This window comes from Oryctolagus cuniculus, chromosome 13, assembly GCF_051225735.1.
Source record: "Oryctolagus cuniculus isolate XC-2025 breed Fujian yellow rabbit chromosome 13, ASM5122573v1, whole genome shotgun sequence".
Classification (NCBI taxonomy): Eukaryota; Metazoa; Chordata; class Mammalia; order Lagomorpha; family Leporidae; genus Oryctolagus; species Oryctolagus cuniculus.
Genome location: NC_142879.1, coordinates 17,342,142 through 17,408,552, shown reverse-complemented (window position 1 = coordinate 17,408,552; position 66,411 = coordinate 17,342,142). Strand labels below are relative to the sequence as shown.

The following is a 66,411-nucleotide window of genomic DNA, read 5'->3' as shown; positions in this document are numbered from 1 at the left end:
GGGGGGGATGCACTTGATCCCCAACACCTCCCTTTGCTCACACTGGCCGGTGTCTGCCTGCCCCTTCCCACCCATCCTTCCCGGACAGCTCTGGAAGCCTGCCCCTTGGGGAAGCCACTTGCCCTCTGGTCTCTGCCCCCGCCCACCCCGACTCCTCCCCCTTTCTTGCGCATCAGTGGCCTGAACTGACTGAGGCCACCATACTGGAACCCCTGGCCTCTGAGAGCCCAGCCCTGGGGGTCCCCGGTGAACCAGACCCTGCCCACAACAGCCTGTTCCTGTCCTCCCAGGGGCTCTGGGCCAGGAGGAGCATGGCTTGTTGGAGCAGGAACTGGAGCACAGGGCAGGAAGAAGATTCTGAGACAAACCGCTTTGCCTGTGTGTGTGTGCATGTGTGTGCACGTGTGTGAGCATGTATGTTGCACGCGTGCTCATGTGTGTGCATGCATGCATGTGTGTGCATTTGTGTGTGCATGTGCATGAGACTAAGAGGCAAAGAAAAGAGGACACTCCCCTCATTTTAAAGTTTTATTTACTTAGAATGAAAGATAGACACACACACATATACACACACACAGATCTTCCATCTGCTGGTTCACTCCCCGAATGCCTGCAACAGCCAGGGCTGAGCCAGGTTGAAGCCAGGAGCCAGGAACTCCAACCTGGTTCTCTCACATGGATGGTAGGGACTCAAGGACAATATCCGTTGTCTCCCGGGGGTGTTGGCAGGAGGCTGAACTGGAAGCAGCGGTGGGCTTGACCCCACATACTCTGATAGGGGATGTGGTGCCACAGCGCCGGCCCTCTGTACTTCTCCTTTGAGAACCTTTGAGGACCATGGCTCAGATGCACAGCGCTTTATAGCTGTTTGGATTTCTGCACTGACTGCTTCGCTTGCGTCCCTGAGCCAGGGGCGCCCCAAGATAGGCAGGGGCGGAGCATGCGAGAGGCGGAGCATGTGAGAGGCGGAGCATGTGAGAGGCGGAGCATGCGTCACCGCTCTCCAGCCCCACATTCCCTGCAGCTCAGCACAAATCCTCAGCTGCTTCTTCCCCAGGGGCTAAGGCCTCCCCTCGCTCCCCTCGCTCAGCTGAAGACAACCGGCCACTGCTGCTCTTCTCTTTCCTTTCCATTTTTTTCTTTTTGAAAAGATTTCTTTATTAGAGAGAGAGAGAGATCTTCCATCCGTTGTTCACTCCCCAAATGGTCACAACAGCCAGGAGCTTGGAACTGCAGTAAGTCTCTCCCAAGGATGCAGGGGCCCAAGCACTTGTGCTATCAGTCATTGCCTTCCCAGGTGCATTAGCAGGGAGCTGGATCAGAAGTGGAGCAGCCAGGAGGTAACCAGACCTCTAAAATGGAATTCTGGTATCACAAGTGGTGGCCCAACCACTGTGCCACAATGTCAGCCTCTTCAACTTTTTACGTGTGTGGCCAAGTGCGTGGAACAAAGTTTACCCTGTGCACATTCAGAGCTGTTCAAGCTGTCCTGGAGCCCTCACACCGTCCAGCCGCAGGGCCTTCCCCTCGGCCAACCTCTGCCCCGTTAAACAACACCCTTCCATTCCTCTCCCCCGGGGGCCCTGGCAACTTCTCTCCACTTCCCGCCTTATGAACTTCCCTCTTCTAGGAAGTTCCTGGTTTTTATGTTTTTGTTTTCTTGGAGAAAAATATCTACTAAGTCTGCTGGTCCTTTTGAATCTGGTTGGACTTTGTTTTACCCTTGAGTTACAGGAGTTCTCTCTCTACCCTGGATATTAATTCCCCATCAGATAAATGCTTTGCCAATATTCTGTCCCATTCGCTAGGGTGTCCTCCCACTCTCTTGGTGGTCTCTTTAGCAGACACGTTTTTAACTTTTACCAAGTCCCATTTGTCTACTTTTGCTTTTGATGCCTGTGCCTCTGGTGACACATCCAAGAAACCCTTGCCAAATTCCAGCGCTGTGAGTTTTGGCCCTGTGATTTCTTTTAAGAGTGTCATTTGGCTTCACGCTTGGGTCTTTGATCCAGGCGGAGTTGGTTTTTGCACGTGGTGTTAGCTGTGCTCATCCAAGCTCGCGAGGGAGTCCACCACCATTCCGTTCTCTGCTGTTCTGGTCTCCTTCCTGTTTTCTCCTTGTCTGCAGTCACCCTCCCTCCCAGCCAGCCCCCTGCTCCAGTCTGCGCTGCCCACCGGGGGCCTCACCTGCCTCTCTTGCTGATCAGGGAGTCCCTGGGCCCTGTGCCTTCCTCTTTTGTGGCAGCTTCTTCCATCTGGGGAAACGCAACCTCTGGTCGCTTCCTGAGAAAAGCAAGAGAATCTTCAAACTGCATATTTGGAAATATTTTTTTAAGATTTATTTATTTGAAAGTCAGAATTACACAGAGAGAGGGAGAGAGGGAGAGGCCTTCCACCCGATGGTTCACTCCCCAACTGGCTGCAACAGCCGGAGCTGGGCCGATCTGAAGCCAGGAGCCAGGAGCTTCTTCTGGGTCTTCCACATGGGTGCAGGGGCCCAGGGACTTGGGCCATCTTCCACTGCTATCCCAGGCCACAGCAGAGAGCTGGAGCAGAAGAGGAGCAGCCGGGACTAGAACCGGTGCCCATGTAGGATGCCAGCACTTCAGGCGAGGGCGGAACCCACTGCACCACAGCGCCGGCCCCAGAAATGCTATTGACTGACGGCTTGCTCGGGTGTGCACAGCACTGCTGTGGAAATTCTCCTCCCTTAGACTGTTGGTAGCTCCTGCATTCTGGCTTTCAGGGCTGCCGCCGAGAAGCCCAAAGCTGTGCACTGTTTCAGTCCTGTGCGTTTTCCTCTTTGGAAGCTTTCAATACCTTCTTTTTGCCTCCTGGGCCTGTGGTCCTGTTGCAGCGCTGACTTAGTGGGCCTCAGTCCCTGGGGACACAAGTTCAATTTCTCTGGTAAACATCTGCTCTTTCTCCCTGCAATATCGGCCCACCTAGCTGATCCTTTAATGTTATCACCCTTCCTGATCCATTTTTTCATTCTTCTCGGAACTCCTGGACATGCTTCTTCGACTTGCCCGTCCAGCCCTTCTGTGGAATGTCCCGCCGCGGCTGTCCTGTGCTGATTCCTGGGAGCTCACGTGATTTCTGGACGTTCTGTGCTTCTCCACGGCCCCTCCCGTGGCATGGAGGCAGCCGCTTCCTTCTCTGGGTTGTTTTGTTCCATTCCTCCCACCGTGTGTTTTCTGCAGAGTTCTTTCTCATCCGTCTGCACGCGCTTTGATGTTAGAGGACTCCCCCCAAATATCTGGTGGTTCTCAAATGCCCATTCTTGGGCAAGAACCCGAGGCCCTAGAAAGTGGATTGGAAGCAAGTGGGTCTCACGGGCTGGACACCAGGGGGTCAGGCTGGTGTCCCCGGGCTCCTCTGCAGGACGTTCGAGTGCCAAGTCCTTCTCGTGGGCTGGTCACTCCCTGACCAGAACCCTCTCTTGCAGGCAGCGTGGGCCTGGCTGCCAGGGCTGCGGTGCAGGGAGGCAGCAGGTGCAGCCTCACCCTCCAGTGAGCTCTCCTGACCCTCTGTGCTTGGAGCGAAGCCCCTGCCGTCGGCTGTGGCTGCCGCCCCGGGATCCCCAACCTCTCCGGTCCAGTACCAAGGGCTGAGCTTGGGGGCTGCTAACATTTATGTCTGCATTGAGACCGTGCCTGCCCAGAACCCCAAAGACTTCCCCACTGCCCAACACGCGGCAAGGCGCGACATCGCCAATGCCCTCTGCCCCGGGACTGCGCTCCCTTGGCGGCCCCAGTCCCCAGCGATTTCGTCCTAGCCCATCGCTTTCCCTCTCCTCCTCTGCCTCCGTTTGTGTCCTTGCCCCTTCTCCCCTGCCCCCACTTCCACCTCCACTTCCTGCCCATCTTACCCACGCCTGGGGTTCTGACGGCTCCCATCTGCACCCCCAAGCCACTGCCTCCTCCCGAGCTCTCGACCAGGGCGTGCTATGGCCTGGCCACCACCGCTTGTCTGTCCCCTGAATACTTGGAATCGGCACGTCGCAAACCACGCTTGTTAGCTTCATCTCAAGCAGCTCCTTGTGAAGTCAGTCTAGAATCTTCTCCCTGTCCCTCCCCACTGCCACTGCCCCTCACCCTCAGCACACAGCTGCCGAAGACTGAAGCCCCTCCTCCTGACCCCCAGCCCCTGCTGCTGCCATCACCCAGGTGCCCCTCTCCACTTACTTCTGTCTTATTCTTGTGATTCCATTATATTATTATAATATTTTATTGTATATTTTATTTCACACCCATCACGGTTTTTATTACATCTGATGATAGTGGTGACTTGGAGGATGCCCCTGTCCCACCGCTGGTGTCAGGGTACTGGCAGGGTCAGAGGTGACCAGGCCACGAGAGCGCCACCTCCTGGTGGGTGTGATCTTTTACAATGGCTTTCAGGAGTGGCTCCATTCTCCCCTCCCGCCTTCTCCTGGCACCATGCGGTGAGGCCGCCAGAGGGCCTGGGCAGATGCCAGTGCCTGGATCTCGGACTTGGCAGCCTCAGGACACGACCTGACGCACTGCTGCTCGGTGTGAGTCACCAGGTCCAGGCCGGCACTGACCATGCCGGGGGCCGTGGCCGCCCACCCCCCAGCTCCATCCTAGCTCTTGTTCTGGATTAGCTGGGCTGGTGCTGTGCCATAATGGGTTAAACCTCTACCTAAGGCACCAGCATACCATACTTGGTGCTGGTTTGGGTCCTGGCTGCTCCACTTCTGATCCAGCTCCCACCTGATGGCCTGGGAAGGCAGTGGAGAATAGTCCAAGTGCTTGGGCCCCTGCACCCATGTGGGAGACCCAGAAGAAGCTCCTGGCTCCTGACTTGGGATCGGCACAGCTCCAGCTGTTGCAGCCATTTGGGGAGTGAACCAGCAGATGGAAGACCTCTCTCTGCCTCTAATAAATCTTAAAAGAAGAAGAAGAAGAAGAAGAAGAAGAAGAAGAAGAAGAAGAAGAAGAAGAAGAAGAAGAAGAAGAAGAAAGAGAGTCATGTCTGCCTGTGCCACCCTGGTGCGAGCCTTGAAGGGATCCAAATCAAATGCGTGGGGTCCAGGCGCCCTGGCACCAGGTTTGGAGACTTGTCAGCCCCTTCCAGGTCTCCCACGTGGGTGCAGGGGCCCAAAGACTTGGGCCATCTTCTGCTGCTTTCCCAGGCCATAGCAGAGAGCTGGATTGGACGTGGAGCAGCCAGGACTCGAACCAGCACCCATATGGGATTCAGGCGCTTCAGGCCAGGCTTTAACCCGCTGGGCCGCAGCATCAGCCCCTAGTCAGCCCGGCCTCCCCCGGGGAGCACCTAGTCTCCAGACTGCAGGCTCCAGCGCCTCCTCTGCCCCTTGCCTGGCCCTGGGCCCGACATCCCCGGCGGGAAAGGACCCGCCAATCTGCGCATCCAGCCGTCGGCCTGGGTGTCCGGGCAGGATCCCAGAGGGTCCCGAGGGCTTCCGGCTTGCACGACGGAGGGTGTGGAGGTTATGGATTGTCCAACGCCTCTCGCGCACTCAGGAACCTGGGGTCTCGGGGCAGGAAGTCCCAGGCTGCGGGAGGCCTCACTGCGGGAAGGTGAACACTGTCAGAGCGGCTCCACGGGGACCCAGCGACGCTCCCATCAGATAAGCCGTGGTGAGCTGTCTTCCAGGCTTCTGGGACAGGTGCCCCGTCGTGAACGAGGCTCGCGTGCATGGCGGGTTCCGTGGGCGTTGGAAGAGGGGCGGGCCCGCGGCTCACCCGCTTGCCCCGCACCTGGCCTGGGAGGAACGGAGGACCAGGCGCGCCCTCTGGTGGCAAGAGGCAGGACTGCATCCCCTCCCGAAGCCAGGAGCCAGGAGCTTCCTCTGGGTCTCTCAAGTGGGTGTAGGGGCCCAACTTCTACTGCTTTCCCAGGCCATAGCAGTGAGCTGGATTGGAAGTGCAGCAGCCAGGACTTTCACTGGTGCCCATATGGGATGCCAGCACTGCAGGCAGCAGCTTTACCCACTATGCACAGCACCAGCCCCAATATAAATCCTTTTAATATCTGGCTTTGTAGAAGACTGCTGGGTTGTCACAGTTGCTTTTGCAGTCAACCTGTTGTCATGTATTTTGGTTTCTTTCCTTCCTTCCTTCCTTCCTTCCTTCCTTCCTTCCTTCCTTCCTTCCTTTCTTTCTTGACAGGCAGAGTGGACAGTGAGGGAGAGAGACAGAGAGAAAGGTCTTCCTTTGCCATTGGTTCACCCTCCAATGGCCGCCGCTGCCGACACGCTGCGGCCAGCGCACCATGCTGATCCAAAGCCAGGAGCCAGGTGCTTATCCTGGTCTCCCATGGGGTGCAGGGCCCAAGCACTTGGGCCATCCTCCACTGCACTCCCTGGCCACAGCAGAGAGCTGGCCTGGAAGAGGGGCAACTGGGACAGAATCCAGCACCCCGACCGGGACTAGAACCCGGTGTGCCAGCACCGCAGGCGGAGGATTAGCCTAGTGAGCCGCAGCGCCAGCACTATTTTGGTTTCAACACATAAAAAAAAAAAAATTTCTAGCCGTATGCAATATATGGTGAGAAAGGTAAGGAGTCTTGAACTGTGAACGTTTTTCTTGGGCAATATTCCAAAACTCCACAAATAAGACTTCCTTTCTTTAAATTTTTTTTTAATTTATTTGAAAGGCAATTACAGAGAGAGGAGGAGTGGAGGGGAGGGAGGGAAAGAGAGAGAGAGAGATCCTCCATCTGCTGGTTCACTCCCCAAATGGCCGCAATAGCAGCGGTTGGGCCAGACTGAAGCCAGGAGCCTGGAGCTTCCTCTGGGTCTCCCACGCGGGCGCAGGGCCCCACGCACCTGGGCCATCCTCCACTGCTTTCCCGGGCCATAGCAGAGAGCTGGATGGGAAGCGGAGCCAGCGTGGCAGGCGGAGGCTTCACTGGCTCCACCAGGGCTCCGGCCCCACTAGGAATTTCTTACAGGTTGGCTACAGTGTGCCATCGAAATGCGGTGGATAAAGTCCGCTTCCCTAGACGCCCCCTGCCCCGGGTGTATCTCGCAGGTTGACCCGAGCGCCCACCTGCAGGTGGCTGTGTAGCCTCGTGCCCTGGCCATCAGGGAGATACTCGTGTCCTGTGTTGGGTGCGTCTTCCAGCTGCAGACAGATTTCCCACGTTACACAACTGAGACAGTCGCACTCTCCCCCAACACCCAGGTCTTACTGGGAGTGTCTGTGTGTCTTTGGAAGCCTGTCAAGCTTCCCATGGCAGATAGAAATTTTTCCAAGGTTTGAATTTTTACTTGAAAAAATTTTTGAAAGATTTATTTGAGGCCGGCACCACAGCTCACTAGGCTAATCCTCCGCCTGCGGCACCGGCACACCGGGTTCTAGTCCCGGTCGGGGTGCCGGATTCTGTCCCAGTTGCCCCTCTTCCAGGCCAGCTCTCTGCTGTGGCCCGGGAGTGCAGTGGAGGATGGCCCAAGTGCTTGGGCCCTGCACCCACATGGGAGACCAGGAGAAGCACCTGGCTCCTGGCTTCGGATCAGTGCGGTGCACTGGTCACAGAGGCCATTGGGGGTGAACCAATGGAAAAGGAAGACCTTTCTCTCTGTCTCTCTCTCTCACTGTCCACTCTGCCTGTCAGAAAAAAAAAAAAAAAAAGGATTTATTTGAAAGAGTTACAGAGAGAGAGAGAGGGAGAGACACACAGAGAGAAAGAGAGATCTTCCATGTGCTGGTTCACTCCCCAAATGACCACACAGCCAAGACTGGCACAGACTGAAGCCAGGATCCAGGAGCTTCCTCCGGGTCACCAACATGGGTGTAGTGCCCCAAGCAGTCAGGCCACCTTCTGCTGTTTTCGCAGGCACATTAGCAGGGAACTGGATCGGCAGTGGAGCATCCAGGACTCGAACCAGTACCCATATGGGATCCAGCATTGCAGGCGGTGGCTTTCCCGCTACACCACAGCGCTGGGCCCTTGACTTTTGTAGTTGGCAACAAATCCTCAGAGCTGTTGGCCTTGCAGGGACAGGGCCCCTGCTCATTTGCCAGAAAATCTCTGCCCACCCGCAAGTCTGCCCAGCTCCCGCGGTCCCCGTGGCGGTCCTGACAAGCGAAGGCACTGTCCTAGGAAGCCCGCGGTTGCCAGGGCTGCGCCAGGCCAGGCTGGGTCTGCACGGACATGGGGACGTGCCATGGCCACCCCGTCCCCCCGCTGCGAGTGTGCGGTGGGGAAGAGCTCAGGGACCCCGCACAGGGTGCTGCTGCCCCAGCCGGGATCCGTGCAGAGGTCAGGCTCCCCCGCCGGGCAGCAGTGGAAGTCACACTGGGTGCAGCTCTGTCGCAGAATGAGCACACGAAAGGCTATGGTGGGCAGGAGACGCATCTGTCTCAGGAGGCCTGGCGCTTTGCTGGGAGCGCTCCTTTCACTGGCGGCTGGGCCCCAGCAGTGCTGGCTCCGGTGTAGTGTGTCCATCTGGCTGTGCTCCCCGTCCTCTGTCCAGGAGCTGAGCTCGGGCTTAGGGTCGTCAGCTCTCTCGCAGCTGAGTCCTCCCCTGGGGTGGGAGAAGTCGGGTAGAGGTCTGCACTGGGAGCCTCCCATAGGCAGGGCCACAGCGGGGGGGGAGGGGGGGAGTGTGCTGGCTTCCTGTCTCCTGCCCCAGGGGTGAAAAGGGTGGGACCCCTTGGAGGAAGGGGGTTCGGAAGTCTGGCCTGGGGAAGCTGTCTCCTCCCGGCTGGAGCCCCACTGACAGAGGGGCACCTCACTCGGCATTTCCTGGGGTGCAGGAGGTGGGGTGGCTCGGGGCTGGGTCTGCAGAGGTGCGGGGTTTGGAGAGGACAGAGCGGGAGGGGAAGCAGGCAGGGGCCCTTTGTGCTGGCGCCTGCACCTCCAGCCTGGGCACGGCTGCTGGAGGGGGCGGTCACAGCCCAGGGTGACCCCGGGGCTAAGTTTAACACCCATAAAGGCCCAGCTGCCCAGCTGTTGTTTCTTTGCAGGTCTGAGCACATTGTTGGAGGGGAGAGCGGGTCATCACCTGTGTCAAGGTCAGTGAGTGGCCGCGGCTGCTCCAGCTCGGGGGAGGGGCGGCTCATGCCCAGAACTTGCACGTGGGGGCTTCCCAGCCAGCCTGCCCCCGCCCCCTCTGCTGTGGGCACCCGCCCCTATTTCAGAGCCCCAAGGAAGCAGCAGCTTCCTTCCGAGCCACCAGAGGCGATGTCGTGTGCTGTCTGTGGCTGGAAGGCGGCTGGCTGTGCTGTCCACTTGTTTGTCGACTCAGTGAGCACTTACTGAGCACCTGCTGTATGCCAGGCCCTGTGCTGGGCGCCAAGGATGCAGAAGTGACATTAAGTAGGTGATCTAATGCAGTCAGGGTGGTTAGGGAGGGCTTCCTGGAGGGGTCATTGCTCCACCAGGCCCTGGAGGAGGTGAGGAAGCAGAACAGGCTGATGGTGGGGTGGCCCAGGCAAGCAATGCAGGTTTGGCACCAGGATGGAGGCGGGCTGGGTCTCGGTCCCCACTGATTGGCCGTCCCCTCGTAGACCCAGGAGTGCATTCATGTCTGCGATGAGAAGGAAATCGTCTCTGTCCCTCGCCATCTGCTGCATGGCAGGAAGGAGCAATGTGAGAGCTGGGGTGGGGGGGGGTCCGGGGTCTCCAGGGGCTGGGTCCTGGTGCCCGCGGCCGTCCGGAGGCCTGGGCAGTGGTGCAAGCAGGGCCTGGGGCACACTGCTTGTCCCTGGCACCTGGACAGGCAGCTGCCCCTGGGGGCTTTCCTAGGGAGGTGCTGTTGAGTTTTTTTTTTTTTTTTTTTTTTTTTTAGATTTTGTATTTGAAAGGCAGAGAGAGAGAGAGAGATCTTTCATTTGCTGGTGGGCCAAAGCCAGGAGCCGGGAGCTCTACCCAGTTCTCCCACATGGGTGGCAGGGGACCAAGCACTGCTGCTTTCCCAGGTGCATTAGCAGGGAGCCGGACTGGAAACGGAGCAGCCGGGACTCGAACTGGTGCTCACAGAACTACAAACAGGAAAGGCTCGGTGACACATGCCTAGGGTGACTGTCGAGTCCTGCCAAGGGTGCTGGGCAGAGCTGGGGAGGGGGGAAGCCTCCCAAAGCAGGCCTGGAAGCTGAGACCACTGTGCCTGGGCTGGGAGGCTGTGGATTCGAGTTGTATGGCCAGGGTGGGCGCAGGGCAGGCTGCCAGGGGCCTGAGCAATGACCCTGGGGCTGGTGAATAGGGTGAGGCAGATGAGAGGCCGCTCGGGGACCTGGTGGCCTGGTTCCCAGGCTGGCGGATGGCTCACGTGCCGTATGGAAGGAATTCGCCTGCAGGGTGGGGTCCACACCTGGTTTGCCAGCTCACTGTCCGCCTCCGCTCCCCATTCCACCTCCCACCCCTGGGATCCACAGCCTCAGCCCCGGGCCCCACCCGGGCTCAGGGTGTGAGGGCCCAGCCAGCAGTGCAGGGTGAACCTGAGTGGGAGCTGGGATGGCTTGGCCCCTGGCTGGTGGGAGGAGCTGAGCAGGTGGGCCCGGGCATGCTGGGGGGCAGGGGCGTGGCCGTGAGGAGCTGGGGAGAAGAGAGCCCCGGGTTGGGCTGAGGGTGGTGGCCTGGAGCTGCGTGAAATGTACTAGTGGGAGCTGCAGGCCGGCGCCCCACCCAGCGCTGGAGCCTGCTGGGCCCCGCCCCTCACCCTGTGGGGCTTCTTCCCTTCCTTCTGCCCGTGGTAGGGAGCTCCACACCACCGGCCTGGGCCTCCTGGGGGAGTTTGGGGGGCCCGGGCTGGCCCACCCCAGGTTCCCCATGGGGCCACCGTGCTGGCTGGAGATAGGAATGCTGATGATAACCATGGCCCCTGTTTGCTGAACACCTGCTATGTGCCAGGCTGGTTACAGAGCATGGGCAGAGCGCGTCTGGTTCTCAGCCCTCCGCTCCCTTACTTGGGCCAGCACAGGGAGCCTCTGTTTCCACGTCAGTGAAATGGGTTCATAGGAGCTCCTCGCACCTCCAAGCAGCAAGGAGAATGTTCTAGGAACCGGTGTCCCTTCCAGTTTGCCTTGTGCCAGACATTAGCAAGACTTTCTACCCAGTAGCTCATCTCAGTCACATGGTTCCCTCTGAGGGAGGCGCTGGCTTTCTTCCCATTTCACAGCCAGGGAAAGAGAGGCTGAGAAGGGGTGAGTGGCCTGGGCTGGGCGGGGTGTGCCCCGGTTGCCCTGCCTCCCGTGTCCTGGCCCCTCCACGAGGCTGACCCGTGGCAGGAACCCAGCGTGTCAGCGTCTTGGTTTCACAGCTCCTTCTGCCCTGGCCTCCTGGGCCCTGGAACCGGGCGGGGAGGGGCCTGGATGCTGTCACGGAGGCCTTGTCCCTGAGCAGGGCCTATGGTGGGAGGGGCAGCTGGCAGGGCGGCTGGGCCGAGCCTGTCACTTGCTAATTTGGGCCGTGTGAGGTGCGGGCCCAGACCCTGCAGCCCGAAGCCTTAGAAGGCTTAGCTCCTCTGGCCACCTACTTCCTTCCCTCGGCCGTGGCCTCCCAGGCCCTGGGGGGAGGGGAGGGGACAGACAAGGGTGGGCAGGAAGCAGGCAGGACTATGGCTGGGAACCCTCGCAGGTCCTCTCCCCCACTGGCTCCTACTTGGGTGGTTCCTGGGGCCTGAAAAGCCCCGGATCGCCTTCCTGCTCCTCCTGGCCACTCTCCCCTCCACTTCCCACTGGGCTGGGGGCCCAGGGGATCTGAGAGGCCTGGGCACAGGCTGTTGTCTGGAGACCCAGCTTCCGACCAAGGCCACCTCGTGCTTTCTCTGGACTTTAATCCAAAAAATGTAGGGGGGATCCCATCCTCTGCTTTACTCCTCAGAGGCCCGTGGTGGCCAGGGCTGGGCTGGGTCCAAAGCTGGGAGCCAGGAACACAGTCCAGGTCTCCCATGTGGACGTCTGAGCCATCACCGCTGCCTCCAAGGGCCTGTATGGGAGTCAGGAGCCAGGGGCTAGCCTCGAACCCAGCACTCTGACGTGGGAAGTGGGTGTCTAACTCCTCGACTAAATGCCCACTCCTCACTGGGCTTGAAAAACTAGCCAAGGAAAGGCCATCAGCCTTGTCCCAAGGATGGGTCTCCAGAGGGTGGGGGGCTCGCCCTGGGCCACGGCATACCCTTACCCTGCTTACAAGCGAGGAGGCTGGGGTGGGGAGGACTCTGCAGGGAATTCGGCCAGGGCCCTGCATCAAGGACAGAGTCAGGAGACCTGCAGGAGGGGCGCTAAGGCGAGGCCCGAGAACCTGGAGCAGATCAGGGCTTGGAGAGGAGATGGCTGAGGTCTCAGAACAAGGGCGGCATCAGCTGCTTACTGCTGTGTGGATTCAAAGAGAGCGCGGGGCTCCCCCGCAGCCGATGTGAGGGTCTGGGAGGTTGGGGCAGGGGCCGTGGTGCAGAGCACCCATAGGAGTGCTGGGGCAGCCAGGAGAGGGATCGCTATGCACCCTTGGTCCAACTGGGAGAGCTGTTACCTGTGCGGCTGCATCCGCCTGGAGGGGGCGCTGTTGTCTAATTCCCACAAAGGGCACCTGTGGGTGCCAGAGGCCCGGCCGGGGTTACGGGCAGACACAGGGCTAAGGTTGGGGTTCGGGGGGGGGTCAGTGCTGGAATTAGGAACGGCGCCAGTAGGGTCAGGGAAGTGGCTTCTCTCAGGCAGTGTGACCTGAGCGCCGGGCCGAGTAGCAAAGTGACCACGCGGCTCCTCCTCTCCAGCCTCGATGCACCCAGGGGACTTGCGGCTCCTACTTGTGGCTGAGACAGTGGGGCCAGAGCTGGCCAGGAAGGCTGAGGCTGTGCCGCAGGCTGGCTTTGCCCTGGGCAGAGACCCCATCCAGGCCGGTTCTCCTGCCTTGCCCTGGGCAGACTCCCCCGGGGCCGGTTCTCTCCACTGAGCCTCCCCAGCCGCCGTTTCCCCGGCCGCTTGCAAGCACAGCTGGAACCACGGAGGCCAGGGCGCAGCCAGGCACGCGGAGTCCCGAGTCTCGCTGCTGCAGTAGCAAGTCGCTCGCACGTGGTGATTCCAGACCACTCGTCCTGTGTCACATCGGCTTCGCCCAACCCTGGTCCACCTGCCGCAGTCTGACCTCGTGCTGACACTGGGCCTGCCCAGGTGACCCAGGTCCACTCCCCTCTCGAGCCCCTTATTTATTTATTTATTTTATTTTATTTTTTGACAGGCAGAGTGGACAGTGAGAGAGAGAGAGAGACAGAGAGAGAGAAAGGTCTTCCTTTTTCCGTTGGTTCACCCCCCAATGGCCGCTGCAGCTGGCGCGCTGCGACTGGTGCACCACGTTGATCCGAAGCCTGGAGCCAGGTGCTTCTCCTGGTCTCCCACGGGGTGCAGGGTCCAAGCACTTGGGCCATCCTCCACTGCACTCCCGGGCCACAGCAGAGAGCTGGCCTGGAAGTGGAGCAACCGGGACAGAATCCGGCGCCCCGACCAGGACTAGAACCTGGTGTGCCGGCGCCACAGGTGGAGGATTAGCCTAGTGAGCCGCGGCGCCGGCCTCAGGCCCCTTATTTAGTCACAGCCTCCAGCAACCTGTGTCATAGAGGTGTCGTATGCCCGGTTTCATGGGCGTCTTTGGGGGACCGCTATCTAGCTGGCCACAGAGTTCTGCCTGGGGCTCTGGCGGGGCCGTGGACCCCGTTTCTGGTCCCACGTCTGGGGAGGGTCCCCTCTGACCAGACAGCCTCACAGTTCCAGGACGGACGCCAGAATGGGCAGGGGGTGACCCGGGCGGGCCCTTGGCAGATGCGCAGCCTTTCCTGCAGAGAGGAGGCTGGGAGAAGGGTGGCAGAGGACCCCTCAGCAGGGGCCGTGAGGGGGTCGCGGGCTTGCACTTCTGCTGATGAGCCCTTGGCCGGGCGTGGGCGGCCACAGAGGCCTGTGCGTGGGCACCAGAGGCCTTGGCACCTGTTTCACGCACAAAGAAAGATTGGAGCAGGGATGAAGATAAGAGGCATCACAGCTCCATTTTGAAGGTCACCTTTCTGTGGGCAGCAGGGGGTACCCTGGAGAAGCTGGCATGCCAAGGGCAAAGCCATTGCTTTCCTCCATTCCTGAACTGGGGCAGCAGATTGGGGGCCAGCTGGATGCCACATGCCCTGTGGTTGGGGGTGGCAGGGATGGAGGTGGGACAGTGGCCCCTGCGCCCCACAGTGTCTGAGGATGCGTGCTGCTCCCAGACCGTCTGAGTGCATGAGCCTGGTCCTTGCACAGCAGGGGCCCAAGGTGGGCATTCGCTGGACACGCCTTGCTGTGAGCAGGGGCACCTGCAGCTTAGGCTGGTTTGACCCTCGTTTGTTCTTCTATTGGTCAATCTGTTTTATTTTTCCTTTCCTTTTTTAGAAAGTTAGAATGAAAATTTTAAGATTTGTTTTATTTGAGAGAGAGAGAGAGGCAGAGAGAACATCTTTATCCACTGGTTCACTCCCAAATGGCCGCAACAGCAAGCACTGAGCCAGGCAGAAGCCAGGAGCCTGGGACTCGCTGGGATCCCCACGTGGGAGGCAGGAATCTGAGTACTTGACATCACCTGCTGCCTCCCAGGTTGCACATTAGCAGGAAGCTGGATTGGAAGCCGAGGAGCTGGGACTTGAACCAGGCTCTCCTATATGTGATTGGGGGCATCCCAAGTGGTCCCCAGAATCCACCCCTTTATTTTTCCTTTGCAATAGACAGCATTTTCCATGCAGACAACTCCATTTCTGTATATATTAAGGTCCTGTAAGAAAGTTCTTGTTTAAATCATAAGCTCAATGACCAAGGCAATACCCTCCAGTGGACTTGCCCCCGAATCCTTCCCCTTGTCCCAGCTGCCCTTTCTGGCCTGGGCCTCCTTCCCTTTCTATCCCAGCCCCTGCCCTTTCTCCCCTCAACCTTCCAGCGTGGTGGGCTCCCAAGCTGCCCTGACCAGCAGTGACAGAGCCACCTCTTGCAGGCAGCAGAATGTCCAGGCGGTCGCTGGCGGCTGTGTCTCTTCAGCATTCCCTAAGGCGAGTGTGGAGAGAGCTCCCCGACCCCTGCTGCTCGTGGGGCCTCTCCCTGGCCTCCAAGAGAGGTCAGTGTCCTTCCTGCCCTGCCCAGCCTGGGATGCTGGCCCGGGAGAGGCCCGACTATAATAGCCACAGGATTAACATAGCAGGCATTGTCTTTCTCTGACTATAGGATGGGTATTATGTGTTCGTCAACAGCCTAAAAATACCCAGTGAACAGGTGCAGCCCCCAAGGCACCAGACCAGGCAGGCAGAAGTGAGTGAGTCTCGCTGAGGTCCAGGCATGGTGCTTGGGTGCCGTTTGGATCCTGGGAACCCGAGCTGGAGGTGGGGGTACAGCGTCTGCAGACCCTCAGACCTCCGGAGCACGAAGGTGGGCCCTGATGCCCCTCCCACAACAGCTCGGCCCCATTGGCCCCATGGACACTCCAGGCTTCCTCCGTCCCACAGGTCCCAGAGCTGTGGAAGATTCCCAAAGGTGGAGCTCAGCTCTCTTAGGCTCCAGGCCAATTTCCACATTTCTTGGGAGGAGATGTAGGGGCCTCCACCTCCACCCTCTCTTCTCCCAGGGTGGGTGCTGGTTTGACTCAGCTGTGGCCTGGGTGTGCTCTTGAGCCTGCTGCACACGTGTCTGTAAGCTGTGTGTCTGTTGTGTGCACTGCAGTGTGGATCTGGGGCTGAGGGGTCCGGGGAGGGGTGGGGGAGGGGCAGAGGGAGGGGGCAGCGGACCGTTCTATTTTTACTGGCCAGTTGCTGTTGGCCACAGTTTTCAAAGCCTCCCCTCACTCTGCCTTCCCAGTCTGCAGTCGGCGGTGAAGCACAGGTCAGTGGCAGGAGAGTGGACAAGGTGAGTGTCTGCAGCCGAGGCCCGGGGACCAGGGCGAGCGCAGGCAGAAGCAGAAAGTGAGGGCGTGGAGATGGGACCAGAGCTTCCCTACCTGTGCAGCCGCAGGTGCTTGAGACCACCCCAAAAACCTGTCTCCCGCCTCGGCCTTTTGTTCCATGCTGAAGGGTGGGAGTGGGGCTGGGAGTGAACGCTTTCCCTGGCCAGCAGGGGCCAGGAGTCAGGGGCAGAATCTTCCACCAGCTTCCCCAGGAGCCCGAGGCAGAGCCTCATGGGTGAGGTTTTCCCATGGGGCTGTCCAGAGGGAAGGGGCTAGTGTTGGGGCCTGCAGAGCTGGGGCACAGGGGCCGCCCCTGGGAGTTTAGGGAAGAGCCCAGCGAGCAAGGAGACTGGGCAGTGGCTACAATGGAGAAGGGGGACTCTCAGGGAGCCCGGAGCTGGCACTGGAGGAAACCATCCTGCTCTTTGTTCCTGTCTTGGAGGGGCCGGCTCAGCGCCCTCTGCCTGTCCACCTGGGCAACAGGACACGGGCCCGGGAGCCACAGGCAGGCAATCTGTAGTGCGATCCACAGCCGGGGGTGTTGGGGTCTCCGTGTGGGGTGGGGCCACAGGCAGCCCCTGTCCCATGCTTGGGAGTCCTAGTCCCACTGTGGTTCTGGGGATCGGGTCTCTTGTCCGGGGCTTGAGGTGGGCGGCGATGGCGGTAGAGTCCATAATCCCAGGCTGCAAGTACAGCCTTGATAGCTGTCCGTCACGGAGGATAGGGATGCCCTTGGGCTAGTGTCCAAGGTCGAGGGTGGGGAGCAGGGGACGGGCATGAGGCTAACCAGATATTTGCATCCCTGGTTATTAGGTGTGCAAAGAGATCAGCTTGCTCTCTCCCTTTCTCTCTCATGTTTGTATCTCACACACACAATTGGATTCACATGCATACTCATATAGTCACAGGCCAGCTCACAGCTTTCCCAAACCCCACAGGGCCTCAGGGAAGGGACAGCCCCCTTCTGAGTCACCCTCCGGAGGTTCTGGGCTCTGTCCCCTGACTGTGGATTTTCTCATTATCGCCTGCTACTTGTGGGGGGTGGGCTGGAGCCCTGGCACTCTGGGCCATGCTCTTATCAGGACCCTGCTTATCTTCCCCAGGGCCTGTCAAGGGTCCCATGTGGTGGCTCTCACAGCCCAGGCTGGAGCCTCTTGCCTGACGTGGGACCCTTGGCCTGGCATTTGTCAGTGGGGCAGGCTGGGGGCAGGCCCCAGGGCTTGGCAGGAGGTCTGGCCTCAGCAAGTAGGGCCGCACAGTGCCCAGATGCCCGCCAATGTTGAGTCACAGCCCAGGAGACAGACACGGAGCCGCTGGGCTGAGACCTGGTGCCCCTGGGGACTGGCAGGACAGGCGGACAGATGGACCTGGGGATGGCTCCAGCAGCTACTGTTTCCTTTGGACTCAGTGTCTTGGGAGGAGCAGAGCCCTTGGGAGAAGCAGCTGCCTGTAAACGCTAATTTCAGCCAAGCACGCCAGGAATCTATGGATTCTCTCCACACCTCTCCCTCTGTGCCCCATGGCGACAGCTGGGACTCTGGGGCCACACTTCCCCTCCCCTGGGGGTGGGGGCACAGGTGGAGGCCCAGAGGCTTTCTGGCTGGGTGGGAGATTCCGGACAGGCGTCCAAAGCCCTGCTCACGGAGCTGTGATTCGTGGCGTGGCAGAGAGCAGAGGCAGGGCAGAGCAAGAGCTGCCCCTGGGGCTGGCAGGCCTTCCGCTGCTCCGGGCCAGGTCCTCAAGCCAAACCCTGGGCCCCAACCCTGCCCCTCTCCTGCCCCACCTTGCACACCTGTTCCCCACCCCAGCTGGTACTGGCCTTCCCCTGGGCTCTCGTCCGTTCCTCCCCCCATTGGAATGCCCTCTGTCCAGGCCCAGCCACAGGCAGTCGGTCTGGCTTTGGAACCTCCTCTGTATCTTCAAGGGCCCCCGTGTTGGCCAGGGTCCCCGGGACCACCTGCTCAGGGGGTGTCGGACTGTGTTCCACGGCCTCCCAGAGATGGGGCTCCCACGGCAGATGCCTCCGCCCCAAGCCAGTGCCACAGGCCCCTGTGGAATTTGCTTTGCTTCCCAGGAAGATTTGGTTTGAAGAAAGGGCCCAGGGCCGGCTTCGTGGCAGAGCCACCCCGCTTCTGATCCGGCTCCCTGCTATTGAGCCTGGGAAAGTAGTGCAGGGTGGCCCCTGCGCCCATGTGGGTGGCCCAGAAGAAGCTCCCAATTCCTGGCTTCAGCCTGGCCCATCCCGGCTGTTTCGGCCATTTGCGGAGTGAACCAGTGGATGGAAGATCTCTCTCCCTCTGTCTCTTCCTCTCTCTGTGTAATTCTTCCAAATAAAGAAATAAATCTTTAAAAGAAAGAAAGGGCCCAAGGGCAGTGTATGAAGCGGGAAACCACTCACCCAACTCATTTGGCCGGGAGGAAAACCTGCCCAGGCTGGGCAGGGACCGGGGTCTGCCCTGCCTCCCAGCATCGCTGCCTGCCCACTGCCCTTCCCAGGGCTGCCAGGCTCAAAGCCCTTGGTGTGAGTGGTGCCCCCTGGAGTTGTGCCAGGTGGTGGCTCCCTGAATGCGTGTCTCCATTCTGCTCCATTCTCCTTCCGGGGCTCCCCGCGGTGGGATCGGCCAACTTTTCCTTTTCCGGCAAGTGTCAGGTAGCTAACTATCCCAGGCTTTAAGTTCACCTAAATGTTCCGTGTTCTTACAATCCTTTAGGCAAAACCAGGCAGGGGGCTGGAGTCGGCCTGGGACCCTGACCCACGCTCTGTCCCGTCCCGGTCTGCCGGGGCCTTTCTGTCTGTGTTTTCCTCGCACCTCTGACTCCGACTCCCAAGCCCAGCGGGGTGGGGGCGGGGCAGGAGCTGTGACTTTCCTGAGGTGCCATTCCTCTGTTCTGTCCAGGTGCTGCCCCGTCGCCGCCATGCCGGAAGTGTAAGTAGCCCCGCCCTGCCCAGGCCTCCACGAGGCCCAGTGTCCCCTTGCTGCAGAGTCAGCCCTTGAAGGCTACTCCCCAGGAGAAGAGATCCTAGACAGGGACAGGTCCAGGGGGGCTGGGTCGGCACTCGGGGTTCCTCCACACTGCCACCTGTCCTCCCAGCCTCCGAGCCGAGCTCGGCCCCCCCTCCCCGACGCTGTGGCCCAAGCTCCTGAGGGTGCCTGCCACCTGATGGCTCTCTGGCATCCTGCTGTCCCTGCCCCTGGTCCCCGTGTAGGCCCTGCTGTGTGATAATAACGTGTACTCTTCCTGCTCTCTCCCTGCCTTCCTGTGATGGGTGCCTGAAGTGAGGTAAGAGCTGCTTGGGGTGTGTCAAGTCCTCAGACCGGGGAAGGTAGGGTGGGCTTTGGGAGGGGGGTGCAGAGCGTGGGTCAAGGCCCCGGGGAGGGGTCTGGGGTGGCAGTGCCCAGTGGCGAAGCTGGGGGACAGAGACCACGAGTGCAGATTCTGGCTGCGGGGCTTCCCGGGCCCAGGGAGCTGCTGTCCCCATGCACAACGTCTCTGCGGGGTAGTCTCTGGGCTGGGACAGCAGCAGGGAGTCGGCAATGGCTTCTTGCAGTCTTGCCTGGCGGCCGAATGTTGAGGGAGGAGCAAAGACACGTCCTTAGGCTCCCACGAGGCGTCAGATGGCCCCAACCCTGGCCAGTCTCTACGATCCCGCCTGACACGGGTGCTGGACGCACAGCCTCTGTGCTGCCCAGGGTCGGGGCTGCGGCAAAGGTGGGGCCTGGCCATGCTATTGGAGGGGTTGCTCGCACCACGACCCTCAGTGAGGATGGAAACACTGTTGTTCAGTAGTTACCAGTTCCTCCATTTGGCTCATCTTACGGCGAGCCCCAGCGCCAAGGCCCTTTCTCTCGCTCTTTTTTAAATATTTATTTTATTTACTTGAAAGGAAGAGTTACAGAGAGAGGTAGAGATAGAGAATGTTTCCAACCACTGGTTCACTCCCCAAATGACCAAAATGGCCAGAGCTGAGCTGACCTGAAGCCAGGAGCCTGGAGCTTCTTCCAGGTCTCCCAAGCAGGTGCAGGGGCCCAAGGACTTGTGCCATCTTCTACTGCTTTCCCAGGCCATAGCAGAGAGCTGGATCGGAAGTGGAGCAGCCAAGACTCAAACTGGCACTCATAATGGATGCTGGCGCTGCAGGCAGGGGCTTTAACCCACCGCGCCACAGCACCGGCCCCAGAGCCCTTTCTCTTTAAAGCAGCAGAACCCCAGGCTGAAGAAGAGGAGCAGAGGACACGAGAAGAGACAGCTGTGGCCCCAAAGAGACACAGTGCTCAGAAAGCAAGTCAGGGGCCGAGCAGCCGTCTCACCGCGCCGGAAGTGTCCAGTGGGCACCGACGCGGCTAGTGTTGTTGATAGGAGCAGCAGAGTATGTTTTCAGGGCTTAGATTTCGATGGGCAGTGCGCTAAGGTGGCAAAAAGTTTTGATGTGCGTGAAGATAGGCTAAGTAGGGTGGGTGGGTCTTAGTCCCCTGTGACAGGTGCAAAGGATGGGAGGGGGCCACCTAGCGGCCATGTGACCCAGCCAGGCTCTTACAGGGTCCACCAGCAGCAGAGCCAGAGTGGGGCGTCAGCCCCGATGTCCTGGTAGCTGACCAGAGTGTTTTCTGAGTTGGAGGGGTTAGATCATCACGCTGAGCTTTTAAAGGCTCCTGAGATGAGCATTCTGGGTAATGATGGTGGAACCCACTGCACCTCAGCCTGGTCTGGCCGTGAGTCCCAGGTCTCCAGCCTCCGCCTCACCACCTGTCTCTCCCATTTCTCACCCTCAGAGAAAATCCAAGATCACTGCCTCGCGCAAGCTCCTGCTGAAGGTGAGGCTGGGGGCTGGCTCCGTGGGGGGGGGGGTGGATGGTCACGGGGGAGCAGAGGAGGGGGGCCACAGCAAGGCTAAGGAGGAGGCGCGGGGGGCCTGGCTGTTGCTGGAGCCAGGGCTGGGCTCAGGTGGTCTGTGGAGGAGGGGCGTGTGCATCCTGGCAGCCGCCTGGGGTCCTGGGAGGGGTGGGCTGTGCGCTCCCCGGGGGTGGGGGCAGAGGGTCCTGCTTGATTATGTGGGTTTCTCTCTTTGGAGCTTTAGGGCCCCAAACAGGCAAAAAGCAGGTAGAAGGAAGACAGGGATGGGCACGTGAGCCGCGGGGCCCAGGGTGCCTTGCATGGCCACTTGGTGCCTCTCCACCCCAGCTGTCCTGTGGCCCCCGCCCACATGCCCACAGTGAGCAGTGGCCTCTCAGCCTGCCCAGCCCCAAGGGCCACCTTCTCCTCACTCCCCCCTGCTGGGTGGGACGTGGCAGGGGCCAGGCCTGGCTCAGCAGGTCTGTCCTGTGCAGAGCTTGATGCTGGCCAAGGCCAAGGAGTGCTGGGAGCAGGAGCACGAGGCCCGCGAGGCTGAGAAGGTGCGCTACCTGGCCGAGCGCATCCCGGCGCTGCAGACCCGCGGCCTGTCCCTTAGCGCCCTGCAGGTGAGTGCAGCTGGCTGGGCTGGGCTGGGCGGGGCGGGGCTGGGCTGGGCTGGGCACCTTGTGGGGGGGGGGGCAGGGACCAGGTGGCAGGGGCCTGCACTAACATGGGCTTGGAGTCCTGTGACACACAGGTGCTCTCACTGAATCCCCACAACCACCTGTGAGGTGGAGATGGCAGATCCCATTTTACAGGTGTGGGAGGTGAGGCGGGGCCAAACCAGGCACCTGGCTTCAGGTCAGCAGCCAGTGCCATGCAGGCGAGACTCAGAAAGCCCCGTTTCTCAAAGGCTTGCCTGCCTAACCCTAGAGGTAGGCCTTTAATGGCTTTTATTTTTATTTATTTAGTTATATTAAAGATTTATTTGAAAAGCACAGTGACAGAGAGAAAGAGGTCTTCCATCCTCTGATTCACTCCCCAAATGTCCACAATGGCTGGGGCTGGACCAGGCTGAAGTCAGGAGCCTGGAACTCCATCCTGGTCTCCCATCTGGGTGGCAGGGTTCCAAGTACCTGGGCCATCCTCTGCTGCCTCCCAGGTGCAGTAGCAGAGAGCTGGATCAGAAGTGGAGCAGCGGGGCCTTGAATTGGCACTCATACGGGATGCTGGCATTATAGCTGGTGGCTTAACCTGCTGCACCACAACATAGGCCTCAACGTTTAAGGTGTTTAAAATATTGGTTACCTTTTCAGTCCAGCGGTTGCTGAGGGAAGAAGCTGCAAGGGAAAATATCAGCACGCCGGTGGTGGCATCGCTGGCTCTTTTTATCATTTTGTTTAAAGCATGAATTCCCAAATCTCTGCTCTTCATTTCCATTGCGAGAAAGCAATAAGGAGGGACTGGCACCGTGGTGTAGCTGGTAAAGCCACCGCCGGCAGCGTCGGCATCCCATATGGGCGCTGGTTCGAATCCTGGCTGTTCCACTTCTGAACCAGCTCTCTGCTATGGCCTGGGAAAGCAGCAGAAGATGGTCCAAGTCCTTGGGCCTCTGCACTTGGGTGGGAGACCCGGAAGAGGCTCCAGGCTCCTGGCTTCAGATGGGTGCAGCTCCAGCCATTGCAGTCACCTGGGGAGTGAACCAGCAGATGAACGACCTCTCTCTCTTTCTCTCTGTAACTCTGCCTTTCAAATAAAATAAATACATCTTTTTTAAAAAAGAAAGTGCTGGGGAGCAGGCATTCCCTTGAGCCCAGCCCAGCCTCAAAGCCACCAAGTCTGGCAGTTCCCCTCCAGAGCGGTATCCGGAAAAGGGCCAGGGGGAGGGCCCAGGGTGCTGGACGTGGAGGGAGAAGGGAGGCTGGAGGCTGGTGTCTCACTCCCGCCTGGTCCCTCACTCGCCCCAGGACCTGTGCCGGGAGCTGCACGCCAAGGTGGAGGTGGTGGATGAGGAGCGCTACGACATCGAGGCCAAATGCCTGCACAACACCAGGGAGGTGAGTCTGGGCGAGGGGCCGGGCAGGTGGTGTGGGGAGGGGGGGTTTGAGCTGAGCTGGGTGGTGACAGGAGGGCCTCGGAGGTGACCCCTTGGCAGGAGGCTGGAGATAGGCCCAGAGGACAATCAATACTCAATAATCGGCCGGCGCCGTGGCTCAATAGGCTAATCCTCCGCCTAGCGGCACTGGCACACCGGGTTCTAGTCCCGGTCGGGGCGCCGGATTCTGTCCCGGTTGCCCCTCTTCCAGGCCAGCTCTCTGCTGTGGCCCGGGAGTGCAGTGGAGGATGGCCCAAGTCCTTGGTCCCTGCACCCGCATGGGAGACCAGGATAAGCACCTGGCTCCTGCCATTGGATCAGTGCGGTGCACCGGCCGCAGCGCACCTGCTTCGGCGGCCATTGGAGGGTGAACCAACGGCAAAGGAAGACCTTTCTCTCTGTCTTTCTCTCTCTCACTGTCCACTCTGCCTGTCAAAACAAAAAATATTCAATAATCACAGGAGCAGCACTGCTGCCTTGCGGGCCCTCGGTCCGACAGCAGCTGCCCTTCCCCCACACTAACAGATGCCTGTCAATGACCGCTTACCTTGGCCCAGCGCACTCCCACCTGTGCTCCACCTGCCGCCCCTCTGGTTGGAGGCGGGGCCATTACCTACACCAGCTGATGAGGACACGGAAGCTCAGAGAGGCTAAGAGCTTGGCCCAGGTCACACAGTGGTGGTCCTGGGACACCTCCCAGCCTCAGGCTCCCAGTCTAGTGCTCGGTACCCCACTACCCTGGGGCATGGGGCATGGGAGCACTGAGTTGGTCCAGACCCTGCTCCAGTGGGGCTGGCAGCTTCTGGGAGTTTGTCCCAGCAGAGAGGAGGGTTGGAGGTCCCTAAGCCACTTCTGCATCCCAGGAGTGATGACCTGTGGGGTCACAGGCACCCCAGAGACCATGCCCTGGAGAGTCCTTTGGCGGTCCCAGGCCTGGGGCCAGGCATCCTGCTGGACCAAGGCTGTGGGAGGCTTTGACACCTCACCAGGGAGGGACAGTTGGGAGCAGCAGCGAGGAAACAGCCCAGGGCCACACAGGGCTCCAGACCGAGCAGAACTGGGATGGGCAGGGCCCCTTGTTCGGGGCTACAGTGATGGGGCATCCACTGGGCCTCAGCCACCCCAAGTCATTCATATGCATCTGTGTGGGGTTCTTTGCAAAGCGATGGGTGGGTCTGAGGGGACGGGCTGGCCTCGGGCTGGGGCGCTGGCCGCCCTTGGTTCTAGCTCCCTCTCCCCTGAGCTTGGGCCCCTCTTGCCCGCAGATCAAGGACCTGAAGCTCAAGGTGCTGGACCTCCGTGGGAAGTTCAAGCGCCCGCCGCTGCGCCGGGTCCGCGTCTCGGCCGACGCCATGCTCCGGGCCCTGCTGGGCTCCAAGCACAAGGTGTCCATGGATCTGCGGGCCAACCTCAAGTCCGTGAAGAAGGAGGACACGGAGAAGGTGAGGGCCGCTTCCCCAGAACCTCCCAGCCCCTGCCCTGCCGGCCTCCCCTGCTGCCCCTCACACAGTCTGGGGCAGGCCCACGAGCTCCTGCTGCAGGCTGGTTAGCCTGTGAGAACATTCTAGAACCCTCGGGAGACCACTGTCAGAAGGAGGGACTTTCCCTTCCCACTCCCTCCAAGCTGCTCCTGGTCTGTGGAGGAGACAGGGCCAGAAAGAGAGCCAGAGGGAGGAGGCCAGTGAGACGCTGCCTGCGCCCAGCGGGAGCGAACACGGAGCTTTAGGGGACGGGCTGTGGAGACAGCACCTCCTGTGGCTGGGTGGACAGCGACACGGGCGGCAGGGGACCCAGGGCAGTCGCTCACTCAGGGTTGGCCCAACTCTGTCCCAGGGCACTTCCACAAATTTTAGAGAAATGGGATTCAAAGATGCATTCATTTTGGTGCAGAATTCTTTTGAAATCCACGTAGTGTTTTTGTGAACCTTTTGAAAACCCCGTGTGTGTGCTAAGACTTGACCCTGGGAGGAGCAGGAATCTTAGACATGGTTGCTGGCCCAGGAAGCTTCAGAGAGAGGAGCAATGGGCCCAGCCACATGCGGACAAGATAGCAAACGCCAAATTAGTCGGGGGAGATGGCCTTGAGCCACAGAGCCTCAGACTGGGGAGTGGGGTGGGCCTGGGACCCGCCGGGAGCTGCAGCCTCCTCTTTCCTCCGGAGCCTGGGCTGGGTCCCCGGCGGGCTGTCTGGCCCATCCTCAGCCCCCCTGGCTGGGTAGAGGTGTCCCTTCCCCGCTGTTGGGAGGAGGCTGGCCAGCCTGAGCGGGAGTAGGGGGTGGGGTGGGGAGAGGGCATGGGTCTGATGTGTGTGTGGCCCACCCACAGGAGCGGCCCGTGGAGGTGGGCGATTGGAGGAAGAACGTGGAGGCCATGTCCGGGATGGAGGGCCGCAAGAAGATGTTTGACGCTGCCAAGTCCCCGACCTCACAGTAAAGGTGCCGGCACCCCTGCCCTTCTCCCACAGGGACCGCAGGGCTGGGCTGGGGGTGGTACCAGAGAGAGGCAGCCCCTGGGGGCTCAGGCCCGGCTCCTGTCATCTCCCCTCGTCTACAAGCCCGAGGGCTGTGGCAGATCCATGGGTGTCCAGCTGCATGGGTGTGCAGCACCCCAGACCCGCTGTCGTGGAGACATGGGTGGGGTGATGATGCTGATGTTTGCCCAGGTTGAGAACCACCCACCACGCAGGTGATCCCCGGGGCCCCTCCCCTCCAGCTCTGACTTTCTGAACACCTGAGCTTTTTTTTTTTTTTAAAAGATTTATTTATTTCTTTGAAAGGCAGAGTTTGGGAGAGGGTGAAGGAGACAAAGAGAGAGAGGAGAGAGATCTTCCACCTGCTGGTTCATCCCCCACATGGCTGGAAATGGCCAGGGGTGAGCCAGGCCGAAGCCAGGAGCTGTATCTGGGTCTCCACATGGATGGCAGGGGCCGTCTGCTGCTTTCCCAGGCCATTAGCAGGGAGATGGATGGAAAGTAAAATGGGCCGGACACAAACTGGCTCCCTATAGGATGCTGTTGTCACAGGCGGTGGCTTAATCTGCTGTGACAGGACATCGGCCCCTAAACTTGAACTTTTACATCCTTTCTGGCAATGTCCTCTCTTTTGCACCCTGTGGGTGCCCAGCCCTCACAGTCCCTGCTCCCAGGGAGGTACCACTCAGAGCCGGTCAGAGCCCCCACCCTGGGAAGATTAGCTAGAGAGACTGGACAGGGCCGTGCAGAGGCCATGTTGGGCCCTGTGTGGAGGGTGTGCTGTGGGGCAGAGTCTGCAGGTAGCAGTGGACAGAGAGGGCTTCCTGGAGAAGAAGGGCGGTGAGCGGGTGGATGGAGAGGAAGGGCTGGTCATGGGGGAGAAGGGAAGGCAGGCAGAAGCAGCCAGAGGAGCAGTGGAAGGAACGTGGACCCTGGGCTGGGAAGCCGGGGCTTTGCAGGAGCCCTGTGGACTGCACATGCTGTTGGCGGGTCAGGGCTGCGTCTACGGCTCCCAGGTCCCTGGGCGCTGACCGCTTCCTCTTCTCTGTCCCACCAGGCCGCCGGTGCTCTGGGCTCCCGCTTCCTGTGCCTTCGCCCAACCCTGCGACCCCTTCTTTGCCCCTGCTCTTTCTTGCAGCGTGCACGCTCTCCTCTGCAGCTGGGATTCAACAGACAGCACAGGACAGCGGAAGGGCAGGTGCATGCCTGAAGACCCCAAGCCAGCACCAGGGCCTCCCTGACCCCCCGTGGTGCAGCTGGAGCAGAGTCCGCATGGCCCCTTCCTGCCAGCCCCGGGCTGTCTCCCTGCACTGCTGCTGTGACAGCCACAGGGGCCCCAGACATTGCAGCCTCTCCATTAAAAACCTAGTTTCCCGCTTGTTTCTCCGGCTCTGTGAACACTCGGAAGAATGGAAAGGCAGAGAGCCTGTGACAGGGGGGCTGGGCTGGGCTCCGGTCCCCAGCCAGCAGCTCGCGGTCAGAGTGGTTGGCTAAGGAGCTGGCAGCTGCTGCTGCAGCCCCGGTGATACCACGCAGTCCCTGCACCAGCCAGGATGGCCCCCTCACCACAGCCCTGACCTCTGGTGGCACGGTCAGTGAGCGCCCCCAACACCAGCTGTCCAGAGGGGCCTCACTACTCAGTCCAGCCTGATTTCATGCTCCCCGTGCCCCGTTGACTGGATCACCTCTCCCTGGTGCCCACCACATGTACCTGACTGTTCTGGCCTAAGAGGTCGGGGCACTTGCTTGGCCTCCTCTGGTCCTGCAGATACAGCCCAGGAGCTCAGCCTCCGGCCGTGCCAGGAGGACACCTTGCAATCCCACATCTGGCCTCCAGGTGGCTCCTTCCCTGGTTTCTGTCCCTGGGGCATGCCCTGTCCTTGGGGCCCCTGCCCCGTCCACCTTCATCCACCTCCATCCTGTCTGTGAAGTGAGGCGGCCAGTGGTCAGCCCTGTGGGTCAGACCCGTTCTTCATCCCACTAACCCGAGGATCCCAAGGCTGGGGAGGGACCTGAGCCTGCTGGGGCCATTCACCGAGCAGGTGGCTCTAGGGGAGCAGAGACCAAGTTCTGGGCCAGGGGCGTCTGGCTTCAAAGGGGAGTGTGGCAGCGACTCCTGAGCTGAGCCTACAGGGACGCACGTGGTACAGAGCTGGGGTCGTTTGGATTCTTGGTGCCCAGCACTGGACCCAGAGGGGCTGAGCAGCCCCTTTCCACCATCCCCCGCTGAGTCCTGTCCTACCCCCCAGCCCCGTGTATCATCTGCCATAAATACCGGAAGCTGGTGCAAAGTGCAGTGCCAGCCCTCCCAGGAATCCCAGCAGTGGGGACCAGCCACGCTGGCCCAGGGCTGGAAGGAAGCCAGATGTGTGCAAACAGAGCGCACAGCGCCCCTCATACCCAGACACACCCAGTCACCCCCGGGAGCGGACGAACCTGATGGGGCTGGTCCGTGCCACCAAGGATGGGGCTAGGCTTCGTGCCCGGACAGCCACCACCACCGATCCCACCCTTCCCCGCCTCCCAGGGCTCCTCCCAGCTGGCCCGGCTCCAAGGCGGGGCTCCTGTCTGTTGCCTCTTCCTAGCTCTTTGATACAGCCCGGCCCCAAGTTCCAGAGGCAAATCTCAGTCGGCCATTAACCTGGGGCCCCAGCAGACCAGGGTCTCCACCCTGCCCTACACAGGCTGGCGAGCAGCCCCAGGCCTGACTCAAAGCAAACACCTGGCCCCGTGGGAGGAGGGGGCGGGGCCCTGGGGGAGGGCAGAGGCTTGCTCAGGCTCCTGGAGGTCATTGCTCCCTCCTGCTCCCTGGGGGGCCGGGACCTAACTCACCCCGGGGCTGGCGTGAACCCAGATGGGGAGAGACAGGATGCTGGAGTGCTGTGTCTCACCACAGCTCCTTTGTGTGTGGGGGTGGGGTTGGGAGAAGCTCCTCCTGGCGAGGCTGGAGGTTGTTCCCCCACCCCCTACAGTTTGCCATGCGCCACGTTCTGTTCTAAACCCCTTCAACCGCCACCAGCCACCCTGGGAGAAGGATGCTATTGCTGTTCCTGTGTTCTGGAGGGGGAAACTGAGGCAGAGAGAGGCCGATTAACCCCCCCCACCACCACCCTCACCCCAGTCACAGCAAGGAAGTGGTGGAGCTGGGCTTTAGCCCAGGAAGTCTGTTCCACTCTTAGCCTCTGCTTCAGTGAGAATCTTTATTGTAACAATCATGCCTACGCTAAGTGCTTTCACAGAATTCTCACAAAGGCCTGGGCGACAGATGCCGCTGACCAGAGGCTGGGTGTGCAGGCAGCTGCCCCGGGTTCATGGCCGGCCGGCTGCACACAGACCGCTGGGACCCCTCTTCTGGGATCAGACTTGTCCGACCCAAGGGGACAGCATTGAGAGGGCCGGGGCCAGGGGTCGCGGTGGGCGTCTGTTGCTCCCGCATCCTTTTTCTGTAGCTGGTCCCACCTTGGTGGGAGTGTCCAGGGTAGGAAACTGCCAGCTACCACCCTGCCAGTCCCACAGCCCTGGGGAGGCTTCAGTCTCCCTGGGGCAAGGAGGCGGGGCCCAGCCGTGTGTCCAGAGCGCACGGAGCAGCCGGGGCGGCCCAGGCCAGGCCCGGCACTCAGGACTGCTGAAGGAGGGGCTGGGTTAAACGTTAGCCACAATGGCCCCCCACGAAGCGAGTCACACTCCCCACGGGGCCCTGGGCTGGGCGAACAGGGGGGCAGTTTTGTTCCGGGTGGGTGACCAAGCTGCCAGAGCCCGGGACAGGCCGCTGGGACCAGGGCAGATGGTGGCTTCCTCCCCTGACCTCCTCCGAGTCTCTCTCTCTCAACAGTCCCTGTCTGTCGCCAGTCTGCAGGTCCCTCCCTGGAGGCGAGGGGCACGGGCTTTTCCTCCCAGCACACACTCTCCCACACTGGCCCAGGGGTCCCCTGAGCCGAGGCTGAGCAGAGGGAGCTGGGAAAACGCTGTGGCACCGGCAGAGAGCCGCGCTCCGTACCGCAGGTCTCGAAAGTGCCTGGCTCAAGGTCACAGGGCTGACCAGGGCTAGGACAGAGGTCCCTGGACTCCCGGTCCGTGGAGAAAAGTGGACGTGAGCAAGCCCAGGCAGGGAGACCTGAGCAGGCTGCCCGTGCCTGGCCCCAACTCAGCACCCTGCCTGCGACCGCACCGGCAACTGGCTTCGCTCACTGGGCAGGAGACCCTGGCTGGGGAGCCTGGCCCCTCGCCCTGGCTTCAAGAGAGAGTCACAGCCTCCTGTGTGTGGTGCAGCTGAGGCTCTGATCTGGGAGCCCTGGGTGGGGGTGTGGGGAGTGTGGCCGCCGCCGGCTGCAGGGGTGAGCCGGTGTGTGCCTGGCACGCAGTCCCCAGGGAGGCGGGCCTGCTGACCCCAAGTGGCATAAACACCCGGGTGTCCCCTGTACTGGTCCCATGCAACGCTTTCCTCTGTTGGCTCTTTGCTACCCGCATTTTTGCTGCTCGGAGACCAGGGCCCCAAAGGGTGGGAGGTGTTCCTAGAGCTGAGTGTGTACTGAAAGTAGGCCTTAATTCTATTTTTATAATATTAAAATATGGGATGGGAGGAGAGTAGCTTGTGGCTAGTGCTTTTCTAGTCTTTTAAAATTTTATTTGCTTAAATTTTATTTGCAAGGCAGAGAGACAGTCTTCCCTCTGCTGCTTTACTCCCCAAATGCCTGCAACAGCCAGGCCTGGGTCAGACCAAAGCCAGGAGCCTGGAACTCCATCTGGGTCTCCCCTGTGGGGACGCGACCATTTGAGCCATGGCCTGCTGCCTCCCAGGGTGCAAATTACTAGGAAACCAGAATCAGAAAGGGAGCCGGGACTTGAACCCAGGCCCTGTGACATGGAACAGAGGCTTCCCAAACTATACCTTAACCACTGTGCAACACGCCTGCCCACTGTTTTCTAAGGGTCTTAGTTTACAACGTGCAGCGGTGGCAACACCGTTCCGGAGTTCATAGATCCACATATCGCCCTGTAACAGCACGAGTCAGGGGGCTGCTACCTGGACGCATCCTTCATTTTCCTCTTGCCCTAAGAGCCAGGGTGGCGCCTCAGTGGGGAGACAGAACAGGAACGAAGCTGAAATGTCAGCCGTGCTTCCCCGCCGGCTGGCTGGGTTGGGGATGCCCCATCTCTCTGCTCTGGCCTCTGGGAAAGGAGAACCCAGCTCTGAACCCTGCGTCTGGGAATCCCAGAAACCTTGGAAAACCCTGCCCTTGACCGGGGGTTCCTGGTTGTGGTGACTCGGCCCTGCTGGACTTCCCCGGGAGGAAGTGACCAGCTCATGTTAAGTTTCTTACCTATGTGTATTTTTTTTTTTTTTAGAAATTTATTTATTTGAAAGACAGAAAGACAAAGAGAGTCTACATCCACTTGTTCATGCCTCCAGTGCCCAAGAACACGTAGGGCAACAACTCCCCCAGGGTCTCCCATGTGGGTGCAGGGGCTCAAGGACTTGGGCCATCTCCTGCTGTTTTCCCAGGCCATAGCAGAGAGCTGGATGGGAAGTTTTGAACCAATGCTCTGATATGGGATGTTGGTGGCTTAACCCACTGGGCCACACCGCCAGCCCAATGTAGAGTTACAAAGTGAACAACCACTTACCCACGGTACCTTCTGGGAACTGGGGTAGTGCAGGTCTTTTTGAAGCCCCTGCATGCCCCCTCCCCCTCCACAACCCCTCCTCACCCTTGTGTCCACAGGAGTCCCCATCCGCTGTTTTAAAGCTTTGTTTCCTGCAGTCAACCGTGACCCAAAAACATGGATCGGAAAATTCCAGAAATAAACCATTCATAAATTTTACATTTGCACTGTTCCCAGTAGATGAAATCCCACGCCCCGTTGCCGTGAGCAGGAGCCAGCACTCTCGCCCAGGGCACCCATACAGTGGTCGGCCCCTGCCTGTGAGTGACCCCACTGAGGGTCGTGCTGTCACCAGCATGTCTGGTCTGTTCAGGCGACCTTTATTTTACTTAATAATGACTCCAAAGTGCAAGAGTGGTGATCTGGGGGTTTCATGCCAGTGTACTGTTCCAGCTATTTTACAATTAGCCATTAATTTCTTACTGTGCCCAACTTTATTCCAGGGAAAAGCAGTGCCCACAGGGTTAGGGTTAGCTGCGTTGGGAGTCTTGGATCGGATCCCCTGCGTGTAGGGGAGACCACCGTGTGATCCCCTTGGCACTCTTTATAACATGATGGATGTGTATAAATCCCTAAACAACACATGGCTCAGGTCAGCACCTTTCTGTAAACACACGTCAGTGCACACACCTGGCTTTCTCCCCGCCCACGTGGAGGCTGTACGTCTACCTCCGTGTAGCGGTCGTTACTATCTGCCCCAGCCTCTCCCCGCAGCCGAGGAAGGCTCTGCATGCTCTGGCCCAGGAGTTTTCACTCAGCTCCAAGTACCCCTTCCCCCTTTTTGTCTTTGCGCTGTGCCCTGTAGCTGGCTGCATCCCACCTCCCTGACAACTGAATTGCACTTGACTTCAGGCCCAGCCTAGATGGCCTCCTTCAGGGCTAATCCCTCCTGTCACACAACTCCACGGTTTCCATCCCAGTCTGACTTGAATGAGGCTCGGGTGCATGCGTGCCTGCGAGGTGTACATGCTCAGGGCACATATGTGCCTGTGTGTGAGCACACGTGTCATGCGCCAGCATGTATGTATCTTCCTCTCTAGCCTGGGACTGTCTGGAGGTCAGAAACTGCGTCCTTACCATCTTTGTGTCATTGAAAGCCAACACTTCTTGATGACAATGACAGAATTCTGCCCCTCATTACCCCTGGTTCCTGTGACTGTGACCTTATTTGGAAGTAAGGTGTCCGCAGGTGTAATCGAGTTAAAACGAGGTCATGCTGGCTTAGGCTGGGCCCCAATCTAACGCACTTAGAAGAAGAGGGAACCTTGGACCCAGACACAGACATGGGAGGTCATGTGACAATGGAGGCAAAATGTGGGGTGGTTCAGCTACAGGCCAAGAACCCCGAGAGCACTCAGCAAACCAAAGCTAGGAAGACGCCGCGGAGGACTCCCGCCTGCTGCCTTTGCAGGGAGCGTGGCTCCGACAACACTCCCAGCCTTCAGAACCGTGGGGACAAATTCCTGTCATTGAAAGTCACGGCTAGTGGCTTCGTGACGTTAGGGAACTAGGTCCAGTGCTTGCTCCCTGGGAACATTTTGGGCACTAGAAAGTCTGGGATTTACTTTTATAAAGGTTTATTTATTCATTTGAAAGTCAGAGTTATAGAAAGATAGGGAGACACACACACACACAAAGAGAGAGAGAGAGAGAGAGGAGAGAAAGAGAGAGACGGAGGGAGGGAGAGGGAGAGAGAGGGGGAGAGGGAGGGAGGGAGAGAGAGAGAGGTCTTCCATCTGCAGGAGCACTCCCTAAAAGGCCGCAACAGCCAGGGCCGGCTGGGCCAGGCTGGAGCCAGGAGCCAGGGGCCAGGAGCCTCCTCCAGGTCTGCCATGTAATGGCGGGGGCCCAAGCACTTGGGCCATCTCCTGCTGCTTTTCCCAAGCCATTAGCAGGGAGCTGGATCGGAAATGGAGCAGCCGGGACAGGAACCTGCACCCGGGATGCCGGCACTGTAGGCAGTGGCTTTACCGGCTACGCTACAGCGCCAGCCCTGTGATCTACTGTCCTCACCTCGGAGCTGTCTGTGGACTGGCCTTCTACCCACGGAGCGATGTTGGCTGTTGGGCTTTAGACACCCGACTCTCCTGGGCTTGTGAGGCGTCCCTGGCAGGGCCCCGACTGCCCAGGACCAGGCCTGTTCCCCTCCTCGTGTGGAGCTGCTACCAGCAGCCAGCCACAGGAAGAGCAGCCCCTGGGTTCCCAGGGAGGCGGAATGTGGGTGCACCTGGACTAGCGCCCTGCCCTTCCTCCTCCTGGGGAGAGAGCACGCAGCTCGCGTCTGGCATCTGCCTGGCCATCACTCATCCGACTCCCGCATCCTGCCAGCCACCATTATTCTCACTTCGCAGGTGAGGGATCCCAGGCAGTCTGCCCCAAGGCGCAACACTCAGAAACTGCAGGATCAGAACCCCTCACCCCCCTGCACCCTTATCCCCTGTGGCCAGCAGGAAGGCTCCTGGAACAGTGTGTGTCCAGTTCTGCTCAGCACTTTCAGACCAACAGCCCCAGACCAGCCCAAAGGAAGCTGCCGGGAGGGCAGCGGGGCCAGTTCCGGCTCCAACCCTCCACCCTCCCTCCATCTTCCCATCCTGGTGCCAGTGGCTGCGCCTCATTTCTCTGCTGCTTCTGCTGAGTTGCACTTCCCAGCCACCGGGAAGATAAGAGTCCCCATGCCCAGCCCACCCGGGGGAACAGGGAGGCTGGCTCCTGGAGAGAAAGCACCTGGCATAGCACCAGCCCAGATGGACGCTTCTGGGAGCCAGGCGGGGCTGGTGGCTCCAAAAACCCCCTCCTGGTCATCTGTGCTGCTGGGTCCTGTCCCGTCCTCCCATCGCCCCTCCAGCCCTAGGTCTGAGGCCATATGCAAGGCTGCTTCAGACACGCTGATGGTTTTCAGAGCTGACCTTCTCCTAGTGGGAGGGGCTGGCTTGAATGGGGCTGGCTTTGTATGCAGCCGGGAGAGTGATGCCGCTGGCTGTCAGTGGGGTCCCGGCATGAGCTCCGGAAGGGGGGCAGGGAGGGCGCGACCCGGCGCTCTAGACCAGAGATCGTAGTACCTTCTCTAACTTTTCCGCTCGGCTTCCTGCTCTCAGGTTTCTCCCGGCTAAGTCGATTTCCAGGCAGGGAGCTCAGCCTGACCGCGATCCTCGGGTCCCGCCCCGTGCCCCACTCCCCGGCACCCCTGGCCGCTGCCACACGGAGAGAAGAGGCGGCCCAGCGCCGAGCTGGTCCGACTGGTTCTGGGCAGGAAGTCCCGCGCCCTGGCCCGGGGCTGCCGACCAGTCCTGCGCGGCCCGGGCGCCCGTCGGTCGGTCCCGCGGCCCGGGGGCGCCCGTCCCCCAGCGCTCGGGGCGGCGCGGAGGTCTGTGCGGCTTTGTCTGGGACGCCCACACCCCAGCAGCTGCTCTCCGACCGGCGAACGGGCGCGCGGCGGCGCGGGGCGCGCGGGTGAGATAAGCGGCCATGTGACCCCACCTGGGCGGGCGGGGAGGGGCGCAGGTGAGGCGCGGCCGCGGGTGCCCAGCACGGAGCGCGGAGCACGGGGCACGGAGCACGGAGCACTGAGCACAGCGCGGCCAGCACGCCGGCGGCATGTCTGTGGGCAGGAAGAACTGGTCGGCGCTGTCCAGGTGAGCGTCCCTGCCGCCCCGAGGACCCCCTGGGTCAGATTTGGGGCCAAACCCGGGACCCCCCAGGTGACAGGCCCTGAAGCTTCCGTGCTCCTCCTGGGGCCTGCATAGCCCCTGGTTTGTGACCTGTGGAGAGAGGGAGGTTTTAGAGGGGAGGGGAGGCCTATCTCGGGCTTGCAGTCTCTGGAGCAGCCCCCGACTGCCTGCTGTCTCAGGTGGGGAGTGCTGGTATGGGCCCTGGGAGGCATCCCCAGCCCCTGTGGGAGGTGGGGGGGGGGCAGGGCAGAGCAGCACCACCTTATGGGTCAGCAGAATAGGGGCCAGTGACTGAGATCAGAGGGCACAGAGCACAGACGCCCTCCCCCACACCCGGGGAGGTTCGCATTCTCAGCATGGCATTTTAGGGTGGCATCTGGGCTGGGGGCTTCCAGATGGCTGCTGTCCCCCTCTGACTGCAATTCTCATTTGTGAAGGGGCCCCAAAGGGTCAGGGGACTAAACCTGTGGGGTCAGAGCCCCTGGGGACGGTGGTGGTGGCCCCTGGGGACTTCCCTTAAACTGCCCCCACCTGCCTGCAGAAGCTCCGGAAGCCCCTTCAGCTCCTCAACCCTGGGGAACTAAGCCCTTCCTCCCACCCCCATGCTGAGCCCGAGGAAACCCAGGCCCGGTGATAGCCCACAGCTGGAGGTCATTTCTTCAATTGCCCGGGCTCTTGCCCAGGAGGAATTGGTCTCATGGCTCTCCCAGGTGGGACTTTGGGTCCTGCAGTGTGAGGTCAGGGCTGCGTGTGCAGGTGCTGACCGGCACCCCCTGGCCGTGTGGGTACCACAGGCCTCTGGCGTCAGGGTGTCTTTTACGCATTCCCCAGAGCCTTGGGCTCAACCATCCACTGGGGCTGTTGCCCGGCCTGGCCATCCCAGTGCAGAGGGTCCATGGGGTCCAGGGAAGGGAAAAGGTAAGCCAGGCTGCACACGCCCCAGGGAAGGTCTGGGCCAAGGGTGGGGCTGGGGATCAAGACCTTGGACTCTGCATGGGGGTCAGTGTGCATGGGGTTGGCGTGGGTGTGCCACGGCTGCCGGGTGTGGGCCTCTGTGCTGGGGTGTGTGTGTGTGTGTGTGTGTGTGTGGCCGTGTGTGGGTGAGCCTGTTTATGGGACGGCTGTGTGGGCAGTAGCTTCTTGTGTGGCTGAGTTTGGAGCTGGGGAGTCTGAACACGTTCCATTTCCCTCTTTGTTTGGGGAGACCTCAGGAGTGTGCTATGTGCTGGGTTAGAAATGCAAGCAAGACGTGACTTCCTTAGAAGCCTGCAGTAGGACGGGATATGTGATTTTGTGTCTGAGGGCGTGTCTGGATACGCACCGCGGGGATGGGCGTGTGTGTGGGCAGCCCGGGCACTGGAACTCCAAAAATGGGAGCGAGGTGTGCACTCAGCTTGTCCACTTGCTCATGTGGCCACAGGGGTGGGGCCGAGTTCCCACGGGATGTCCAGGGTGAGTGCCAGGGACGCCCTGAGAAACCAGTCCTGCCACAGGAGCCCCTGGCCTGCCCTCCCTGCCCGGCCCCAGCCCTCAGAGCCCTGTGGGAAGATGCAGCTGCTGCCAGCAGTCACCCTGATGAGACACTGGGACGGAGGACTGCTCCTGCTCCCGCTCCCCGAGTGAACAAGCCTCAGCGGGCAGGCGGGCAGGGCCGTGAGTCACTGTCGGAGCCTCCGGGCTGGGGAGGACTGTGCTGAGGGTGTGACGCGTGTGTGGCTGCAGCCGGGGCCAGGCTATGGCTGCAGGAACCCAGCTGAGGGCCAGCCTGCAAGCCGTCCTTGGCATTCAGTGGGAATCGGGATGCTCCGTCCCCGGGGATGGTGGCGGTGGTGAGCTGGCTGGCCTGGTGCCCTGGGCTGGGCCTGGCTGGGCTGGGCCTGCCTGCAGGAGGTGAGGGGTGGAAGGGGTGGATCTGAGAGTGCCTGGGGCTGAACAGCCAGTGGTTAATCATTTCCCTTGCCTGAGCCTTGAGCAGCCCTGCCACCTCCAAACCCTCCCCTGCCTTGCCCCGGCCACCTCTCCCTGTGCCAGCAAGGCCAGAAGGGACCTCAGTGACCACCCGCAGTGGCCCATCATTATGCCAGAGGGGAGCTGAAGCCTGCCCCCCTCAGGGGCTGGACACTGGGCCAAGGTCATTGCCAGGCCCCTGCTCCCTCCTCTGTTCTCATTCTCCCTTACTGCTGTCCCCCAGAGCTCATTACCCACTTGTACCCCAGAGCTACACCAAATGCTTCTGGGGGCAGCCCCCATACCCTCTCAGGCTGCAGCCACAGCGGCTGGGCCTGACCTGTGCATAAAGGCCCTCTACGGGGCTCAGTTTGGGAGAAAAGGTTCTGCTGGAAAAAGCAGCATTGAACCAGCTCCTGTCAGCTGCGGGAGAGGTGGGAGTTAAGACTTCCAGAGTTAAGATACCCCAAACAACAGGGCAGAGTTTTAGGAAAGAGTCCATCCCCAGAGGGTCAGGATGGGGGCAGGGAGCAGCCCCATGTGGGGGCACAGCGAGGGATGTGCTGTGTCTTCAAAGGGGGCCAGGGGCTGGAGGCAAGCGTAGAGGGGAAGGGCAGCCACTGGGGCTGTGGCGTCAGCTGGCCAGGGTGGCTGGGGCCTCCAGCTCTGGGCGCCTGGCCTTGGGGCTCAGAGTTCACTGGGTTTCCCCAAACCTCTGCTCTCCCTGCGGCACCCTGAGCCCTGGCTGGTTCTAGGGCTGAGAATCCTGCAGCTTCTGGGTCCTCTGGCTTCCTGTTCCTCCCCGTGCATACTCACCAGGAGGTGGGGCATCGCTTTGGGTTGGGCCAGCCCCTCACCTCACCCCCTTTGCTGGCATTTGGTCCTGTGGTTAAGTGCATGAGCTTTTGGGAGACTGACCTGGGTTGCAATCTCAGTTCCTTTTGTCTTTTAATTTTTAATTTTTTTATTTTTAAGATTTATTTGAAAGAGTTACAGAGACAGTTTCCATCTGCTGGTTCACACCCGGGATAGCCGCAACAGCCAGGGCAAAGCCAGGAGCTGGAGCTTCTTCCAGGTCTCCCACGTGGGTGCCGGGGGCCCAAACACTTGTGGTATGCTCCACTGCTTTCCCAGGCCATTAGCAGGGAGCTGGATTGGAAGTGGAGCAGCCGGGACTTGAACCGGCACCCATGTGGGATGCAGGCACTGCAGGCGGTGGCTCTACCTGCTTTGCCACAGCACTGGCCCCTCAGTTCCTTCTTTTTATTAGCTGTGCTATCTTGAGAAAGTTATTAACCCTTGTGAGCCTGTTTCCTCATATGCACCATGGGGCTAACATGGCCTTGCCTCACAGGGTCAATGTCAAGGGCGTTTGTGTAACTCTTAGAGCCTGGCACTTAACCATTTGCTTACTATTGGGTTTTCCAAAGGCCACTGCACCTGCCAAGTCCCTCCTGGGGGACCTTTGCCCTTTCATGTCTATACATTTCCTCCTCTTCAGAGGCCAATAACCCTGATTATTGGAGATAAGGTTCCGCCCCCAGGGTGGGGTGGTGCTCGGGTGAGCCAGGGGTCTCCTGTCACCTGGGCCTCCTCCAGCAGGGGCCTGAACCAGTCTGGGGAGTGAGTCACTTCTGAGGACCAGAGGCTCTGATCACTCACTGTGGTTGGGGTGGGGCTCATAAAAATGGACCACTTTCCTGAGGCAAACCTGGTCACTCAGGATCAAGGAGTCCTGGGGCCCACGGGTGTGGTCAGGGGAGAGGAGAAGCCCACTTGGTGGGCCGCTTGCCCCTGCCTATGGCTCCCTCAGCTGTGGGAGGCACCAGCTGTTCCCCAAAGTGTCCAGAGGAGCAGAGAGTCAAAGACACGGCCTCAGATGACAGCCGGCAGCAGGAGGCGGCAGTGAGGGACCATAGGGACCACCTGTCGGTGTGGAGCGAGGGAATGCATGTGTGCACGAGTGAATGATCTGCAAATACACGGAGCCCATGGGCTCAGGTGAGCCTGGGGACTCGTCGGGCCCCCTCCGTCTCCACTGAGGAGGAGTAGGGCTGGGACTGACGCGGGAGGGGCAGCTGCCTGGACTGTGGAACTGGGAGGATCTGGAAGTTTCCTTCCAAGCCAGCGCTGCCTTTCCTGCGAGGTGGAGGCAGGGCTGCCCTCCCCCCGGGGCGGGCTGAGAAGGGGCGGATTGCTCAGGGGGCTCCGGATCTGCTCCCTGCTCCCTGCTCTTCTGGGCTGAGGCAGAGGCGTGGTAACCAGCGGGTCAGGGGAGGGGAAGGAGGAGGCCTTGTGATCCTGTTGACACCTGCTGCGTGCCAGGTGCCATGCTGGGGCTAGAGACAAAAGATGCCCTGTCCCCGGGCGCTTCTCAAACTTGTTTCTTTTTTTTTTTCCCCATACCCTCTGCTCTTCTTCTTCATCATAATCTTCTTCTTCTTCTTTTTTTTTTTTTTTAGAGCAAAACTTAAAATCTGAGCCTTTGTGTGAGTGACACCTCAGTTTACAGAAAGTCTCCTTTGAGTCCACATCCTCCAGCCAGTGTCCCTAAAACCAGTGTCCCTAAAACTGCTCAGAAGACTTGATGATTGGGGCCGGCGCCGTGACGTAGCGGGTAAAGCCACCACCTGCAGTACCAGCATCCCATGTGGGCGCCGGTTCGAGACCTGGCTGCTCTACTTCCGATCCAGCTCTCTGCTGTGGCCTGGGAGAGCAGCAGAGGATGCCCCAAGTCCTTGGGCCCCTTGCTCCCACGTGGGAGACCTGGAAGAAGCTCCTGGCTCCTGGCTCCAGCCTGGCCATTTGGGGAGTGAATCAGCAGATGGAAGATATCTGTCTGTCTGTCTGTCTGTCTCTCTCTCTCAAATAAATAAATCTTAAAAATAGTTGATGATAGCCCCAAGTTCCTCTCCCTCGCTCTTGCTCATCTTGCTAGGGGACTTCAAAAAGTGGGTGGAAATGGAATTAAAAGCCGCTATCTACAGATTCGTTGAACTCTCTGCGTAGTTTTCCAGGATGTGCTTCCTGTGAACTAGCGGGCGTACCGATGGCAGCACTAGGAACTGCCCAAGCCAAAGATCTAGGGGTTTTCCTCAGTCCTTCCCTTCCCCTTAAACCACAGCTCCCCCCGCCAACTGCATCCGTCCCTTAGTGAGCTCTGTGGACCCTAGCTTCACAGTGTGTCCCAGACCTGTGGCTTTCCTTGGTCCCCATCACCAGCGCGTCCCTGGGCAGTGGCAGGTGCCTCCCAGTGACGCCTCCTCCCCCCCCCAGCCTTGTCCTTCCAGCAGCCACAAAGATGAAACAGATGGAGTCCCTCTGGGTCACTCCGTGCCCCGTCTGCCCTGTGACCTGCAGCACACTTGGAAGGAAACCCTGGTTCTCTCCCTGGCCTCCAAGGCCCTCTGCCCAGCTCCCCTGCCCACCCTCTGCCCCTGCACACACAGCTGCTCACATCAGGGCTCTGCTGTCTGTGCCCTCCTCTTGTGCCAGCAGGTGCAGCTCCACCAGCTCCTTCTCAAGACCTGTGTCTCGGGCCTTCCCCACCCTGTCACCTTCTCTCTTTCCCCATTGTCCTCCTGAAAATGAGTGGACTTTGTTTTGCCCATGGGGTTTCTTTTTTTTTTTTTTAAATACTTATTTATTTGAGAGGGGGTGGGAAATATCTTCTATCTGCTGATTCACTCTCCAGATGGCCACAATGGCCAAGTCTGGGCCAGGCTGAAGCCGGAGCCAGGAGCTGCTTCTGGGTCTCCCACGTGGGTGCAGGGGCCCAAGCACTTGGACCATCTTCCACTGCATTCCCAGGAGCATTAGCAGGGAGCTGAATCAGAAGTGGAGCAGCTGGGACTTGAACTGGCACCCATATGGGATGCTGGCATTGCAGTCCGCAGCTTAACCCTCTAGGCCACAGCGCTGGCCCCCTGTTCATGGGGTTTCTGCACAATGCATGGGGCTCTCCCACCCTGCAGGGGCTCTGTGAAGGGACGGGCCCTGTTGGTTCCACTCCCTGCTGTGCCCCAGTCCTGGATTCATGCCTGGCACGTAGTAGGTGCTCAGAAATTCTGTGCAGTGAGTGCTGGCTCCGTCATGGGGATGCTGGCCCTTGCAAAACAGCGGAGCCGTGGTATGGGTCCTGAAGGAGGCACGCTGCCCCAGGCAGCGAGACTGGAAACCAGGGGTCTGCCGGCACCGCCGACCCTTCCTCGGGGTCTCCACTCAGGTTGTCAATGCGGGTCACGTGCAACTCAGGGTCTGCGGTTTATACTGGGGCAGCTGCGGACAGATACCCTTTTGGACACTCGACTGTAGGTCCCTCCCGAACAGAGACCCTGCCGTGCTGTCCTGAGACTTCCCTGGTTCTCTGCGTGGTGCTGGCCTGGCCACAGCTGCTCAGCGAGTTTTTGGAAGGGAGGGTAGATGGGGAGGGATGATGGACTGGTGAGAAGTGGCAAAGGACACTGGGAATGGGAAGGCGACTGGGGAGTGGACGCTTGGTTGACAGGTGCCTGGGTGGATGATGTGCGGATGGATGGATTGGTGGTGGTTGATTGAGAGTGCCTGGCTGGTCCCATGAATGAAGGGTCTGTCTGGGGGCAGGGATTGGAAGTGTGGTGTGCAGGGTGCCCTTGCTCCCCGAGACGAGGCTAAGTTGGTTCTGAAATATGAGGGAGGCCCAGAGAGGTCCTGTAAAGGGGAGGGACGAGAACCCTGGGGTCTCTTCTGGGTGCGATTGGTCTTCCTGGGTCTGCCCCTCCACAAAGCCAGGAGATTCCACGGGGACTTGAGTGTCTCCAAGAAGGTTGCTCTGCCATTGTCACTGAGGGATGCTGTCTCTGTGTCCCAGGACCTGAAAGAGGAAGGAACCTGTCAAGTTCATGGGCTTCTCTCTGGCCCAGCCCTGCCTACCCTGGGTGGGAGCCTGTAGCCCCCGAGTCAGCTCTTGCCTGGGGAGACTTTGCCCCCACAGACACTTGGCAGTGTTGGGCAACATGTTTGAGTGTCTACCGAGGAAGGAAGGCCATTCCTCGCTGGGGCAAAGGCCAGGGGTGTGGTGACACCCAACAGTCAGGCCTGCCCTACCCTGGCAGTGCCCGGGAGGAGAGACCCTGGCCTGAGAGACCCCTGCAGCATCTGCAGAAACGTGATGGACTCTCAATGCAGACTTCATGGACACACCGCCATGTCCTGGTCGTCTCCGTGGGAAAGCAGAAGCCAGATCAGTGTTGTCATTGTACATCCAGCATGATTGCTTTGAAGTGGAATTAGTATGCACAGTTCTTTGAAAAGCCACTTCTTTAAAAATTTATTTTTATTTGAAAGGTAGACAGAAACACATCTTGCATGTGCTGGTTCATTTCCCAAATGCCCCCAGGGGCTGGGGCCCGGCCCTGAGTTCCTGGCCCATTACCTGCTGCCTCCCAGGGTGTGCAGAAAGCTGGACTGGAAGTGGAGGAGCCGGGGTGGGGGCAGGCACACCCATCTAGGAGCTGGGGCCCCTACCCTCTGTGCCCAAGCCACGCCCCCATGTGTACAGTTCTTACTAGTGCCTTTTTTTTTTTTTAAAGATATGTTTATTTTATTTGAAGGGCAAAGTTCTATATAGAAGGATCTTCCATCCACTGGTTCATTCCCCAGAGGGCTGCAGTGGCCAGAGCTGGGCTGGTCCAGAGCCAGAAGCCAGGAGCGGGGCCTGGGCACTCGGGCCGTCCTCACTGCCTTCCCAGGCTTTGCATCCAGGCCCGGGGAATCCAGCTGCAGCCCGATTCAGGCCAGACCCCGTGCAGTTCCAGGGCCCCTTGGCGGTCTGTAGGCGGCGCAGCCTTGGGGCCTTTTATGACATCCCCTTGCTTGGGGTGTGGCTCGGGCAGGGCCCTTGACCTCTGGACTGTGCTGATCCTGCCTCTGTCCCCCAGCCTGGCCCGACAGCGCACTCTGGAAGATGAGGAGGAGCAGGAGCGTGAACGCAGGCGGCGCCACCGCAACCTGAGCTCTACCACGGAGGAGGAGTCCCCCAGGCTCACCCAGAACGGAGAGCAGAGGGCGGCCGAGAGGTGCGCAGGGCGGGGCGGGCGGCCTGGGGAGCGACTCTGCTGCCCCAGGCAAAGCACCCCTATCCCACTGTCCAGTCGCTGGGGTGCAGGGAGTGAGCGCGGGGCTGGGGGCTGGAGGAACACTCGGGGAGCCGTGGGTGGATGGAACATTCCTGATTCAGCCAGCACGGGGCAGCAGCCACAACAACAAGTTTATGAGTGGCTTTTATAGGGTTTTTTCCCACAATAGTGGCTGCTAGCCAGGTGGTCACCCAGCAGAAAGTGTCTCAGCCCCCAGGACCTGCCTGGTTGTCATGGAAACACCGATACCAGACTAGAACTTAGTGCGCATCGTTCAGCCTGTCCACCAGGACTCTGGCTGTCCCGACACCAGAGTTCGTGGAGCAGGAGCCCACCCTGGAACAAGAATAAATTTGAAATCTGTGCTTAGTTTGTTTTCACAATCAGCATTCTCCCTGGCTTGTTTCGAAATCCCCTTGTGTGCATGGATTTCAAAAATGTCTTGGACCAAACCAGACTCATCCTCTAGCTCCATTTTCTGCGACTTTTTGACGTGCCCACGTGTGCAGTGGGGGAAGCAGGGCAGGTTCTCTTCTGGGTTTCTCAGCCTGCCTCCCTCTAGTCCCGACACTCTGTGATGCGCTTCCAAGGGGCGGCACTGGGGCTGGTCTCGCCCCCTAGACCTTGGGGTTAGGATGGAGAGGAAAAGCAGGATGGGCATTGACCGAGTGACACCCATGTGCCAGGCAGGACCGTGCTGGGCACTCTCAGGGCACCTCCAACACGCCCATTTTGCAGACTTGAAAACTGAGTAAAATAACTTGGCCCAAACCACGCAGAACAGTGTGGTGAGGAAGGAGCAAGATCTGTTTGCCAAATGGCAGAGGGCCAAGGTTTTGGACAATCCCCTCCGTGTTGCTCGTGCCCTGGACTGCACCAATGCCCGTGCTGCCGCCTGGTCCCGGCTGCACCTGCGTGAGTGACAGAAGTGTGGGAGGAGGCATTGGAAGCCTTGGGTGTACTCCCAGCCATGTGACATATGGCAAATCCCTGGCCATGTCTGCTCTTGAGCTAAGCTCTCTGGGGCAGGAACTGCGTGTGTGACCTCTGACCCCCAGTGCCCAGTGCAGGTCCTGGCACACATAAAGCATAGAGTTATATACTGTTCAAATGACACGTTGGAATCCCAGTGTGTGAGTGACTACCTAAGGGGTGGTGGCGGGGGAGCAAGGCCTGCCGTCCTCACCCCTGCTTGGTGGCCCAGCAGGTGCTCCGCCCCGGGTCGGCTTCACCCAGGGCTCCTCCCCAGCCCAGATCCTCTGGTTCTTTCTGTCCTGACTCAGGCTGCTGAGTGTGGAGGAAGCAGAGGCGCCCCCGCCGCCACCCCCAGCCTCCAAGGACGAGGACGAGGACGAGGACGTGCAGGCCATCCTGAGGTCGCGGAAGGAGCGCAGGCAGAGGCAGAGGCAGCAGGCGGCGGAGGCTGCGCTGCAGGACCCCGTCCAGGAGAGGCCGGAGGCCGAGGCGGGAAGGGACAGCGTGGACGCTGGGCAGGCCGCGCAGCAGCCCCCGGTGCCCAGGAAGGAGCCGGAGCCCCCGCCTCACCAGAGACTGAGCCGGGAGCAGCGGGGGCTCTGGGCCCAGGGCGAGGAGGAGAGCTCGGCGGGGAAGAAGGAGGTTCTGGAAAAGACCCCTGCCTTGGAGAAGGCCCCCGTGCCGGAAGAGAAGACGTTAGCCCCGGAAAAGAGACTGGTCTCTGAGCAGAGCTCCGCCTCCGGGCAGCCGCCCGTGCCAGAGAAGAGCCCCCGGCCCGGGAAGAGCGCAGAGCCCCAGAAGAGGGGTGTCCAGGAGGAGGCGCCCCCGGAAGAGACAAGTGCCTCGGAGAAGGCCCCGGCCAAGCCGGCAGGCTCCGGCGGGAGGCGGGTGTTGGAGAGAGCCTCCATCTTTGAGAAGCCGCTGCTCTCTGACAAGTCCCCGGCCACAGAGGCGAAGCCGGCCCCCAAGAGGGCAGCAGCATCGGAGCAGGGAGCCCCTGCAGGGAGCCCGGCCACTGCCAAGGCGCCCGTCCCTCCACCCGGGGCTTCCCGCCTGCCACCCATCACGCTCCAGGTTGGCCATGCTCCTGCCCCCCCCCAGGCCTCCCCCTCGTCCATCCCGCTGGTCCCCAGCTCGCTTCTGCCTCCTGCCCTCCCACCTTCAGGCTGGGCCTGGCTGTTCTTGCACTCGCTGGCTGCCTCCGGTCACAGTCAGAACAGAGGGGCAGGTTGCTGGGGTAGGCACCTGCCATGGGGCAGGGAGCACTTGGAACCCCATACCGCATCTTCGCCCGGGGCTGGGCTCCAGGACCCAGCTGATCCTTCCAGAAGCTTCCCTGGTGGCCAAAGCTCTGGCGGCTCAGCTGCGTGGGGGCCTTGTGTTCCAGCCACCCCACAGTGGAGGCAGGCGGGGCAGGTGCAGGACTGTCTCCCGCCTTCCTTCTGCAGCTCCTGGGATGAGCCAGGCCCCGACAGCTTGGGGTTGGAGGCTGCCTGGAGCTGGCAGAGCCCTAGACCTGCCCTGGAAGGCCAGTTCTGGAGCTCTCATGTGACGCTCTGTCCCCCCGCCCCCCGACCAGGTGAAGATCCCCAGCAGGGAGGAAGAGGCAGACACATCCTCGCCATCCCAGCTCACCTACAGCAGCTCCCTCAAACGCTCCAGCCCCAGAACCATCTCCTTTCGGGTGAGTGCCTGGGGCCCCCCTGTCTCCAGTCCACTGGCAGTCAAACCAAGGACACCAGCATCCACTGCAGCAGATAGAGTGGGGCTTAGGTTCCCATGGGAGCCCCGAAGGAAGCTGTATTGAATAATGGAGGGCAGCTTAGGGACCCCTCCCCTCCTCCACCTCACCCTGTGAGCCTACAGAAGCATGAGCAGCACCACCTAGTGGGGAAGGCCAGAACTGCAGGGCTGGGCTGGGTTGCGGACGCCCCTCTTCTGTCCTGGCCAGGCTGCCTGCCCAGGAGGGCAGTGGGCTGAGGGCGACGGGCTCTCCTGTGCTCGCTACTCTGCCTCTGGGCAGGGCACAAATTAAATGGATTTGACAGTCTCGTGCCACCTTGTCCCTGTGTGTGGGCTTTGTTCCTCCTTTCCCTGGCTCATCCACCTGCAGGCTGATACCGTGGTAGCCTCTAACTTGCCAGTCCCTGGGGAGGAGGCTGGAGGCCTGGTGCTGACCAGGGCCCCACAGGGCTCTTGGGCAGTGGGGAGGCAGGTGGCTGAGGCTGCGGTACCTGGCCCAGACCGGTGGGAGGGGCGGGGTGGCATAGGTGTTCTCTGGTAGGAAGGTGTGGCCATGCATTTCTTTGGTGGTGGTGAGGGTCCTGGGAGAAGCATGGGGCCCAAGAGCTGAGCCCCTCACCCGAAGGGCCGCCCCTCCCTGGGAATCACACTCACCGCCGTTTCCTTCTCACTTCAGATGAGCCCCAGGAAGGACAACTCGGAAACAACCTTGACCCGAAGGTGGGAGTTTTGGCTGCTTCCTGTTTGGTCCTGCTCCGCCTGTCTCCTCCCTCCCTCCCTCCCTCCCTCCCTCCCTCCCTCCCTCCCTCTCTCTCTCCCTCTCTCTCTCTCTCTCTCTCTCTCTTTCTTTCTTTCTTTCTTTCTTGTTTTAAGATTTATTTGTTTATCTGAAAGAATTAGGGAGAGACAGAGAGATCTCTCATCCAATGGACCACTCCCTAAATAGCCAGAATGGCCAGGCCTGGGCCAGGATGAAGCCAGGAGCTTCTTCCTGGTCTCCCACTTGGGCCATCTCCTGCAGCTTTTCCCAGGCCGGAGCAGGCAGCTGGATCAGAAGTGGAGCAGCCAGGACATGAACCGGTGCCCTTATGGGATGCTGATGTCGCAGGTGGTGGCTTTACCCGCCGGCGCCTCAGTCTCTATTTTCTGAGCAGTTGCCACCTGCTGGGCTGCCCCAGGGGACATGGGAGGGGAAGGCCCAGGCCGTCCTTGGCCAGGGCATCAAATCTGGTGGGGGTTGGGAGGATGGGGACTGAGGCCATGTGGGATGGAACAGGGAGGGAGAGACCAGGGAGAGCTGCTTGGCAGAGGCAGGGCTCGGTGGGGCTCCAAGGCGGGGAGGGCTCCCAGGAAGGAGCCAAGACCAGCGCAAGGCAGGGGGAGCCTCTGTGCCAGCAGCCTGGCCCGGCGGCCTGGGGAGCTGTGTGGTCCACAAGCACTCCTGGGCTTTGCCTGAGGCCTGAGCACTGGACTGAAAATCGCAGAGTGGAGCCCACCTGCGGTTGTGCTTCTGAGTTGGGACTTTCACCCGCTCAGGCTGTGCCCCGCCACCCTCTGCACAGGCTCTGGGGCCCGCCCTGCTGGGGGTTGGGGAGGCCAGGACTAGGTAGACGCACTTGCTGCCCTCAAGCCATTCATGGGAGACCTCGGCGTGGGGAGATGCAGGGAGCACACGGCAGCCACGGCTGGCCAGCCTGCGAGTTGGCACGGCTGACGTCCCCACGGGGGCTGCGTCCTGCGGCTGGGGCTGGAGGAATGGCATCTGAAATAGAACGGCACGTGAGACCCAGGGTGTCCAGCTGGCCCTGCGTGGGCATGTGGCTTGCTGTGGGGGGAGGGGAGCTGTGGCTGGGGGTCCGAGCAAGAGCCGGCTGGTAGCAGGGCTGGGGAGCTGGAGGTGGCTGCAGTGTGGACAGGGTAGAGAGGAGGGGACAGGTGCGAGGGACACTTTGGGGTGGAGGTGATGGCGTTGGAGGAGAAGGGCTCAGGCAGGGGTAGGAGGGACTTCTGGGCCTGGGCCTGGGCCTGTCCTACCGAGTGGGGTTTTTCTCTGGAGGTGAGGGAAAGCCTGCAGTTGGCCTCCTCACCTGGCCCACGCTAACAGCCTGCGCTGTGAGAGGGGCTGCATCCCCTTTTGCCAAAGCGGTGGATGTGTTGGGGGCGCCCCTCAGGCCCCCCAGGGGTGGCCTCACCCGCCGTGCCTGTCCTGTCTTCCCATCCCCCAGTGCCAGCGTGAGGCTCCCGGCCAGCTCGGCCAAGCTGGGCGAGAAGCTGGAGAGATACCACACGGCCATACAGGTGAGGCCTCTTCCAGGGGGCGGGGGCTCCTGCCAGGTGTGGCGGGCGTGGCTCAGCCCCATGTCCTCTGCTCCAGAGATCCGAATCCGTCAGGTCTTCTGGCTCTTCCCGGGCCGAGGTCTTTGTGGCTCCTGCGGGTGTCGCCAGCAAGCGCCACCTCTTTGAGAAGGAACTGGTGGGCCAGAGCCGGCCAGAGCCGGCCTCCAGCAGGAAGGTAAGGGGCGCGTGGCATGTGTGGGCATGAGCTGGGGCCTGCGTGTGGCGTGCATGGACGTGAGCTGGGGCCTGCGTGTGGCGTGTGTGGGCATGAGCTGGGGCCTGCGCGTGGCGTGTGTGGGCGTGTGTGGGCGTGAGCCAGGAGCCTACCCCCTACCCAGCATCTCTGAAAGCCCCTTGCTGCCGGGGGCCCTAAACCCTCTCTTTTCAGGAGAACTTGAGGCTCTCCGGGGTTGTGACGTCAAAGCTAAACCTGTGGATCAGCCGGACCCAGGAGTCTGGAGAGCAGGACCCCCAGGTACCTTGGCCCTCCCGGGGGCCTCTCGCTGTGGTATTCCAGATGGGGGGGGGGGGCCCGGGGCCCGGAGCTGTGCGTCATTCCGGCAGTGGGGACGGTGGGAGGGGAGGCAGAGGCCTGCGGGTCAGAAGGCAGCGGGGAGGAGGGGTGGGCCTGGGGTCTCCTGCTTTCTGGAAGAGGGGCCGGTGCTGGGCTGCTCTGCAGTACTGAGTCCTCTGCCTGCCCTCGGACGCCCACTCAGGAGGTGCGCAGAGAGGCGGCAGCCACCAGGAGGACTCAGCGGGGGAAGAAGCCAGAGGCTTCCTTCGAAGTTGAGGTGAGCAGAAGGGGAGACCCCCTGCCCCCCCATGCACCTGCCCATGTGCGCACACCACCTGGCCTGCGGTTCTACCGTCCTGAACCCTGAATGCCCTCTGCCCACTTGCTCAGGCTGCTGGGACCCCCCACCCTCTCCATGGGAACACTGGGACCCTCACTGGCTTGGCTTTTCTCCCCACGCACCCTGCCCCCCACCCCACAAGCCCCGCTGGCTTTGAGGTCCTGGATCCAGGACCGAGGGCTGCCTCCCTGTCGAGGCCCAGTGCCCTCCTGGCCCTGGGACCCCGTTCCCTTGTCCTGATGGACCCTTGCCCCGCAGGTGTGACAGCTCTGTGAAGAAAGGCTGCCAGTCTGCGTCTCAGGGCCCCCCCATCCTGCAGGCCCCGCCTCCCACAGCTGCACCCCGTTGCGCCCTGCCTTTGCTCCCTTCCTGCCTCTCGACCTGTCAGGACCCGCTTGGGCTACGAATGTCAGCGGCCCTTCCCAGCCCAGCCCCCGGGGCGGGGGGCAGGTGTGCCCTGGCCCCCTTCCTATGGCACTGCAGGTCCTGGGACCCGGCGCCAGCTCAGGCACAGCACAGGGGCCCATCAGCAGCACTGTGAGGCCAGGGCAGGGCCTCACTGCCCCTCTCACCTGCTCCCCGCGGGGCCTCCAGGTGCCTGGATGAGGCACGGACCCACCCATCGCAGTCCCTGAGGGCTGCTCCCACCAGCTGGCCAGGGAGCTGCGTGTGCCTCGTCCCCAGGCCCCCCTCCCCCCAGGAGACCTGTCCTCAGGAAGTTGCTGATAAACTCAGTCTCAGGTGCAACCGATTGTGATGCCTGTGAATCCCGTTCCGAGCCTTCGCTGCCTGGCGGGCTCACCAGGGTGCGGGAGGGGTGTTTTGGCTGGAGGTAGGGGGCTGGGTGTCACCTTTCTCCTCACCCCCTCTTCTCACATTAAGGGGGTGGGCCTGGTGCCCAGTGGTCCCAGCTTGGTGGCTGGGGACCCTGGGACTGCCACGTATGTGGAGGTGTCAGAAGGCACGTGACGAATGGAATTAAAAGATGTTGATTTTGGTGCAAAGAGAGTTTAAATCCAGGCACAGGAGCCGACTTCAAAAAGGCTCATAAAAAAGAGAACACATGGATTTCAAATCGCAGACTGTGAACATCTGTAAGTTCTGGGATCTGTGTACAAACGTGCAGCACATCCCTCACAGAGCGCCAGCCCTGCCCCCATTCGGCCCCGGCCAGGCCTCCTCTTCCCAGCACCTGGGCCCAGCTGTGCTTCGCGAGCACGGAGCCCACAGAGAACCCAGGACACGCCCATTTGGTCTGGTGCATCAACCTGACGGCGCTCATTCAGAAGTACCTGTCTCGGCCGGCGCCGCAGCTCACTAGGCTAATCCTCCGCCTTGTGGCACCGGCACACCGGGTTCTAGTCCCAGTCGGGGCGCCTGATTCTGTCCCGGTTGTCCCTCTTCCAGGCCAGCTCTCTGCTGTGGCCAGGGAGTGCAGTGGAGGATGGCCCAAGTGCTTGGGCCCTGCACCCCATGGGAGACCAGGAGAAGTACCTGGCTCCTGCCATTGGATCAGCACAGTGCGCCGGCCGCAGCACACCGGCTGCGACGGCCATTGGAGGGTGAACCAACGGCAAAGGAAGACCTTTCTCTCTGTCTCTCTCACTGTCCACTCTGCCTGTAAAAAAAAAAAAAAAAAAAAAAAAAAAAAAAAAAAAAAAGGACCTGTCTGCTTTCAGTCATTAGAGCACGCTTTAGAAAAAAATTTAAATCTAAAAGGGGGAGAGGGAGCGATCCAGAGAGCGAGCTCGGTCTTCCATCTGCTGCCTCACTCCCCAGAAACCTGCAACAAGCAGCCCTGGGCCGGGCAGAACTCGGTCTGAATCTCCCCTTGAGCTAGCACCTGCGCCTTCCAGGAAGCCGGAATCGGAAGCGGATCTGGACTTGAACCCAGGCACTCTGATGATGGGGGGCAGGCATCTCAGGCTGTGTCAACTGCGGGGAACAGTTGCCCCTGAACGTTGCAGCCCCTCCTCCCAACTGCCTGATCTGCTGGCACCCCACAGAGCTGCCCACTCCCCGTCGTGTGCCTGGGGGGAGCCCAGGGCTTCTCAGAACACGACTCCCAAGGGCATCGCCAGGCCCCAGCTCCCCAGGCCGCTGGAGCAGAGACTGCCAGCCAGCCCCACCCCATCTGTGATGCTGGGTGGGGGCTCCTGCCTGGGGGCCGGGGGCCAGAAGACCCTCAGGGCCCACCTGTGGGGACTTCCAGCTCCCTGGGCTGGCCACCTAGAGCCTGCATGTCTTAGTCCTGCATTGGGTAGGTAGCAGGCTTGGCGTCTCCGTCGGGCTCCCATTATAGCTTCTTGGGGGAAGCTGCGCGTCCTGCCTTGCTCCGGCCAGGAACTCGGAGTTGTGGCCCCGAGACAGCCCTGTCCCTGAGCCTCAGCATCCAGCGGTGAGCTCAGAGGACCTGTGAACACTCACACACCAAGCGAGTGACACTGTCCCCACACAGACTTCTCTTAGGAACGCTCCCGGAAGATTCTGCAGGCCATGCAGCCTGGCTCCCGGGGTGGGAGCCTGGGAGGACACGGCCGGGGGATGGATCTCAGGGGCTGTCCCTGCAGCCGCAGGCTTAGGGCCGAGGAGACCCTCATGCTGCCCCCTCTCCCTGGCGTGCCATCACAGCAGGTGCTGGGGACAATGTCGGGCAACACCCCACAGCCCGCCCCCAACCTTGCATTTGTGCAGCCAGCACAGGCGCCTGCCCCATCCCATCAGGGAGGCAGCCAGCAAACAGAGACAAAAGCACTCACAATGACTTCAGCTGGTGATCGGTGCCCCAGGGTGGTGCCCGGGCAGCCAGGGGCCCTCTCGGGGAGGTGATGTTTGCCCTCCGGGTCCAGGCCAGGTCTCCACCCTTGAGCCACCTTCTGTCTGCTGCCCCTGGCCTTGGGACCCGTCTTCCTGCAGGCTCTCAAACCTGCAGGCGCTGTGCCAGTACATGCTTCATCCCAGACCACGCTGCCTTTGTTTTCTGCTCTATCCTTAGCCCTGGGAGGTGACCTTGCAGCTATTTGCAATGACAGCAGCATCCGAAACGGGTCGGGAGCAGCCCTGCTATGCCCAGGGACTGCTGGCTGCTGGCTCCCTGTGACTGCCTTTTGGCCTTGTGACAATTCGTGGGAGCCTCAGGCTTGTGCCCATGGACACCAAGATTGTGCTGGCCTCCTCCCAGCGGGGGGCGCTGTAGAGATCTAGACGGCCTCAGCCCTAAATTCCAGACCGGGACACAAAGCAAGGTTGGGTCCTTTTTCTGGCTCCCTCCCCACCATCCCGCCCCCGCCAGGCCCCTCTGCTTCCCAGGGGCTGGCTGGCAGCTGAGCCATTGGCAGCGTAGGGGCCCATGGGACTGGGGATGAGCCTGGAGCCGGGGGACCAAAGCCATCGGGCTCAGTGGTGGCTGGGGACCGGGGAGGGGACAGCGCCAGCTGAGTGACAGGGCAGTGTGATGACAGCGTGGCGTGGAGCACACGGCAGGCCCGCGTGCGCAGGACTGCCCAAGGATGGACGTTAGTGGTGGAGGTGGCAGGAATTTAAGCACTGGGAAGGCTGGCTGGTGCTCAGCCGGGGCCAGAGGATAGGAGGAACAGAGGGTGGATTACTGATAAGAGGCTGGGGTGTACGGGGAGGGTCCCTGGCCTGGGGGGAGCTGTTCCCTCCACGGAGACAGGGGGGCCCTGGGTGGGGGTCACTCAGGGGTTCCCACACGAGCTTTCGCATTTGCATCGTGTACCAAGCCCGTGAGGTGCTGGGCGCTGCCCTCGGGCTGGGGCCACACACAGCACAGACAACCAGACCCCGGGCTCCAGCCTCACGGTCCCTAGAATCTCTTGGGGGTCTCCCCTGGAGAAGGCACGTCCACAGCCCTCACTGTCCCCGGCCACCCTGTGCCAGGAAGAACTGCCATTCCAGACGGCCACTCCTGCCTCGCTTCTGGGCGCCTGCGGCAGCGAGGACCGTCCCGAGGTTTGGCCAATGCCGAGCCCGCCACCCGCTGCCCGCCCCAGGCCGCTCAGCGCCTTAGCCAACCTGGAAGATGTCTCTGTCTCGCCATCATTCCGAGGGGAGCCACGGAGAAGCTCAAGCCCCCCGCCCCCCAGGGCCCTGCCCCCCCACCTGCCCCCAGCCCCCTCCCAGCCTGGGTGGCTGGCATCTGCTTTATCAGGATTCTTGAGAGGGACAGCTGGCTTCTGTCACAGGCCTGTTCCCTGCATATCTTGCCGGTTTTAAATAGCTTATCTGAGCAGCTGGGCGACCGCATGGGCTTATATGGCGCGGGGTACAATCTCCTTCAGCCCTGTCCCTGGCACCTGCCAAAATAGCAGACGACACCCCCACCCCCAGTGCCACCCCGGCCCCCCTCCCTGCACATTCCTCCCCGCCGCAGGGCTGGCTCCCGAGGCCCAGCCCGCACGCCTGCCTAAAGCCCTGCCCGGCCCGCTCCTCGCCCAGTACTGCGGAGGCTGAGCACGCGGCTCCAGCTCCTGCTCTCAGGTAAGACTGGCCAGGCTCTAGGGAGGGGCGTGCAGGGAGCCGGGGAAGGTGTGAGGGTCCCGGCCTGGCAGCCCTGCCCGGTGCCTGCTGTTCCCATTCCGGGGGGCCCCGCGTTGCCAGGAGGGCCCACTTCCGAGGAGGTGTAGCAGGGGCTGGGCTCCAGGATGGGCCCCCCGAGTGCAGAGAGCCCCCTGCCTTGGCACTGGGGAGCACGGTTTGGGTCTGGGGCCCGCCACTGCAGATGCTGTGTGGCTGTGAAATCCTGGGTAAGGAGCTCTCCCTTCCAAGGCCTCAGTGTCCTCATCTGTAGAGTGGGCTGGGTCATTGCTGGGCTCGGCCTGCTGTGAATACAGGGAGCTCTGACTCCCGAACGGCCTGGGCCACCCCGTGGACTCTGGGCTGGGGCCCAGCTCGCCCTGCCCAGGGTGACTGTAGCCGGGCCAGTCTGAGGGGTCCTTGTGGTCTAACGCTCATCTCCAGGATCTCAGAGATGGTTCTGGAAGCATCCAGAAGGAACGAACGCCCAGGGAGGCAGGGACCGCTGGCACCTCTCCAGCTGACCTGTGAATTCCACTGGACTCCCGGGCCAGCGCCATTCTCCTCCCCAGGAAAGAGGGAGGGGGGAGAGGAGGAGAGAGAGAGAGAGAGAGAGAGAATAGGGAAGACCCCACTGGAAGACTCTTGTGAGGGGCTGAGCCCCACTTGTTCTCATTACAGGGTTGGCCCTGGGTCTAGCTCCCCCACGCCACGGCCCTGCAAGGGTGACGCCTGTCCCACCCCACCCCCACACCTTGCGCTGTGCCTGGGAGGAGTAGAGAGAGGGGGCAGTCCCTGGATTCTCCAGGGAGGGGCTCGCCTGGAGTGTAAGGCATTTCAAACCAGTCCCCGCCCGCCTGGTGAAGCCAGAAAGCCAGCTGACCCTGGCGATTCCTCCTCTGACCCGTGTCCTCCAGGGCAGGCCTCGCTCAGGGCGGAAGAGGAATCTGGGAGGATCAAATCGCCTGCCGCCCCCACCCTGACTCTCCCTGCTCTGTCCCCGGGCTTCCTCTCAGCTGGTGGGCTGATAGCTGTCGGTTTAGGAAGACCCAGGCTGCATGTTAGGAGCGAGGGCTGAGGGATGGGGCCGGTGTCCCTGGGGATCTCAGACCATTTCTGAGAGACTGGGACTTGAAGCGCCTCTATTTGAGACGGGTTACCCAAAGTCCAGAGAGGTTAAGCGTCTTCCCTAAAGTCACACAGCAAAAGCTGTGTTCTAAGCCCAGGTCCTTGGAGGCCTGAGGCCCTGGCGGGAGGGAGCTGGGCCAGGAAGCAGCCTGTGCATGGGGCGGTGGGGATGGGGCCCCTTGGGACACGCACACCTGGCCAGGTCTGCCACGTCCTCAGCCTGCCCCTTGCCCTCATCAGATCCTGCTTAGAGCACTGGTTTGGCTCTGTCCCCGGCTGGAAGCTCCTGCACCCACCGTGGTCGGCAGGCTATTTTGGGAACTGGACGGCGCCCCAGGGGTCCAAGCTGCTGTTTCCTCCCCAGCCCCCGCCCCACCCCAGCAGCATGGAGGGCAGCGAGGAAGCGAGCGTGTCAGGGCCTGCACGCACGGTTCTCCTCCTCGGGGCTAACGCAGCAGTGCCCCAAGTTCTCAGGTTGCCTGGGGTCCGGGCCACGCTTGTCCACGGGAGACTCCTCCCCGCCCCCATTCTGGGGCCTGGGGTCTGTTCTCTTCAGCAGCTCTCGCCTGACCCCCATTTGAGCTTCCCAGCAACACCATTATGCCTTTCACCCTGGACGTCTCTTCTCCCCTGACCCGAAAGCACCTTGTGAAGTGGGCTCTGCCCTCCCTGTCCCCATCCTTCTCCAGCAGAGGGAGCCAGGGAGCCACCTGCTCAGCGGCAGCCTTTCTTGTCTCTAATCCAGCAGATTCAGGAGAGCACCCAAGACTGAGGTCTCTACCCAGAGAGGCACCAGGGAGCGCTTTAACCCCTTGGCTCCAAAGGGGCTGCCTAGTGGCGGACACCAGAGCAGTGGCTCTCAGTGGCTGTGCACAAATGGGTGCCTGGGGCTGGTCTCAGCCACCATGGTGGGATGTGTAAGGAGAACTGGAGGAGTGAGCAGGGCTCTCTCCGTCCCACTGTCCTCACCCTGCACCCCGGGTGAGAAGTCGGTGGCTTCAATGCTGGCAGGAGACAGAGGGTGTGGGAGGAGCCGCAGAGGGTGGTCCCATCTGGCATTCTCACCCCCTGGCTGCCCCACTGTCCCCTCACCCTCGCATCACCCTTTCCTTCTCGCCCTTGAAGCCGACAGGGCCACACAGTGCACAGCGGCAGGGGGCGCCGTTCACGTTTCTTGGCCCAGGAAGCCTGGGCGGTCAGTTCTCCGCTGGACGCCCGTGGGGGGCAGGCACGCTACCCCGGCTTCAGGCCTGACATCTGCCCCAGAACAGGAGCAATTTCAGAGCTAAGAGAGCCCAGGTGCAGGGAGGGAAGTGACCTTTCCAAGGTCACACAGGCCAGTGTTCAAAGCCAGACGAGTCTCCCACTCCAGCGCCGACTCAGTCCCTGTGGCCCCACCCTGTAACTGTGTGGGCACAGAAGCACCTGACATTGCCTAATGCCTTCCTCTTCCACTAATGTCAACCTGATCCTCGAAAAGGCTGCTGGGAGCCAGGATAGGTACACTTTATCTCCACAGTCCAGATGGAGAACTGACAGAAAGCCCCGGCCAATCGCCCCCGGCAAGCAGAGGGAAGAGGGTTTGAATCCGGATTGTTCCTAGTGCAGGGAGCAAACTAGCGCCCCAGGAAACCCAGTTTTGGCTGAAAGTTTTGTTGGGATACTCATAGCTGTAAGAAACAAGACGGGGCCGGCGCCGCGGCTCACTAGGCTAATCCTCCACCTTGCGGCGCCGGCACACCGGGTTCTAGTCCCGGTCGGGGAGCCGGATTCTGTCCCGGTTGCCCCTCTTCCAGGCCAGCTCTCTGCTGTGGCCTGGGAGTGCAGTGGAGGATGGCCGAGGTGCTTAGGCCCTGCACCCCATGGGAGACCAGGAGAAGCACCTGGCTCCTGCCATCGGATCAGCACGGTGCGCCGGCCACGGCGGCCATTGGAGGGTGAACCAACGGCAAAAGGAAGACCTTTCTCTCTGTCTCTCTCTCTCTCTTTCACTGTCCACTCTGCCTGTCAAAAAAAAAAAAAAAAAAAAAAAAAAAAGAAACAAGACGGAGGGGTCCTGTGTCCCACTGCCCAGGATCCCCGCTCCGGTGCTGCCATCTGCAAGGCTCAGGGCAGCATCAGTCACCACGTGGACGTGGGTCCAGCCTCGCAGACTTCCCGGCTTTCCTTGTGCACGAGTGCGTGTGTGTGTGCGTGCACATCTGGGGGCAGGGCTCTCCTGCGGGAGGCTGGCCGCCCTCCCCGCCCGTACTGACCGTCTTCTCTTTCTGGAGGGAGAGCAGCAGCCATGTCTGACTTGGAAGAAGTGGTGGAGGAGTACGAGGAGTGAGTATGGGGGAGGGGTTTCCTCTGCTGGCCAGGGCTTGTCCCCTCCCCCACTTAGCACCTGCTCCAAGGCCTACAGGGTGGAAGTAGCTGTGACTGTTTTCAGGCCCTGTGGTGATCAAAGCCAGTCCCCCAACAGTCTGGGGCGGGGCTCAGTGCAGGGGGCAGGGGGACCGATCTGGCGAGGTCGCCAGCCACCAGCAGAGAAGCTGGGAAGCCGGTTCCCTGAAACCGAGCCAGAAGGGCTGGGGGCCTCTCGAGAGGCCACAGAGCCCATCAGGGTGGGGGGACTCAGCTAGCAGGGGCTGCACTGCCTGCAGGATTTGCAGAGAAGAGTTTGGGAGGAGGGGCTTCTAAACAGGTGCACCCCTGGGGAGCGCTCAGAGGCGAGGTGAGAAGATGCAGGGCAGGCAGAGGGTGTGGGCTCCACCAGCAAAGAGGGAGGGAGGGAGGGAGAGGGACCCCGGGGTGGTCTCGGGACGGCGCGGCGTGCGTGCGTGCATGGCTGTTGCTGACGGCATCTTCTCTGCACACAGGGAGCAGGAAGGTAAGCACAGCTGGGTATCCCTTTGGCTGGAAGACAGTGGGGTTCGAGACTGACCCCCACCCCTCTTCTCTCCTGTCTCCTGGCCTTGTGCTCCCAGCAGAGGAAGCTGCAGCTGGTAAGCTCCTTGGGAGGAGGACAGGTTCCTGGCAGCCCACCCCCCCGCCCCGGCCTCCAGCTTTCTCACTGCGGTGACGAATGCGCCCACATGGGCGTCCAGCGGAGAACTGACAGCCCAGGCTTCCTGGGCCAACAGGGCGGCGCTGTTTAAAGCACACAAGCCCAGTCCCCCTTATCAAATGAGCTCACAGCGCAGGCGCTCAGCTGTCCACGGTGTTTCACACTGGCTGGAGCGTGTGTCCCGACTGCCGCCTGGCAGGGTCCCTCCTCTCTGCTCTGTGAGCCCCTGGCTCTCAGCCTTGGTCCCCTCGCTCGCTGGAAGCCCATCTTTGCCACTGCTGCTTCTCGAGAACTTGACGCGTGGCAATCCCCCGGAGGCCTCCCCCAAGAGCCCACCCAGCCCCCAAGGTTGCACCCTACTTCTTAGTGGTCCAGCAAAGTCTTAGAAATAGCACTTCCGCTCCTGCTGTGTGGCCGTTGGGAGAACCGAATCCCCCGAGGGTCCTGGCAGGGCCCGGGGCTCCAGGGCTGGCTCCTGCCACATCCCCAGGCCTCGAAGGGAACAGCGCAGGAGCCTCCTGCAGGATGGGGGCTGTCCCAGAGAAGACAAGAGCTCACGGGAGCGCAGTCAGAGGCCACCGGGGTTGCCTTTTGGTTTGCAAGGAGCAGCGCATTTCATCCATGATCCGTGGCAGCCTCTGAATCACAGGTGTAGCCTTCAAATCCGGCCACGCTCCTGACACGGGGGTCTCTGTTTGCTTGGGAGGATTTGCCACTTTATGGCAACAGGCTTTGAGTTGGGGGGGTGCTGAGACCCAGCCCCCCGGATGGGGACCCGGCTGCCTGCCGCACGCAGTAGGATTTGCCTCGCCTCACGCAGCCCCGCTTGCTTGCCGTGACTGGCCGACACTTGCCCCCACACAGCCGGGGACCCTGGTGTAGATGACTCCGGGGAGCAAGCTCTGGAAGGAAGCCCTGTCGCCTACACGGCGGCGTTCCCAGTGCCTCTGATTCCGGAGAGTTCTTCCACCTGCTGTCGCCCCTTCCTGGGCCGGAGCGAGGGCTGAGTCCTCAGCTGTGCCCCGTGGTCACGGCGCTGGGCTTGCCTTGCACGGGGCAGCTTCCTTCCTGGGCAGAGCCTCTCCAAGGCTCCGTGGTCCAGAGCCAGAGCCCAGCTGCTGGTTACCATTCGTGATGGCTCCCCTGGTGGCAGTCCTTGGTGGGCACGCCAGGCCAGCTCCCCTCGGTGTTCACGGGCCGGGAGGTGGGTGGGGGTGTTCCCTCGGACTGTGGAGGTGCCCGAAGCTCAGGGGAGCCGATGCTGCAGAGTGCTGGCCCGGGAGCGGGGACCCGGGCCACAGTGCGAGAGGCACCAGCCAGCCGCCCGCCACCGCTGCCTGGCGCCCTGCTCTGAACTAACCTGTCTCGCTTCTCCCTTGGCTGCCGCTGCCCCCTGACCCTCAGAAGAGGAGGACTGGAGAGAGGACGAAGATGGTACTGTACCCCCACCCTGCTTCCTGCACCTGCTGTCCCCGGTGCCAGCGCCTGGCCCCCACCCTGAGAGGGGGCCAGTCAGGGCCACAGTTCTGAGCTGGTTATCACATCTCTCCTTTAAGGTTATGGGCTGGGAAAGGCCAGCTGGCTGTCTCCCTGTGTGGCCACTGAGGGGTCCATATCAGGGCTGAGATGCCCCACCTACCCACCCACTGCCAGTCCTGGGCTGTGTGTGGGCCCTCCATAGGAGCCAGGCAGCACCCAGGCAGGTGGCCGGTGGCAGGAGCCTGGGGACCAAGTGATCTGGGGGCTGGAAATGGCCAGGTCAGAGGGAACACAGTGTCAGCCTGCAGATGGCCCCTGGGGTGGCACTGGACCTGCTCCTGGCACCCAGGGACAGCACTCGGGCAAGGGGGACCGGCGAGGCTCGTTCCAGAGAGCACGGGTCTGACAGGGAGGAGTCAGGATGCGGGGGCCGCCTGGGAGGGGCAGCACGGCTGATGGCGGATGCCACCGCGGGCCAGGCATCTACTCTCATGCCTTCTGGAAGAATCTTCTCCACTGTGTCAGTCTCGGTCACCAAGGACCCTTGCCAAGCACTTCCTACGGGCAGAGCACGGGCCAGGGGTTACCTGTCTGCCTCACCTGTCTGTCCGTCTGTCTGCTCCAGGCGTCTCAGCAGGGTGGGGTCCGCATCCTGCCCAGCAGGTGGGTGGGAACAGAGGGTCCCGCAGCCTGCTGCCGAAGGCAGCCCCTCTGACTGCCAGGCAGCTCCTCCACCCTCAGTCTCGCTCTGCTGGTTCCTTCAGATGCGGGGCGGGGGGCTCAGGACAGGGGCTTCCCCAGCACTTTCTCTCAAGCGGAGCCTGTCTTGTGGGCTGGAAAGTTGGGGCTGGGGGCGTCATAGCCCCAGGGAAGCCCCTGGGGAAAGAGGCGCTAGGTCAGGCAGACAGGGCCCCCGGGTCCCCCAGTCCCTGGCTTGAGTCTCGTTGGGCCCACCCCTTCCCTGCTGCTGCCCACAGCACCCACCGCACCCATCACACCCCCACCCAGCTTTCCGGCCCTCCCGGGCTCTGTGTTCAGAAAGGCCCAGTGGGGAGTCCCAGACTGCAGGAGAGGCAGGTTCATGGCTACAGTGCTTGTCACAGTCCTGGTCACACCCGTCTGCCCTGACGGTGTGGGCTGCAGACGAGCGGGTGGCATTTTACACCTTGCGGGCACCCAGGATCCCCAACCCTGCAGCCGGAGCAGGAAGCAGGCCACAGGCTGCGAGTCTGTGGATGCACATGGCTGTGCCAATAAAACTTTATCAGAAGCAATGGTCTACAGGCTGGACGTGGCCCCTGGGCTGCGGTTTGCTGTTTTCTGGCTTAAACCAAGCACTCGAGGCAGCCTCTCGTCACTCACGCCAGTTGCCTCCAGGTTCATCCACGCCATCCCTCCAGTGTGCTGGGCCGGGCCGGCCACTCTCTGTCCCGGCCTCTGCCTGGGTGTTCACTGTGTCTCGTTCCCCTCTACAGAGCAGGAGGCAGGGGAAGAGGAGGAGGCTGGGGGCGGAGCTGAAGCTGAGGCTGAGACCGAGGAGACCCAGGCCGAGGGTAAGGCCCTGGGCTGGGGGCTGGGGGCTCACGGGGTGCTGAACACCCCCCAGAGCCATTCCTGTGGCAGAAAGAAATCCACCTGCCTCCAGCCCTCCACCTGTGCACCTGCCCCTCCTGGCTGGGTGGGATCCAACCATCAGTTGGCCAACCAATGAACGCTGGTTGAGTGCTCAGGCAGTCTTGGGCCCAGGGGCATGCGTGTGAGCGCAGACCCCTGGCCCCATAAACCAGCAGCTCTCCTTTGGTTAGGCCCTGACTCTGGGGTGGGTGGAGGATTCGCACTTAGAACAAGGCCCTTTGTTGATTTCTCATGTTTCCTTTAGAAGATGGACAAGAAGAGGAGGATAAAGAGGATGAAGGTGAGTGTGGGCACCCCCAGCAGCCCTGGGGAGGCGGAGGGGCCAGCGAAAGAGAGGATGGGACTGGGGGGTCCTTGCAAGGTGTGGTGCTCTGGGCCTTCACCCCTTCTCATCCCGGGAGCTGTCTTAGTGGTGGCCAGTGACAATGGGACCAGTGACCAGCCCCCGGGACCCAGAAGTCACGCCCTCCATGAGGCTCCTAGAGCTCAAACCACTGGGAGGTGTGGGGTCTGTGGGGGAGAAACCCCGGGGCGTGGAGGGTCCCAGGGTGGGGTGGGGGTGGCATTGCCACCGTCATCCTGTGCCCCAGCCCTTCCGGGAACATCGTCTCAGCCTCACCTCCAGGGCCAGACAGCAGCTAGGGCACCTAGCTCCCAGCACCAGGAAGTCCAGGGGGCAACCAAGAGACCTGGGAGGGGACTGTGGGACCACCTCGGGGACCTGGCCACCGAGCCCTCCTGGCTGCGAAGCCCCAGAGGCCATGGCGGACAAGAGCAGACCTTGACGTTGCACGCTGAGGTCCATGCTGAGAGTGTGGCCGGGGGACGCGGCTGTCCCCTGAGTCCCCCCTCCCCCGGGGACTGCCGTGGGAGTCAGCCTGGCCTCACAGGGGCCCACAGGTGCCAGCTCATGGTGGGGGGGCTGGGGCCTCCTGACCCCGCGGCTGTGTGCTCTCCTCTGCAGATGGCCCCGTGGAGGAGTCCAAACCCAAGCCCAGGTGAGTGGCATGGACCTGTGGTGAAGCCCTGGGAGGGGCCGGGCCAGTGCGGGAGGGTGATGGGCGCAGGTGGCACGGGCTAGGGGTGTGGCAGCACACAGTACCCACACTGCCATGTACAGTTGTACAGGTTGCACACTGCACACGGGGTGAGGGCTGAATTCCACCCTGGTTTGTTGAGGAAGCAGGTGGACCGGCGTCTGCCCCGAGCAGGCACAGGGTGGCCAGATCACCACCCTCTGAGGCTGGGGTAGCCCTGGGACAAAAGGGAAGTGGCGGTGGTGGACACAGAGCTGCCGAGGGCAGAGGTCGACCCCCCTGGTGGGGTGGGCTTGGGGGGGTGGGTATTCCCCACGCCGATGGAACCTCCACTCCTGCCCCTCTCAGTGGGTGGCGGGAACCTGCTCTGGCCAGGCGGTCCCAGCACCTGCGCTGCAAACCTCACGTCAGCTCCACCCGGGCGTGCGCGCGCCCGCCTGGGCCTGGGGTCACCCACCAGCTGAGACTGCGCTGGTCCGGGTCCCGGGGCGGTCCTGCCGGGTGCAAGGCGGGGAGCTGGCGTCCCACAGGCCCGCCTTCCCATCACGGCTTCCTGCTTCCTCGCCTCTCCCCGCTCCCTCTCCTTAAGCGAGAATCCCACTGCCACCTTCCTCCCGGCGCACCAGGTACAACGCCCGGGTGCGGGGTGGATGCCAGAGCTCCTTTAGGCGTAGGTGTTGGGGCCGGCGCACGCGGCGGGGTCGACGTCACGCAGCAGAGTTGACGTCACGCGGCAAGTTCGAGGTCGTGTGCCAGGGCCGGCTCCCCGACTCGCCCCTTCTCTCCTCCCACAGGCCCTTCATGCCCAACTTGGTGCCGCCCAAGATCCCCGATGGCGAGAGAGTGGACTTCGACGTGAGCAGCGGCGTGGGCAGAGCAGGCCTGGGCTGGGGGGATGGCGGGGGTCCCTAGGGCCCCTGGTGAGAGGGCGAGAGCAAGAGAGAGAGGGAGTGAGCGATCTCATGGTGCCTGGGGATGGCGTGGGGCGCAGGCCGGGCTGGGAGGGGGCGGGGGTCCCTAGGGCCCCTGGTGGGTGGGAGAGAGAGAGAAGACAAGAGAGACCTCGTGGTGTATGGGGCTGGCGTTGGGCGCAGGCCGGCTGGCAGGCGGAGGTCTGGGTGTTGAGGCTCCTGAGCCCCGGGGCGCCCCCTGCAGGACATCCACCGCAAGCGCATGGAGAAGGACCTGAACGAGCTGCAGACGCTGATCGAGGCGCACTTCGAGAACCGGAAGAAGGAGGAGGAGGAGCTGGTTTCTCTCAAGGACAGGATCGTAGGTCTCAAGTCGCCCGCCAGAGGCTCCCCGGGGCCCACCCTGTGGATAGAGCCCACCGCCGCCCCACAGCACCCCCAGGAGCCCCTCACCCTGCTGGGGGGGCCACGCCCTGTGGGTAGAGCCCACCGCCGCCAGGAGCCCCTCACCCTGCTGGCTGGGGTCTGTCCTGCAGGATCCCGGAAGGTTTGAGCAGCTCTGGGACCCCGCCTTCTCCGGCCCTGGACTGGATGCTCCCCGATTGCAGGAGCTGCGTCCGATCCATCTGGGGGCCCCGCAGAGCCGAAGCCAGGCCCGGGCTGTGATAGGACCCCTCCCCCCCACCGTGGGTTCTGGGCTCCCTCTGCGGGGCGCGCTGGGCAGCCTCCGCCCGTCTGCCTTGTAGGAGAAGCGGCGCGCGGAGCGGGCCGAGCAGCTGCGCATCCGGGCGGAGCGCGAGAAGGAGCGGCAGAACCGCCTGGCTGTGAGTGCCCCGTGGCCCCTGCTCCTGGACGCACGGTTTTGTCCTGTCTTCGGACCCCTCCCGGACCTCACCAGCTTGGCCTTTGAAGACCAGGCCATGTCGCCCATGGCCCAGCACAGCCGCCTGTGAACCCCCAGCCCTTTTCCTGAGGGCTCGTGGCCGCCCTGCCAAAGCCACACAGCTCCAGGGAGGGCTGCAGGGGCCTTGCTGGGGGAGTCAGGAGCCCGTCCATTCCCTTGCTGGAGCTCACAATCTCCCGAGGGCCGGGCCTGGGCTGGGGGCACCCACAGAGAGCTCCGGGGCCAGCAGGGGGAAAAGTGGACCCATCCGTGAGACCACCCCCTTTCAGCCCAGAAGTGGGGGTCCCCGGCCTGCCCCCGACTTGCCCTCTCCCCGCTCCCCTGCCCATCAGGAAGAGCGCGCCCGGCGCGAGGAGGAGGAGAGCAGGAGGAAGGCGGAGGACGAGGCGCGCAAGAAGAAGGCGCTGTCCAACATGATGCACTTCGGGGGCTACATCCAGAAGGTGGGGGCCGGCCGGGGGCTGCCGGGGTTCAGGTTGGGTCCCGGCAGGAAGCGGTGGGAGGTGGAGGCCTGCTCGGGCCAGCCCCCGAGTGGGCTCTCGGCATGGCTGTGGGCTTAGCTCTGCTGGGGTAGGGAGCTCTGGGCAGACCCTGATGCTGGCGGTGCCCAGGAGCCCCCAGGGTGGCTGGTACAGCCCAGCATCAGAGCTCTGATTGGACGCCCAGCTCTGCTGTCACCTGCGGCCGTGGGGCCGCCCCCGCCCCCGCCCAGTGACTCGGTGTCCCGCCCGGCCCCCTGCTCACCTGCAAGGCGCCTGTGGGCTACACAGACGAACAGTGGCCGCTCCTGGGATCCCACTCCCAGTCCTGCCGTCCCTGCCGGCTCCGCTGGCCTCAGTCCTCAGGGCGAAACCGCTTTCCTCCTGCAGTGGAGGGCCGTTGTCTTAGACCCCTAAGGTCCCCAGCCCAGCCATGCTGCCTCTGCCCTGTGGTGGCCTCCCCAGGCCCGCCCCGGGCTGCGAGGGGAGGGGAGCCAGGCGGGCTCTGAATCTTCTTCCTTGTGTTTCTGCCTCTGTCCCCTCCCCCACCCCGTCCCCACCGTCTCTGTTCCCTGTTGCTCTCTCTCTCTGGCTCTTTCTCTCCTGCTTTCCTGGTTTAGCAGGCCCAGGTGGGTACCAGACCTCAAACCCTCTTCCTCCCCATAGTTTTGGGGAGCTCCCTGGGAGGGGACAGCAGCCTGCTGGAGGGTGGTGCTGAAGAGACCCTCCTGACCTCTGCCTCAGTTTCCCTGGGAACCCGGGCAGGCGATAGGGTGGGGAGATGTGGGAGCAAGATGGTCAGCTCCTGGTCCTTGCCAGGCCTTGCCCCCTCCCCAGAGGGGTTAGGGAGGGCCAGGGGCAGGGTCAGGAACATTCTAGAGGATTCTCCTTGCTTGCTGTCCTGCTCAGACAGAGCGCAAAAGTGGGAAGAGGCAGACTGAACGGGAGAAAAAGAAGAAGATTCTAGCTGAGAGGAGGAAGGTGCTGGCCATTGACCACCTGAATGAAGATCAGCTGAGGTGGGGGCCCAGGGCACTACCAGGATATGCTTGGGGTGGATTGGGCCGGTTGGGGAGCGGGCAAAGGGCAGTCCCACTTTGCACCACCAGAGGGCGCCACGACCTCACACATTTTCCCAAGGTGAGTTTGGTGGACCTGGGGTCTGGCACCAGCGCGCCTGACCATCCCAGCCAGGGCTTTGGAGACAGGCAGGGAGAGCTGAGCGGACATCCCAGCCCTCTGAGCTCCAGCTCCCTCAGCTGCCCACTGGCGGTGGCGGGGGGGGCGCCTGAACTGGACACTCTGCAGGGCTGGGGGCTTCTCCCCTTCCCCTCCCTTCTCTCAGGTCCCTGGCTGGAGAAGCCCCCGGGGTCTGTTCCTGGGCACAGGACACTGCCATCCGGACCCCAGGCTGGCCGGGCCTGTCGGGTGGGCTGGGGGCACCCTCTGCTGGCCTGGGGCGGGAAGGAGGGCCGGCCCCTCACCCCTTCCCACGGGGGCTGGGCAGGGAGAAGGCCAAGGAGCTGTGGCAGAGCATCTATAACCTGGAGGCGGAGAAGTTCGACCTGCAGGAGAAGTTCAAGCAGCAGAAATACGAGGTGAGCCCGGGGCCTCCTGGCTTGGCTGGGTCCCACTCTGCTGTCACGGGCCCTGGGGGTCTCACCTCCAAGAGGGCTCAGTGCCCCCCAGTCCTCCTCCCCTGCCTCACCCCACCCCCACTGTTCTCAGACCCCGCCTCCTCTCTGTCCGCAGATCAACGTCCTTAGAAACAGGATCAATGACAACCAGAAAGTGTGAGTGTCTCAGGCCCCTCCCTCTCCCCCAGCGCCCTGCGGGGTCTCACCCTGGCCTGAGGCTGCAGCTCCAGGCAGCTCCTCATAGCCGCCCCCCTCCTCGCCCTGTGGCCCCCATGGGACCGGGTCCCGGCTCCCCCTGCAGCTCCAAGACCCGCGGGAAGGCCAAAGTCACCGGACGCTGGAAGTAGAGGCCGACGTTGGAAGTCGGAGACCTCCCGCCCGCCCGCTCGTGTCCCCGCCTGCGCGCCCCAGCCGCCGCGCCCTCCTGGGCACCCAAAGCCGACTCCTGTCTGGAGACCCCCACTCCCGCCTGCCCCCCGCCCACACCACGCTGCAAATAAAGTCATCTTGCACCGCATATGCCACGTGGCACTGCTGTCACCTCCCTTGCAGAGGGAGACCCTGGTCCCCCGGGGGGGTCTGGGTGACCACAGAACCTGACGGGGACAGGCAGAGCCCTCAGGGACACAGGGACACAAGGCCTCGGTGCCTGTCGAGCTTGTAGGAGCTTCCACCTGTCCTGGCCCCTCCCACCTGCCTCCTGCGCTGTCTCAGGGGCCAGGGGGGAGGCGCGGACAGCAGGCAGTGGACGGCGGACAGGGCCTGTGAGTCACCGAGAACAGCGCGCGGGGACGGAGCGTTCCTGGCCTGAGTCACCCACGGGGGAACAATGGGCCCTCTTTGCAGGGTTCCTGTTTCTTTCTGCCCCTGGCCAGGACATGAAGAGCCAGGCGTCTGACGGACAGGCAGGGGGAAGACGCCCCGGTTTCGATGGGCAGCTTTCAGGCCCAAGCCGCTGAGGGGTGTGGGCTGGGACGCACGCCTTGGTTTCCCCGTCCTGGGACCTGCCTGTCCCCTAGGGGTTCAGACCCAGGAGAC

At 61.6% G+C, this 66,411-nt stretch overlaps 3 protein-coding genes and 1 long non-coding RNA gene across 6 annotated transcripts; all 4 read left to right on the top strand.

The window, feature by feature from the left end:
* The first annotated feature begins 8,478 nt into the window (after nt 1-8,478).
* On the top strand, nt 8,479-9,588 carry LOC149122495 (uncharacterized). Its single transcript, XR_016218799.1, has 3 exons — nt 8,479-8,753; nt 8,961-9,008; nt 9,504-9,588. It is a non-coding gene; the product is annotated as an uncharacterized LOC149122495 (long non-coding RNA).
* A 6,201-nt stretch (nt 9,589-15,789) lies between these two features.
* TNNI1 (troponin I1, slow skeletal type) lies at nt 15,790-26,656 on the top strand. The gene is made up of 7 exons (XM_089311286.1): nt 15,790-15,839; nt 18,774-20,690; nt 21,204-21,335; nt 22,677-22,766; nt 24,070-24,246; nt 25,130-25,239; nt 26,332-26,656. The coding sequence occupies exons 2-6, from the start codon at nt 20,550-20,552 to the stop codon at nt 25,235-25,237; spliced, it is 648 nt and encodes a 215-aa protein (XP_089167412.1). The 5' UTR covers nt 15,790-15,839; nt 18,774-20,549; the 3' UTR covers nt 25,238-25,239; nt 26,332-26,656.
* A 7,149-nt stretch (nt 26,657-33,805) lies between these two features.
* LAD1 (ladinin 1) lies at nt 33,806-49,582 on the top strand. 2 transcript variants are annotated; one of them, XM_008268604.5, is made up of 10 exons: nt 33,806-34,570; nt 42,472-42,609; nt 43,953-44,718; nt 45,224-45,328; nt 46,064-46,107; nt 47,613-47,685; nt 47,762-47,899; nt 48,113-48,199; nt 48,441-48,515; nt 48,837-49,582. In XM_008268604.5, the coding sequence occupies exons 1-10, from the start codon at nt 34,533-34,535 to the stop codon at nt 48,840-48,842; spliced, it is 1,470 nt and encodes a 489-aa protein (XP_008266826.3). In that variant the 5' UTR covers nt 33,806-34,532; the 3' UTR covers nt 48,843-49,582. The 2 variants fall into 2 exon arrangements, with proteins under 2 accessions (XP_008266826.3, XP_089167411.1); XM_089311285.1 differs by lacking the exon at nt 33,806-34,570 and adding an exon at nt 35,487-35,524.
* A 6,933-nt stretch (nt 49,583-56,515) lies between these two features.
* Nucleotides 56,516-65,890, top strand: TNNT2 (troponin T2, cardiac type). Of its 2 annotated transcripts, XM_051820480.3 has the most exons (15): nt 56,516-56,567; nt 57,104-57,114; nt 57,212-57,229; nt 58,696-58,725; nt 60,246-60,323; nt 60,650-60,685; nt 61,370-61,403; nt 62,237-62,297; nt 62,598-62,714; nt 63,100-63,177; nt 63,590-63,700; nt 64,646-64,755; nt 65,244-65,334; nt 65,489-65,529; nt 65,675-65,886. In XM_051820480.3, exons 1-15 carry the CDS (start codon nt 56,530-56,532, stop codon nt 65,718-65,720), a joined length of 900 nt encoding a protein of 299 aa, XP_051676440.3. In that variant the 5' UTR covers nt 56,516-56,529; the 3' UTR covers nt 65,721-65,886. The 2 variants fall into 2 exon arrangements, with proteins under 2 accessions (XP_051676440.3, XP_051676435.3); XM_051820475.3 differs by lacking the exons at nt 56,516-56,567; nt 57,104-57,114; nt 57,212-57,229; nt 58,696-58,725 and adding an exon at nt 59,997-60,147 and having other exon boundaries at nt 65,675-65,890.
* Nucleotides 65,891-66,411: the final 521 nt, after the last annotated feature.

What these genes read in the sequence shown, in the direction of transcription:
- TNNI1 (XM_089311286.1), top strand. Translation starts at nt 20,550, where the DNA reads ATGATGGTGGAACCCACTGCACCTCAGCCTGGTCTGGCCGTGAGTCCC. An exon ending in CGCGCAAGCTCCTGCTGAAG is followed by an intron (nt 20,691 to 21,203) that starts GTGAGGCTGGGG and finishes TGTCCTGTGCAG; the next exon opens with AGCTTGATGCTGGCCAAGGC. An exon ending in TGTCCCTTAGCGCCCTGCAG is followed by an intron (nt 21,336 to 22,676) that starts GTGAGTGCAGCT and finishes CACTCGCCCCAG; the next exon opens with GACCTGTGCCGGGAGCTGCA.
- LAD1 (XM_008268604.5), top strand. Translation starts at nt 34,533, where the DNA reads ATGTCTGTGGGCAGGAAGAACTGGTCGGCGCTGTCCAG. An exon ending in GAAACAACCTTGACCCGAAG is followed by an intron (nt 46,108 to 47,612) that starts GTGGGAGTTTTG and finishes CCCATCCCCCAG; the next exon opens with TGCCAGCGTGAGGCTCCCGG. An exon ending in CTGGAGAGCAGGACCCCCAG is followed by an intron (nt 48,200 to 48,440) that starts GTACCTTGGCCC and finishes ACGCCCACTCAG; the next exon opens with GAGGTGCGCAGAGAGGCGGC.
- TNNT2 (XM_051820475.3), top strand. Translation starts at nt 60,006, where the DNA reads ATGCACATGGCTGTGCCAATAAAACTTTATCAGAAGCAATGGTCTACA. An exon ending in TCGGGGGCTACATCCAGAAG is followed by an intron (nt 63,701 to 64,645) that starts GTGGGGGCCGGC and finishes TGTCCTGCTCAG; the next exon opens with ACAGAGCGCAAAAGTGGGAA. An exon ending in ATCAATGACAACCAGAAAGT is followed by an intron (nt 65,530 to 65,674) that starts GTGAGTGTCTCA and finishes CTCCCCCTGCAG; the next exon opens with CTCCAAGACCCGCGGGAAGG.